This window comes from Dendrobates tinctorius, unplaced genomic scaffold, assembly GCF_039654945.1.
Source record: "Dendrobates tinctorius isolate UK_male_01 unplaced genomic scaffold, ASM3965494v1 ptg000257l, whole genome shotgun sequence".
In the NCBI taxonomy this organism is placed as follows: Eukaryota; Metazoa; Chordata; class Amphibia; order Anura; family Dendrobatidae; genus Dendrobates; species Dendrobates tinctorius.
In genome coordinates, this window is record NW_027361924.1 from 1,443,711 (window position 1) to 1,515,799 (window position 72,089).

The 72,089-nt window shown below is 40.1% G+C and overlaps 1 protein-coding gene across 1 annotated transcript; it reads right to left on the bottom strand.

Annotated features, from left to right (window-relative positions):
* Positions 1–9,412: 9,412 nt before the first annotated feature.
* On the bottom strand, positions 9,413–55,462 carry LOC141069111 (uncharacterized). The gene is made up of 54 exons (XM_073558429.1): positions 55,351–55,462; positions 53,943–54,047; positions 53,726–53,763; positions 52,201–52,368; positions 52,007–52,028; positions 51,891–51,921; positions 51,542–51,626; positions 48,097–48,249; positions 47,652–47,857; positions 47,387–47,478; positions 47,161–47,267; positions 46,721–47,070; positions 46,519–46,622; positions 46,081–46,196; positions 45,412–45,597; positions 45,090–45,304; positions 43,489–43,586; positions 42,945–43,048; positions 41,856–42,041; positions 34,547–34,746; positions 33,369–33,457; positions 33,116–33,234; positions 32,724–32,897; positions 32,238–32,440; positions 31,346–31,446; positions 31,015–31,127; positions 30,598–30,780; positions 30,286–30,488; positions 29,252–29,358; positions 29,045–29,160; positions 28,451–28,618; positions 28,030–28,226; positions 27,818–27,921; positions 27,385–27,503; positions 27,084–27,242; positions 26,715–26,914; positions 26,121–26,227; positions 25,548–25,666; positions 25,307–25,468; positions 24,980–25,182; positions 24,450–24,547; positions 24,210–24,322; positions 23,209–23,376; positions 22,886–23,094; positions 20,738–20,841; positions 20,534–20,652; positions 19,295–19,453; positions 18,936–19,144; positions 18,759–18,853; positions 18,375–18,493; positions 15,646–15,795; positions 14,567–14,769; positions 13,459–13,562; positions 9,413–11,374 (listed from the first exon to the last, which is right to left on the bottom strand). Exons 2-54 carry the CDS (start codon positions 54,001–54,003, stop codon positions 11,226–11,228), a joined length of 7,467 nt encoding a protein of 2,488 aa, XP_073414530.1. The 5' UTR covers positions 54,004–54,047; positions 55,351–55,462; the 3' UTR covers positions 9,413–11,225.
* Between the last annotated feature and the right edge of the window lie 16,627 nt (positions 55,463–72,089).

A 72,089-nucleotide genomic window follows, 5' to 3' on the forward strand; every position in this document is an offset into this window, starting at 1 on the left:
GCTCCCCCTCTTCACTATCACATCAATATGACGAAATACTGAGAGGTGCTCTCTTCACCTACAGGATTGTGAGTAAAAGATGGAAGATGGCAACAACGCCGAGGCAGTCCCGTTCCGAAATGGAGTGACATACTGTATACCTCAATCAATGCTGTGCTCTATGGATTGGGGTGGTGTAGACAAGTGCATAACTACCCAAGAAGTCTAATTATTTATTTTTTGCCTTAGGTTGAAGGCAGATTTCTGCAAAATCTCTAGAAATTGTATTGCACTAATACTCAGATAATGCCCCATCACTTTTAGGTACACCACATTGAGTGGTGTTGTGAGTTCATTTTCACCTTCGTCACTGAGGTCTGGTGAACTCCCTATTCTGGTAAAGGAAGGTAATGAGCCTGATTATCAGGCACCTGAGCCTAATGAGGATGACTGGCTGAGTGGAGTCACGGACTGGATATAAGGCTGCCGACGCCCTTCTGCCCTGCGGGTGATTTCTCTGTGGACTTCTAGGACACCAGTCTGATTCCTGCTCCTCTAAAGCTAAGTTTTCTGTTTTGCCTGTTAGCATTTTTGTTTTGTTTTTTGTTTTCCTTGCTTTTCTGTATTCTGCCATTCCCTGCTGGGGTGAGCTGAATCTCCTTTTGCCTGTTGCTCTGTCTTCAGAATATTCTTGAGTACTGACATAGCTTTTTTGAAGCCTAGCGTCTTCAGGGCCTTTTTCACTGTCAGTCTGTTGGCTCTTATTTTCATAGGGTTTTTCACGGATTGCAGACAGCAGCCTTCCTGTCCTTTTCTATCTAGTTAGCTTGGGCCCCGTCTTTGCTCAGTCTATCTTTCTGTCTGTGTTAGTATTTTCATCTTGCTTCACCGTCATTATATGTTGGGGGCTGCCTATTGCTTTGGGGTCTGCTGTGGGGCAGTTTAGATTTCCCCTTCCTTTCTTTAGGCCTATTTAATTCTCCGGCTGTGATCGAGGGGTCTAGGGCATCGTAGGAACCCCCCACGGCTACTGCTAGTTGTGTTGATAGGTTCAGGGGTCTGCAATCCGATAGCTGCCAACTTCTCTGGTTTTCTGGACTTAGCTAGCATTTCTGTTTTTGCCTCCTACGGTGACTCAATCATAACAGAGTGGTGATTAAAGGGAACCTGTCATGAGATTCATGTTTCCTGAAACACGGGCAGGATGAATCAGACATTGGCTGTGTGATTGCGGCCATGTATTTGGCCATGTATTTTCTACTCTGAACTGCTGCAAAGTTTCAGAGAAAACATACTTTAAAAAGCCAGCTGGGTACCGTGTGCATTGGTTGACTAGTGTGAGGTGGTCGCCGGCTGGATTCTCCATGTCCCTGTCCTCATTAGTGACAGGTCTTTCTTTATGTAATAAGGGAATACATGTCATTCATGGGAAGTTGGATAGTGAGATGCCAGCTGAGGACCACATGGGACTGATCAGCTGAGACAGACAGTTCTAGAGTATGTTTTTTCTGAAACGCTGCAGTGTGAAACATACTATGGACTCTCTATCTCACCTGATTAGTCCCATGTGAACCATGGTTGGCTTTTCCGTGTCCCACTCCCCATTAGTATACAAAAAAACCACGGCACTCCAGAGAAAAACAGAGGAGAATTGGTGCTCAAGTAAGGTTTCCAACCCATAGACATATACAAAAATACTTGGCACTCAAAATCGGAGAAGCAGTTTTTTTTATTGTGCACTGGAGCTCGAGTCTATCAAAGGGGCTGGATACAATATGACTGGATGAAGCAGGCCTTAGGGAGAGAGAGGCAGCGCTGTTCTGGAGCAGTATCTGCAAGGGGCTGCCGCGCTAAGAGGCCGCTGAAACAATCCAGGGTGCCGCCGTGGGAGGAGCTCCAGTCATTACAAAATAAACAGCATTATAAGATTTCATTCCTGCCTTAGGATATCTTTTACCCTACTGTATCTCTTACAATCTACTCTAAAAGAATCAAAAAGACCTTTCTAATGAAGGTCCGTTGTTGGACCGAAACCGTTCATATGACATGAGTCTATTTTTGTCTGGATGCACAATAAAAAAATTGCTTCTCCGATATTGAGTGCCAAGTATTTTTGTATATACCACTCCCCATTAGTAACAGGTCTTTATGTAATAAGGAACAACTTGTCAGTCTTGGGAAGTAGGGCATGATGAAACCAGCTGAGGACCACATAAAGCTTGTCAGCCAAGTCAGACAATCCCACTGCCACATAAAACATACTGGGGTCTATCTATCTCAGCTGATTACTCCCATGTGGTCCTCAGCCGGCTTCTCCCTGCCCCACTTCCCATGACTGACATGTCTTCCCTTAGTACAAAGGGAAAGACACGGTCATTAAAGAGGGTGCATGGCAGGGAGAAGCCAGCCGGGGACCACATCAGACCAGTCAACCAAGACACACAGTACCCCTGACGACTTTTCAAAGTATGTTTCTTTTGAAACGTCCCAGTGTGAAACTTTACAAGGGTACAATCACGCAGATAATGTCTGATTCAGGCAGCCCTAGGTTTGTGCAGGTTGAATTTGTAGTTTTAAAGTCTAAATATATCCAAACAATAAAAATTCAATTCTGTACTTCTCCTACTGGAGATGTGGTTTCAATGGTACCTGGCATGATAGAAATATGGAGGCAAGACTATGGTTGCCAGTGAGGATCATATTCTAAGTAACTAAATTACCTCTGCCATGTCAAGATGTCACTAATAGGTGTAGTGTGGATTCTCTATTTAGTCAAAAATTCATCAATCTTTATTTAGTTACCAATATAAATTAAAAAAACACAATAAATAGCATAAAAATAAAGGTATAAAGTATTTTTGCATGAGGTGTTTTACCCATTTCTCTAATATCATATGCCTTACAAACGATCGCCTTTGCACAGCGTCTTTCGTAATCTGCATAGCATGTGTTGTCATCTCCTTTGTTTTTATGCTATTTAATGTGTTGTTTTTTTAATTTATATTGGTAACTAAATAAAGATTGATGGATTTTTGTATATATTTTTGGTTTTGGAGGATCGCTTCTCTTTTTCTTTGTTTTTCAGCCTTTATGGTCCTCCGTGGTATTATGATTATTATATTGGGCTCTATAGGATCTCTATTTCGTCTCAGTCTAGGAATTAAATTCAGTCTCTTTTATGTCATTATATTAAGCTCTGGGACAATTAAGGGGTTAATCTAATCATAAACATTTATGGCTTCCCCTGATTCTTCTTCTGGAAGTTACCGTATATATTTGTACTGTGTTATCCAGTAGATATAAAAAAGAAAAAGTGAGAGACGTCTGTGGTTGACACCTTTTAATGACTAACTGAAAAATTTATGCAAAATTGCAAGTTTTGTAGACTACTGAGTCCTCTTTATCAGACATAGAGACTATAGATGAGCTAATCAATCGTCAGACCTGCTCCATTGACTACTTCAGTATTCCATGGGCGTTGGACAGGAGCTCTGTAAACCTCTTCCTACCAGCTGGCATTCCCGGCTCCTCTTTTCATTAACTGGCATGGCATGACGTCAGGCGCACATTAGGCTTCTTTTACACTTACCGGGTTTTTTGCGGGCTGTATCACCACAATTTTCACAGTCTGCTGCAATAACGGACTGCAAAAAACTTGCGGATCACTGTTTTTTGGGTTTCCAATACCATGGAAAAAGTAGTGGAAAAAAAACGGTGTTCCGCAAAACCGGAAGTCACGTGCACCGCAAAAACAAACTTCCGTTGTTTTTGCGGCCCCATTGATTTTCAATGGGGGCTGTGTCCGTAAACTGTGAAAAAGACCGAGCAGGCTCGATCTTTTTTCACGGCTGTAAATACGGCCATCACAGCCATACGGCACACGGCGCTCCATGGTATTATTGCGGCCCGTTTTTGCAACCCCATAGAACTCTATTGGGGACACAAAAACGGGACGCAAAAACACGGTAAGGGTAAAAGAAGCACTCTGCAGCAATGACATTGCACCACTTTATAGAAAGAGGAGGCGTGAATTCCAGCAGTTAGGAAGCTGTCAGAAGGCTCCCATACAGCAACCATGGAATAAGTGAGCTGGCCGCTAGATGGGAGCGAATTGATTCAACCATCTCTCATGGACACTTAACTTGTTTTGAAAGTTTGCAATTTGTCATAATATTTTCATTTAGCCATTGAAAGGTATCAAATACTGAGGACGCTCAGTTTCTTTTTTTACCCCCGTTCATGGATCCAAAGTAAACTAAGGGTCGATGAAAAGGAGGAAGTAGGATGAAAATGAGCACTGCTCTTTCTGTTACATCCTATGGGAGTTATGGAAGAACCGAACCACCACGTGCAACTGTTTCCTTAACTCCCACAGTCTTCAATGGATAGCTCTCCATCGTCTCTAATTTTTGGCCATTACACACACTGGAAATGATGTGGATTAGTTTTTGGGTGGTGGTAGAATTTAATTCACCTTTTATGATGATATACAGAGTCATGTTAGGTGGCCCTTAAGCTTCAAATAGGATGGGGCTAGTGTTGGTACTGGTTTATGTCATTACACATCTCAGGACAGGACTGTCTGGTGCTTCTTTTAGCCCTATTTATGATTTCTCACATTTATTGGGAAGTATAATATGATCAGGGCCGCCATCAGGGCATGACTGCCCTGACTGGCGTATGGGGCCCGGTGGGCAGAGGGGGCCCGCGTCGGGCCCCGTCTCATCTGCTCACAGAGCTCTAGCGGCAGGGTTCTGCCGGTGCATAAACTAAACCTGCATAAAGGATGCAGGTTCAGTTAAACTCTATTGCTGTTCGGGCCCGCAAGGCCCGAACGTCAATAGTTAAAAGTCGCCAGCCAATCAGAGGCTGGCAGCTGACGTCAGCACACGCGCGCCGGCGTATGACGTCATTGTCATTCGTCGGCAAGTGTGCGCTTGAACGGCGAGGAGGCAGCTGCGCCTCAGGAGCACGGCCAGGTAAGGAGAATTTTTTTTTTTATTGAAATCGGACAGCCCGGGGCATGATGGGAGACACAGGGGAAAGGATGGGGGACACGGAGCAGAGAGTGCGAGACACAGGGGGCAGAGAGTGCGAGACACAGGGGGCAGAGAGTGCGAGACAAAGGGGGCAGAGAGTGCAAGAAACAGGGGGCAGAGAATAAGAGACATGGGGCAGAGAGTGCGAGACACAGGAGGCATAGAGTGCGAGACACAGGGGGCAGAGAGTGCGAGACACAGGGGGCAGGATGGGAGACACAGGGGCAGAATGTGAGGCACGGGGAGAATGTGACAGTGAAACGCAGGAGGGGGCAGAATGTGATAGTGAGACATAGGAGGGGGCAGAATGTGACAGTGAGACACAGGAGGGGGCAGCATGTGAGACACAGGAGGGAGCAGGATGGGAGACACATGGTGCAGGAACATGGGGCAGGATGGATATGATGTAGACAGATGGGGCAGGATGGGGAGATCATATGGGGGCAAAATGGACACTCATGAGGGCAGGATGAGAGAACATATGGCTGGAGTCAGGAATGAGACACACGGGGGCCAAGATGGGGTATATTATTACCATAGAGGCTAATTACGGGATATTATTACTGCAGTAATGTATTAATTTTATTTTTTGAGTATACTGTTTTAAATGGGGGGGTGGTCCTGTTACTGTGCAGGGCGACACTGTGTTGCCTTTTTTTTTCTTCTTCTGGTGTTTTGTAGAAGCTGGGAAAAAATTAAGTAATGTGTTCTGCAAGTGGAGCTCTAGATAACTGTGTTATTTCCTTCAGAGACAAGCCCTGGCTGGAAGATGTGATGGCGATCTGTGCTGGATGAAAGATGAAAAGCAAAGATGAAGGACTTCACCTAAAGACGTCACTGGTGAGTCAGTGTGTTACCTGTACACTGACACTATATACAGAGCTCCTGTGTATAATATCACTGGTGATCACTGTATTACCTGTACACAGACACTGCATACTAAGTACAGATCTCCTGTGTATAATTCCACTTATGGTGATAGTATTAAGTTTTTAAATTAATGATCAGTATTGTAGTATTCAGTCACTGTGTGGTGGTAATATGTGGTCTGGTCATGGTGCAGCGGTATTTGTCCCTTGTATGTGCTATTATTCGGTCACTGTGGTGGTAATATGTGGTCTGGGCATAGTGTGGCTGTATTTGTTCTTTGTATGTGATATTATTCAGTCACTGTGATGGTAATATGTGGTCTGGTCATTGGTGTGGCTGTATTTGTTCTTTGTATGTGGTATTATAGGTCACCATGTGGTGGTAATATGTGATCTGGGCATGGTGTGGCTGTATTTGTTTTTTGTATGTGATATTATTCTGTCACTGTGGTGGTAATATATGGTCTGGTCATGGTGCGGCTGTATTTGTTCCTTGTATGTGGTATTATAGGTCACCATGTGGTGGTAATATGTGGTCTGGGCATGGTGTGGCTGTATTTGTTCTTTGCATTTGATATTCGGTCACTGTGGTGGTAATATATGGTCTGGTCATGGTGTGGCTGTATTTGTTCCTTGTATGTGGTATTATAGGTCACCATGTGGTGGTAATATGGTGTCTGGTCATGGTGCCGTGGTATTTGTGCCTTTGGATGTGATATTATTGGTCATTATAAATTTGAAAAATAAATAAAAATATACTTAAATTATATTATATATTTAACAAATGTTTAATAGGTTAGAGTAGAGTAAAGCTCGGCCAAAAGATTCTACCTTGTCGTGGTGGCATTTTTAAAAAATCTTTTGGCCAAAACAAGAGCTGCTGGCTATGTGTGTGATCTGGAGATGGGAGCTGTAAATGTGTGATTGGTGAGAAGTAGAGTTTTTCCAAGAGAGGGCAGTGGGACAGTGGACAGTTCGAGGGGTGAAGGCGGGGCTGGGGTAGAGCCTGGGTGGAGTCTCAAGGGGGCCCCGAAAATTTTGCCTGTATGGGGCCCCAAAATTCCTAGTGGCAGCCCTGAATATGATATACATGGGCTATATTTCATTGACATCTTTATAGTGACTAGCTACGAAAAGTGTAACCATTTCATGATGCTGGTTAAAGTTGGTTCAATAAAAGCTCAGAAAAATCAGGCTTTACAGTCACAATAAAAACTGCAAGCCACATTTTATCTTCTATTGTTGCAAAAGATAATGATTCTTCCTGCTGAGACACAGCAAAATATAGGGAGCCAATTCTCCCTGGGAACATTATTCAAGTAACTCTTCTCCAGAAGGAAAGAAACTGACTCTTTAGTGCAAACTATAGTTACCTATCTTAACAGATGCATGTCAGCCTTGGTTGAGACCTGTTTTATAGGGTTATTCTTATATCAGAACGGTATTACTGCAACAAGGCCTCAGGACATGGTGCTAAGACAAGTCAGCGTGGCTACGCTACACCGTTTCCATAAATGGCATTGATTTCTGTGAATCACGCTCAGTTATTTTTGTAACTCCTATGGCCTGGACACAACTAGGACCCTAAAAGAAATCCAAAGTGTAACATATCTCCTTGTGGAGAGCGCCAAGCCAGTGTAATGAGTCTTATAGGCCATTTTGTGCTCCTCCTTTCATCCAGTTAAATCAGACTTCTAGATCTGCACTGATGAGGGGCAAACACCCCAAAACACGTGTCTGCATATAGAGTGTCTGGTTTGACATTTCTTATTAAGTTATGTGGCAAGGTTTGTTAAAGAGTCAATTTTGACTTTTAGGATTGCTATGCCCAAGAGTTGGCACTAGAGTTCAAGTCCTCTTCTGCTCTGAAGAGACAACAGGACATAAAGGATTGAAGTGGAATGACCCTTTAAGGCTCTTTTGGGGGATGATATTGACTTGAGTGGTCTCCTATTAGTGGCACTAGATAAACTAGTGGATTTGTTGACTATTTAGTTTTTTTTCCGTTTGAGGGAACCCTATTTTTACTGGTTTTATACTTTGTACACATTTAAATGTTATTTTTATGGATAAGAAAACACCCTTCAGGGTTTGTATTTGTTTACATGATATAACTGATGATAGTAATTCTATATCCAACTCTTGAAGAAATCATTCTGGAAATAAAGCCCCTTTTGACTTGCCACTTTGACTAAATATACCTACTTTGACTATTTAGCAACTAATGTGTTTACAATTCATCTTCTTTTTAATCATTATTAAAGTAAAGCTTCTTTGGTAACATTAATATTGGTGAAGTTTAAAGAGGTCAAAACCAAAAAGTTGGTGGTTAATATGCATCTATATCCTTCATGAAGAGAGGTATATTCCTGGCACTTAATACTTTGTTTTTGAGGTGGATCATGCACTTAAAGTCTACCTACATGGTCAGAAGTTTTGATTTATAGGGGTCTGGGTCCATTGACCCCTAGAAACTTCTTCAGTTAAGCAGCGGTCAGCTGAAACTTTTTACTACTTTGCTTTTGCGATCAGTAGGCGTCTCGGAATACGAATCCCGCCAAAGCTTTTAAAATGACAATGACAGGTCAAAAGTTTTCTAAACGTAGTATTCCCATCTCACACATTTATAACACATTCACAGGATATGTCGTAAACGTGTAGTAGTAGACGCTAGTCCCACCAATGGGACCTTTATCTATTTCGAGACCAGAGTTCTAACGTGCATCGGTGCATTCTTTTCAACAGCAATTCCGACCACTTCTCCACCGACAGTAATGTGCAATGCGGCACCATTTTCGAGCTATTGATGGGACTCTCATCTATGACATATTCATATGGGAATACTTCTTTAAGTGCCTGTTGACTACCCGTTGTTATGTTTTTAACCTCTTTCAGCTCCATCAATATTGATTTTGCTGTAAAATTCTTTACAATCTATTTTTTTTAATGTCAGGTGTTTTCATGTTATTGCAAAATCGAAGGAAAGATGGCAGGCACCGTCACATAGATCCACACCTCCGAACCGCACTTAGTGTGTGTGAGAGACGCAGCCGGCAATTAGCACATTCATAAAAAACAAGCAAGTCCAGATTGCAAAAATGTAGAAAGAATGGCACTCACCGGGTAAAGTAGTCAAGGCTTTATTATAAAAGCATGTTAACGGGAGAACAGGTGCTGAAAAGGAGCAACGACGATCGTTTTGCGCGGAGAAGGTGCTTCCACGGGTCACATGTGACCCGTGGAAGCGCCTTCTCCACGTGAAAAGATCGTCATTGCTCCTTTTAAGCACCCGTTCTCCCATTAACATACTTTTATAATAAAGCCAACAATGTGGCGTCCTTTGTTACACTGGTTACATCACTCACATTTATTTCTATGGGGGCTTTACATAACTGCACCTTTGGTAAGTAAAGCCACTATTCCTGACATGAAAGGCAGGGTTGGAAATAACCTTTTAAGTAGCACCCCCCCCTATGTAATTGTAATCCCCCGGCGGCATCCAACACATCTCCACAACTCATACAATGACTGCTAAACGATTTATAATGCAGATAACAGAACAGGAAAGAATGTTAAAATGGAATATAAAGTAGAAGTTACAACAAACAAAAAGTCATAACTGCCACCACAAATATATTTTAGACACAGTACCAATGAAAAACACGCGTGGTCTACGGTTATCTCTACTATGGTTACCAGATTATGATCACCCATCTCCGCGACCCATGTTAGTTTGTACATGTCCTACTCTTAGTCATTTTTCGTAAACTCAAGTTTAGTTCAACCAGTAGCAACAGGGTTAGTTGTTAGACAAACATAGCGTGACATAACGAGGAGATAATCGAACAGCCATCTTACAAAACACCATGAAATGTATAAAAAGGCGTTTTTTTGTTTTGTTTTTCAATGAATATTTATTATAAGCAAATAGACAGCTACAGAATCAAGGCAAAGACGTAAAAGAATTTTGCTGGCAATGTCTCATAGGAGGGTGTACATTTCAATGAACAACCAATGCCGTGAGTGTCTCATCTTTACAATGACAGAAATGATCAAATATAATAATACAACATTTCCGTTGCGTTGGCAATATCAATAGTTCATACATTAATACAATTCATAACACAACTGTGGGAGATATATATATTAATTAATCTGAGATTTTATTTACTCTGAATTGGACTGGCTGATTTATTTACATTGAAAGAATATAAAGAAGTACAGAAGGTAATGGAGTTGTCCCACAACTTGTAATGTCTAGGCCAGCAGCGGTAATGGATGTCACTATAGAGAAAGTACTGTATATTGCATCCAAGGGGGATAACCTCTGTCTTCGTTGGGAGCCGAAGGGCGGTCTTCAATAGCGGTTACATGAGGGGTTACACATTCAGTACGGAAGAGGTAGCATGAAAAAAAAGCTGTGATCTTACAAGAAAATACTTTGCTACTGATCAAACTAAACATTCAAGAGACAGGACGTTGCAGAATGGCCCGAAAGTTTTTTGGCTTTTAGACCCTTGTATACCCCCCCCCCCCAAAGCAGACTACTCTCGCAGGTATCACGTAACAATTGACCAGCAAACGAATGGACGTTGACTTTGATGATTCTCGTTCCAAGTGGCTAATTCATTCCGAGAATGTCTTTCTATTAATCTGGGCCATGTAATATATTGATATCAAGTTAGAATATTACACCTTAAGGATCGGTTTTACTTAAAGCTCCTTGACCTCAATGTAAAATCTTTAGCGAAGCCTCCCAAACTATTATAATTAACTGGTCTCGTCATATGGGACCATTCTCCAGGGTCGGGGTCAAATATTGCAACCCAGTTAAGGATCAGCAAAAATACAAGGAATTTCTATAGGGTAAAGTAAAAAAGATTAATTAAAATTTCGACTTATACCTCCTAAGAAAGGGAAAATGTCTTGGTTGGTCCAATCATGATTACTTTGAGTTATCAGGTAAGATGCCAATGAGGCTTAGCCTTTTTTGTAGTCCCCCTTAAGTAATAGTATGTTGGCCTCTAGATGGATAATGTAGGGCTATTGGCGGGAGCGATGAATAATACATTACTTGGGTGTAGTGTGGGGAGGGAATATCATGGTGTGGTAGGTGATGGACCAGTCGTATGTCCTGACTGAGATTTTCCAGCTACTGAATTGGTAACCACAGATAAACAAATCTCATTTCCCATCAAAGTAACAGAAAGTCCAGGAATATAGTTATTAAATTACAGTACAACAGAGAAGGAGCCATACAGCGTTGTTGGGAGGGACAGTCGGAATTAGAAGAGGAATCATGCACAATCTTCCAGTTAAGACCTTTCATCTCTGTTCCTTAGGACAGACTGCAAACCTGCGTAAAACTTACTGGATCTAAGGCAGAATAAAGCTCTGTAACGTTTCCATCTTTCAACTGATTACAGAAAAGTCCACAGTTCTTCTGTATATAGTCGATTATACTGAGGCCATTGGAACATGAATCATCTGTTAAGGAAGAAAAAAAGAAATTAGTTATGCAGGACTTTAGTTGCCAAGATAAGCATTATCGAGAGAGCATGCCATGATCTTTCAGGACGAAGGCGATCATTGCAACTATCTGGTATACTTTATGTTAATTTATCAATATCTCTGCTTACAGTCATTGAATTATAACCTTCATTGTTTAATCGCAGAGGCTGAATATCTGTCCTGAGCCTTTGATGTTTACATGGTTCCAAGTTCTTACCTATCCTAAGGATAACTGTTTTTGATAGCTGGGACTCCCATTGATCCTGAGATCATTACTGGGAATGGAGCAATGACCTGGCCATGCATGTGAGCCTATGCTCTAGTCATTGCCTATGGGACTATCCAACTATCCAGCATTGCTTATGTGGCTATCTGACTATCAAACATTGCTTATGGGACGATCCAACGATTCATCATTGCCTATGGGACTATCTGACTATTCAACATTGCCTATGGGACTATCTGACTATCCAACATTGCCTATGGGACTATCCAACTATCCAACATTGCTTATGGGACTATCTGACTATTCAACATTGCCTATGGGACTATCTGACTATCCAACATTGCCTATGAGACTGTCCAACTATCCAACATTGCTTATGGGACTATCCGACTATTCAACATTGCCTATGGGACTATCTGACTATCCAACATTGCCTATGGGACTATCCAACTATCCAACATTGCTTATGGGACTATCCGACTATTCAACATTGCCTATGGGACTATCCGACTATCCAACATTGCCTATGGGACTATCCAACTATCCAACATTGCTTATGGGACTATCCGACTATTCAACATTGCCTATGGGACTATCCGACTATCCAACATTGCTTATGGGACTATCCGACTATCCAACATTGCTTATGGGACTATCTGACTATCCAACATTGCCTATGGGACTATCCAACTATCCAACATTGCTTATGGGACTATCCGACTATTCAACATTGCCTATGGGACTATCCGACTATCCAACATTGCCTATGGGACTATCCAACTATCCAACATTGCTTATGGGACTATCTGACTATTCAACATTGCCTATGGGACTATCCGACTATCCAACATTGCCTATGGGACTATCTGACTATCCAACATTGCCTATGGGACTATCCAACTATCCAACATTGCTTATGGGACTATCCGACTATTCAACATTGCCTATGTGACTATCCGACTATCCAACATTGCCTATGGGACTATCTGACTATCCAACATTGCCTATGGGACTATCCAACTATCCAACATTGCTTATGGGACTATCCGACTATTCAACATTGCCTATGGGACTATCCAACTATCCAACATTGCCTATGGCACTATCCAACTATCCAACATTGCCTATGGGACTATCCGACTATCCAACATTGCCTATGGGACTATCCAACTATCCAACATTACCTATGGGACTATCCGACTATCCAACATTGCCTATCGGACGATCAGACTATGTCTATGGCTATCTCCGACAGATTGTGAAAGTTGTAAAGTTGCAATAAGCTTTATTGGATGAAACCAGAATTACTGTAAACTGGAATATTCTGTAGATTTTGAGCCAGCTGCACCCTTGTCACACTCGTCCATTCTGGAAGTAATTCTCTTCTTTAGTAGATAGTTGTCTACAACCGCTCAATAAAGGTGGTTTATTTATATATTTTATTGTGCATCAGGTTTCACTAATAACCCCTCATTAAAAGTGATGTCCACTATCTACAAAGTGCCCCTTGTAAAAGAAAAATACCCTATACTCAGCTCCCGCAGCGTGCCATTCCAGCTATGTCGCCGCTGTCTCTGCCAGTGTTTGCGTGACTTTGTTATGCCATATGAGCTCTTTAGCAGAAGATCGGACGCTATTGGGCTGCAGCGGTCTTACCACACTTGGACGAATGTCGAACAAGCGGAAGAAGTGAGAGTGCAGCAGCTCAGAAGCGTCCGATGATCAGCTGCAGGGCTCACGTGAACTCGTGAAACGCGGCCCCAACATTGCTGGAGCGGTGCGGCTGCAGGAGGTGAGCATTTGTTGTTTTTATTACGGTAATAAATGAACTTACTTTCCGTAGTAAGTTTGTTTAACAAAAACTCTTTTATGAAGTTTGCGATGTCCTGCCTCTTTACAGGTGATAAACTGTAATATTGCTTACTGCAGGCTCCCACTCTGCAAGACAAGAAATGGCGTTATTATAAAATGTATCAGCTGTCACAATGTAAACATAGACCAGTTCCTCGCTAAATATGACGTCTACCACATTTGACCAGACAGGTTCTTGGACCCAATTATGCAAATTGTTCACATAAGTATCATTCCTATATCTTAGATAATAATGTCTATGTGCCTGACTGGTGGTAAAACAATGAAGCCTATAACACATAGTCTAGGGTCACAGACATGCTGAAGGATGTTATTATGGTTGGATCGTGGAAGTACATGATTGGACCTGAACTGCTTGCTGAGACATGGTCGTAGCAGCTACATGCTGCCACCGCTAGGGGGAGCCCACTGAAAACTGCATGCAGATATTGAGACCCACCACTAGGAGGCACTCACTTCATACAGATTTATACACTCACCACTAGAGGGAGATTACATCATACAGATGTATAAGTCACTACAAAGTGGAGCTCACTGCATACAGATTTATACAGTCGCCTCAAGGGAGAGCTCACTGCATACAGATTTATACAGCCACCACTAGGAGGAGCTCACTACATACAGATTTATACAGCCACCACTAGGGGAGTTCACTGTATACAGATTTACACAGCCACCACTAGGGGGAGCTCACTGCATACACATTTAAACAGCCACCAATAGGGGCGGAGCTCACTATATACACATTTATACAGTCACCATTATGGGGAGCTCACTACATACAGATGTATATAGCCACCACTAGGGGGAGTTCACTGTATACAGATTTACACAGCCACCACTTGAGGGAGCTCACTGTTTACAAATTTATACAGCCACCACTGGGGGGAGCATAATTTAGCTTGCACAACTCATGGAAAAGTGTGGAATTGTTTTTAGAAGAAAATAGCCTTTTTTGGCAACCTCTTTAAATAAGAATTGGACATGTGAATATAATATGAATTATTGTGTAGCTGCAATGGACCTGTTGATATAGAGGATGCAGATACTGTAGGTGTAGTTCTACTTACACGACTTGGAAGTTTTCACATGACATTTCTTTTGGTAATAGTTCCAGTATGGTGGAATTGATACTGGGAAGCATATAATTGATTACATTCATCCAACTTTGAGTTTCTTGTACGCCGAAATCAGTAAATTTGGCAAATGCAAATTTTGCAGTCATCATCAGCAAAAATTCTCTCACTTTAGAGTTTGAACAAAGGTCTGAATTCTAAAAAAAAAGATTTGTGAAATAAAATGGATTATTGAAGGTAATGTAATTTTCACAATAAATTAAAACATGGGGTGGAGGAGCGGTAGTAAGGCTGTTCCTCAAATCTCATCTTGGGTTCTCAAGAATGTCTTGAATAGGAGCCTAAGGTATCCCAATGCCTTTATTTGGACAGAAATAGATGGGTATTAAAGGGACTCTGTCATTGGGATCAACCCTGCTAAGCCGTCTGTATGGGCATGCAGTTCATAGAAAGCTGACTAAAATGATACCTGTGATCCAATATCTTATTCCAGAGAAATCCACATTTTTCTTAATATGTAAATGAGCTGTTAAGCTCTATGGGCGGGATATAGATCTCCCTGAGAATCTGTCTCCAGAGCTTATTTTAAATGAAATGTCAGTCATTATATGTCAGTCACAGTTAAAATAAAGATTATTATTATATAAAAATAAAGATTATTATTATAAAAAATAAGCTCTCTAGACAGATTCTCAGAGAGATCTATGTCCCGCCCATTGATCTTAACAGCTTATTTACATATTAAGAACAACGTGGATTTCTCTGGAATAAGATATCGGATATCTGATATATAGGTATAATTTTGTTCAACTTTCTATGACCTGCAGTGGTCTGCAGGGATGAAATCACGAAGACTCAGTTAGTTGTTAGTAAAAGAGGCCTGGCAGTGGCAACTTCGCTTTATTTAGCTGTCACCATTGGTAGTTAGAGTATCTCCTAATGTTTTTACACTTGTAGGGATCTCATGATTTTCTGATTAACTCCTGAAATATATGCAAAGATGAGCCATGGAGCTCAAGCCCATGTTTGATAATAAGTATTATTATTTTTGTTTTATTTTTGCTGAATCTTACCTTGTCATTACACACTGTGACCAGGAAAGTTTTGAAGTCATCCAAAGTGCCACTAAAGGAGTACACCATACTGGTAAAATCTGCAGTATTGGTAATCGTAGAACTGGCAGAGGCCCACTGAGTTGTGGTCAATTGGCTTCTCACTTCCGTCTATAAAAAAAAAGCAAAATGAAAGATCAATTGAAGAAATTAATGAGTTTAGGGAGACTTCTTTCCCAATGGTTTGTGGTTACAGTTATACATTTCTCTTGAATCACATCATCCAGCTTCCTAGTTGTAAAACTTTTGTAAATCTTTTTGGTAAAGCCTCACTAGTAATGGCTTAAGGAGAAATCAAAGAGCCGTAAAGGCATAGAGCAAATACAAGAGAGAAAAAAGTATGAAAGTTGTAAAGGTAACGAGCAAGTACAAGAGAGAGACTTATGAGAGCTGTAAAGAATATGGAGGAAACAAAGATAATGATGTACAGTATGAGAGCTGTAAAGGTAGGAAGCAAGAACGAGAGACGTATGAGGGTGGTAAAAGTTTGGGGCAGGGACAAGACAGCGTGAAAGAAAGAAAAATGAGAAAGTGAGATGTATAAGAACTGTAAACGTATGGAGCAAGTATGAGAGCTGTAAGGCTTCTTTCACACATCCGTATATTTATACTACCGTAAAAAATGGTACCGGAGATATCCCGTGTCCGTGTGTGTACTTCGTGCGGCACATGGGTGGCAACCGTGTGCCACCTGTGTGCCGCATCAGTACCACACGGACGGCTGCCGGGGAAGAAGCACTACTGTAAGAGCTGTTCCCCGGTGGCAGGTGCTGAACGCGGCTTTCATCCATTCTCCCCTGCTCTGCCGTGATCAGCGCGAGCAGGGGAGAATGAATGAAAATCTGACCTGCTGTGACCTCATGCAAGTGATGAGGTCACTGTGACAGAGCTTGAACTGCCGTGACCTCATCACTTGCATTCTCCCACGGTCCTGAGGTGACAAGAGTTCATGCCACAGACTCAGTGACGTCACCGCTAGTTACTGAGCCTGCGCACGATGCTTCTCATTCATTCACCGTAGTTTACTGCCGGGGCGGTCGCATTAGCACCGCTCCGGTTGTAAACTGATTATTCCCCAGATATGGATTATGGTGTGGGACTGAATGCTGGACAGGTAAGGTATATTGTTGCTTTATTATTTTAAATTTTATTACAGAAGATCAAGGGCATCGCTTCGATTAGCAGAACAATAAAGATGGCAAAACTGTGTTGTGTTTTATTTCATTAAAAGACTTTATTCATGCTGTGTTTATTTAACCCCTTCACAACTATAGGATTAGTAATGGATAGGTGTCTTATTGACACCTCTCCACTAGTAAGCCTGGCTTGATGTCACCTTACAATAGAAAGGTGACATTAAGCCCCCATTATCCCACTTGCCACCGCTACAGAGCAAGTGGGAAGAACTGGGCAAAGCTGCAGAATTGGTGCATCCAATTGATGGGCAGCTGCGGGCTGTTGTTTTTAGGCTGGGGCGCCCATATTCAAGGCCCCTTACCAGCATGAGAACAGCAGTCCGCACCTGTGAGTTTTGCCGGGCTGGTTCAAAAATATAGGGGGAACCCACGTTGGGTTTTGCTTTCGTTCATTCTCCTCTGCTCGCACTGATCGCGGCAGAGCAGGGGAGAATAATGACAGGCACGTTCAGCACCAGCCGCCGGGGAACAGTGCCAAACAGTAGTGTTTCTTCCCCGGCGGTTGTCCGTGCGCACGGAGGACATCAATGTGTGTTCTCCGTGTGTGAGACGTTTTGCGGCCCGAGAAAACACGCTGACATGTGCATAGACCCATTCACTTGAATGGTTCTACGTGTGTCAGTGTCTCCGATACGTGAGAAAACTGTCACCACACGTACTGGAGACACTGACGTGTGAAGGGGGCCTAAGAGAGAGAGATGTGAAAGAGCTATAAAGGTATGGAGTAATTATGAAACAGATATGTGAGAGTTGCAAAGGTATGGAGCCGGTACAAGAGATAGAAACATATACTAATTGTAAAGGTATGGAGCAAGTTGGCAAAAAAAGAGAGATGAGAGCTGTATATATATTTCGCAAGTATGAGATAGATGTATGAGAGCTATAAAGATATGGAACAAGTAGAGATGTATGAGAGATATAAAGGTGCGGAGTAAGAACGAGAGATATATATGATATGTGTAGTATGAGAGCTATGTGGGTATGGAGTAAATATGGGAGAGAAGTATGAGAGCTGTAAAGGTGTAGAGCAGGCACAAGAGATGCACATACAAATTGTAAAGGTGTGGAGAAAGATGTATAACAGCTATAAAGGTATGGAGCCAATCCAAGAGAAAGATGTATGAGATTGTACGGTATGGAGCAAGAAAGAGACACCGATAGTAAGAGAAGTCACGAGAGGGGAGCACAACAAGAGCCTTACTTTATACTCAAGCCAAAAACATCAACCCACTGTGAAAATCTTACATTTCTGGAACCTTTGTCTTATCTCTTTTATACCTCTGATATCAAGATTATCAGATTCTCTTGAATGCTACATACAAGAAATTGAAGAGATAAAAAAAAAAGGTGCAAAGCAAATACCAGCATAGTACAGGAGAAGAGGAGATTAACCAAATGTCCGATAGGACAGATCACGAGAGTAAAGCAAGACACCTGCAGGAGGATGACATGAAATAGCAGACGAAAACTCCCGACAGTGAAGCCAGTACTCACCAATACGATGGTCGGGTTCACTGTAATAATCTGATTCCACGTTGCTTGAGGAATGTACTGCCCCATGAATGTCGTGAGCCATTGGCTTGAGCTCATTGCAGCGCTTGTGCAGGCAACACCTAGTATTGATAAATATGTATGTAGTTACATAGGAGATAAAAAAAAAAATAATATAAATAAAATTGTAATAACATCTAACATTTTCTGAAGATATAGCAAAGCTAAAACCTCATTGACTTTTTATTTTGCAGTAATCAGTGCTTTCCACCCCGTGGATCCCAGCATACTGAGGTGCTCAAGGTACCGTATATTCGGCGTTCTGGCTTTACATCTGTGGCTTAGAGACCATTGGTGTACACCTGGTTATGATACATTTGGGCTTACCTGATGATGCTTTTTGGGCCTCCAGAACTGAATAGCAAAAGTCGAATATAGCCTCAGGGTTCTCAGGGTTCGCCACTGCATTTAAAGCCTTCATACTGTTGGGAATAGAAAACAGGTCAGCCTGCTATGTATTATACAAAGCGGAACACTTAGAATAAAGCAGAATTTTCGTCTTACATGGCTGCAAGAGAGTCACAGCTGATATCCAGGGGTATAGCTCCGAAGGCTTTTGCGTCCATCGAGGGGATAATAGTTTCGAGTCTTTTACCGAACCATTGCTGATAATCAGTGGCTGTGAAGCTTGACGACATGGATCCGAGCTTACAGAAGACTTCTCCCTCGAAGAGTTTTCTCACCTGTACGTTACTTATTTGTGTGATGCCATTCTGTAAAGGAAAAAAAAAAGAAACACAATAATGTAACTTTACGAAAATCCTTCCATAGTGTTGTACTAAAAAATAGCTACAATCATTATTAAAATCACTGGAAGAAAAGATATAATCCAGTGCATTAAAAAAATTAAATGTTTTTTTTACCTTAGCAAGACCGTCATTAAATGCATCCAAGAATTCCCCAAGATTCAGAGGAGTTACTGCATTCAGAATCTTGGAACACTTATCCTTGTCTGACAAGTACTCCGGACTGGCCATCACGTAACCGAGCTGCCCAGCAGTAAGGTAGCCGACTGCGTCAGTCTAATGGAAAAATAACATATTTGCTCATCAATATCTATCTATTATCTATCTATTATCTATCTATCATCTATTATCTATCTATTATCTATCTATCTATTATCTATCCATTATCTATCATTTATCTATCCATCTATTATCTTTCTATCATCTATCAATTATCTATCATCTATTATCTATTATCTATCTATCCATATATCTATTATCTATCATCTATCTATTATCTATCCATCTATTATCTATCTATCTGTCTATCATCTATCTATTATCTATCTATTCTACCGATTATCTATATTATCTCTCTATCTATTATCTGTCTTTCTATCTATTATCTATCTATTATCTATCTTTCTATCTATTATCTATCTATCTATTATCTATCTATCTATCTATCTATCTATTATCTATCCATCATCTATCATCTATCTATCCATCTATCTATTATCTTTCTATCAACTATCAATTATATATCATCTACTATCTATTATCTATCTATCTATCTATCTATTATCTATCTATCTATCTGTCTATTATCTATCTATCTATCATCTATTATCTATCTATCTATTATCTATCTATCAACTATTATCTATCTATCTATTATCTATCTATTCATTATCTATCATCTATCTATCCATCTATCTATTATCTTTCTATCATCTATCAATTATCTATCATCTATTATCTATATATCCATATATCTATTATCTATCATCTATCTATTATCTATCTATCTATCTATTATCTATCCATCTATTATCTATCTAGCTATCATCTATCTATTATCTATCTATTCTACCGATTATATTATCTCTCTATCTATTATCTGTCTTTCTATCTATTATCTATCTATTATCTATCTTTCTATCTATTAGCTATCTATCATCTATCTATCATCTATTATCTATCTATTATCTCTATCTCTTATCTAGCTGTATACCATCTTTCCATCTGCTCCATTTGTTATGCATCTATATATCTTTATCTTCTCTCTATCTACTGGCAATACATCTATAAATCTAAAATACTATTTTTTATATATTCATTTATCTATTTATTTCGTACTCTTAAATGTATACTCACAAAACTAAAGCCTGGGTATAAGGCTGAAATCTCTTCTTTTGAGCAAAGGTCACTAAATATTGCTAAGTTGATATTCAGCCATGCGCCGCTGCCTCCTGAACTTACAGGACATTTTGGTCCTAAAAAAAAGACATCAAATAAGTTTTCAGAAATTGCCTATGTGAGGCTGCATTGTATAAACAGGGAGAGCATGCCACTTCTTACCAAAGTCTGGTTTATTGAATCCGAGGTAAGACTTTGCTTTCTCGGCGACTGCTGTTTGCGTAGTTCCATATAGTTTGCTATATTGTTGGCTGAGGCCAGATATTCTACATAGGGGGAAAAAAAGAAATGTCATATCAATAACTAGACAATCCCTTACACCATGCCACATCCTGTGTATAACATATATTGTCCATGGTTTTTCATAAAATCAACTTTTTTGTGGCAAACAGGGCCGCAGTTATATAAAGATGCTATTGCAGTCAGTCACTTTAATAGGGCTCATTTCATTTTGAGTATTATCCAGAGCCTGTGAACAGGAGTGGCGCAGATTCTAAAGGCACTGGTTAGAGCTTTTATGAAAAATGTAGGTTGGCATAATATGTGGTCAATAAACAAATCAGCTTTTGATGTTAAATGTATTTTTTTATGTTTTTAATGTTTTTTTTCCTCAGTTTTCTCTATAAATATCTATACAAAACATAAATCATATGTCTTACAATTTTCATATTGTCCATTAATCCTAATGCTAAACCTATGCCCTCTCTACTGTGCAGATGACTTTTTGGCATTCTCATTTCATCACAGGTGAAATTACAGTGATAGGTGACACTTCTATAAAAAGATCACAGCTCATCTCCCCCTCCTGCACAATGACTGATAACACCTCTATATACAGTAGATAACACAGGATCCACCATTCACAATATTATATATCACAGCTCACCTCCTCCTCCTCCTGAACAATGACTGATAAGATCTCTATATACAATATATAACATGGGATCCACCATTCACTATATTATATATCACAGCTCACCTCCTCCTCCTCCTGTACAATGACTGATAAGATCTCTATATACAGTAGATAACATGGGATCCACCATTCACAATATTATATATCACAGCTCACCTCCTCCTCCTCCTGAACAATGACTGATAAGATCTCTATATACAGTAGATAACATGGGATCCACCATTCACTATATTATATATCACAGCTCACCTCCTCCTCCTTCTCCTGTACAATGACTGATAAGATCTCTATATACAGCAGATAACATGGGATCCAACATTCACAATAGGTGATATCACAGCTCACCTCCTCCTCCTGTACAATGACTAAATACACCTCTATATGCAGTAGATAACACGGGATCCAGCATTCACAATAGGATATATCACAGCTCACCTCCTTCCCCTCCTGTACAATGACTGATAACACCTCTATATACATTAGATAACATGGGGTCCAGCATTCACAATAGGATATATCACAGCTCACCTCCTCCTCTTCCTGTACAATGACTGATAAGATCTCTATATACAGTAGATAACACGGGATCCAGCATTTACAATAGCATATATCACAGCTCACCTCCTCCTGTACAATGACTGAATACACCTCTATATACAGTAGATAACACATTATCCAACATTCACAATAGATGGTACCACAGCTCACCTCCTCCCCCTTCTGTGCAATGACTAATATTGCCTCTATATACAGTATTACTCCTGGCTGCACGATCACCTCTATACAGAGACCCGAGCATGCCCAGAATATACTTGTCTTTTTAATACATCTATGGGTCAGAACAATTCTATTCCTGCATACGTCCATGTCGTTGCTGAAAAGAACAGAACGTATGAATCTAATAGTAAGTCTCAGGTGAAAATGCAAGATTTCTGATTTTTTTTTATGTAGATAAAAATATGGGAAAATTTGAAAAAAAAAAAAAAGATAAAAGTTTAAAAAAGTACATTTACCATACAAACCGGAGTTAGGCAATAGATAATTTAAGATGATATTTTCCCTATATAGGAGGCCATCTGACCAATACGGTAGGCGTTTGCAATAGAGTCATTGAAGTATATTGGTTAACCAATACATTTATCGTGACACCGAGTTATTTATACAGTGAAACCTCTTTGAAATGACCCCTCCAGAATTGCCAAATAGTGTTAAATAGTCTTTTCTTGGGACGTGTTCTTCTCAACAAAGAAATGCCAATATAAATAGAATATAAATGAAATATCTGCCATGGAAAATCTTATCGCAATCAGGAGTGCTCTTCTCAATGAGGTCGTATTTTGGAAAGGTTTTATTATAAATAATATTTTAGGAGATTTTTTTTTTTTTTCTCTTACACGGACTGGTAGGCCGAACAGCTAATGCTAAGAGGTATCATCCCAATCTGGGATTCAGTGATGCAGGATAGGATGATACTGAGTTTGATGGTGAAGTACGAGTTCCATTGATCAGCATTCCATGTCAGAAACTCCTTTGAGATAATTCCATAAATTGTGTTGAATATGATGCTTCCAACTTGAACATTTGCTATGGCGGTAAAGCCTCTCTGTTGGGAAAAAAAAAAAAAGTGAACGCTAATGTGAATTTTGCGTGTAGAACAGTGAGGATATTTTTCAATAGATAGATAGATCATTAATACTTGACGTGGATTAGTCCTTACTTGTTCTGCAATGGCAACGAAACTGATCAAGAACTGGTCTACTTGTTGAAAAGACATTGTCTGTATACTATTCGCAAGGATTTGGGCTTTGCTTTCATCATTGAGTATGTCTCCGGTAAAGGCTAAGCTGCCTTTCTGACTAGGTGACAACAAATCAATTGCTTGTAGCTGCAAAGAAAGAAAGAAAGAAGAAATTAAAAAAAAAAAGAATATTTCGAAACTTTGAAGGTTTCAGAATTTTCTTTTTGTGTCATGTACTTTGAAGTATTTTACAATTTACAGCAGAATTTCGGGATAGCAAAAGTCAAAATATTTAGAACATTTCAATTTAGAAAAAACAGTGTCCATATATTTCAGATATGCCAAAAAGTTTCCAGTGCTATATGTCTGGAATCATGGAACCCTCCTTTTCCCTGCTCCCATGCTTTGCAGGAGAGAAGACCCTTCTTCTGTTTCATCCTTCCTTTTTGCTGATTATCTTGCCTATACAAAAGACGTCATCGGGCTACCTTAGGTGGACTTTCCCCTCCTCCAAACCGATACCCGCTGTTCCTCCCTAATTTTCTTCTGCACTGATCTCGGCCAGCAATTCATAATTATTTTCCGAAACATATAAAAACAATATTCTATATTCATCCCTAAAGATAAGCTATTTTCGCCTTCTAATTGTTTTTTCAACCTCCTTCTGACTGTAAGGCAACTAGCTGCAGTCAGAACCCTCTTCCAGTACATCGTCTGTCCCGCCATGGCTTATGAGAAATTTTCTTTTGAAGAGGACATACAAAATTAGAAAAACATGGATGCTTATTTTCTTCCACCCTCCTACATACAGTACCATAGTTCGTGTGTGTTATTGCAGCTCAGCATCATTCACCGAGCTGAGTTCCAATACCAGACACATACACCAGCGGCCATGTTTTTCTTATGCTTGATAGTAAGTGGATGCTAGATACCATACTTGTATAAATCATTAAAAAAGTAATATAGAAAAGGGCACTTACCCCATCAAAATTTGTTATATAGGTGGGTAAATTCTCATATGGTATCAAGTAGGTGAATTTGCCAAAAAGCATAGAAGCAACGACACTGCTTTCTCCACTCATAGGGCAGGTACCTGTGGACAATTTGTAAACCAAGGCCTTAAGTAACAGTACACATTCTAGAAGTAAGGATTAGGCATAAATCTGTGAAGGGTGAGAATTTATGTGGGCACCATCAAGCTTTGAATACTCCTATCTTACCTGTTGGCTGCCTCTTGAGGAAATCTGTTAAGCAACCAACAAGTTCCTGTTGGGTGTCAGCGGAAAAGTCATCAAAGTAGAAGTTCAGATATTTTGTTCTAGATATGAAAAAAAATGATTAAAACAAATAATTCCAGACACAAAAATTAAAAAGACACGTATCCACCATGAAAAGTATTAGGCTTGGACATTTTGACGCCTGGAAGTACCACGAGTCATGTTGGACATCAATTTGACATGGTCCAAATTTTTACAAATCTTTGTAAAGTCATTTATTACTCTTCCCTCAATGGGAAACCATGAGATCGTGTAGTGGTAGTGTCAGGAGTCTACCAGGACTCGCAGACAACCAAAATTTCTATGGAGCCCTACTACAAGATATAGGTTGAGTTTATGGTATCAAGATGCCCCTTAGGTCTACACCACATGCCAATGTTTAGTGTCCACTGTCCACAAATGTTGAGTAAAAACTAAGGAAACCTGGACATATAAATCCTTATCTCCCATTTACAGGTATAGGAGTAACTTACATCACAAAGTAACCAGAACAGTCAGCAGAATCCAAGATGGATGTCAACACTTCACCATTCATGCTGGATAAGAAATGATTTATCTTGGCAGAAAACAGACTTTCCCAGTCACTACTGCTGTACTGGACAAACACTGACTTCAGAGCAATGATGGATGACGACAGGAGCTTGTATCCAATTGCATATGAAATCTTTACAGTGCTCTACAATAGACAAACAATATGGCGGTGTGAGAAAACACATTGTACAAGGAAAGCCACTGAATAATTGAATAAAGGAAGTGTGGTCCATCAAGAATCTCCAGGTTTTAATAAAGATCTACTGTACCATATTGAAGGCTGCAGAGAAGCTATCAAGGAAGGCTTTTGCTTCGTCAGGCTCAAATTGCTGCACTCTACCCGCCACCTGGCACGCAACCTCTTCTTTCACGATGTTCTCTACAGCAATTACTGCCAGTTGGTCAGGGCTCACAGTATTAATGACGTCAACCTTAAGGGAAAAAGAGGCACTTATAACTTAGAGAGAATCGTCACATGTGATTATTGAGTTGCGGGCAGAAGATACTTACGCTCTTAAAGTTAATATTCCATTGTTCAAATTCTTTAATGTCTCCATATATGGAGAAATCTCCTATGTTTATATCCATCCATTCCTGAGTCCTCACTATGCCTTCTCCACACCGAACACCTGAAACAATTCAATGAGCAATTTATGTAGGACAGTCTTAATTCTGTGAATTTATAGCGGTGGAGGTATGTATCTATATCTATCTTTCTTTGTTTCTTTCTTATCTAACACAACAATGTGTTTTTTTTGCCTGACAGCTTTGTGTCGTCCATGTTTTTAAATAATGGTTTAAAAGTTATTTTTTAAACTGCTATTTTCTCGTTGGATCCTTCCCTCCTGTTGTTACATATGTTTTCTTCAATGGAACCGTGCTGAGTGCCAGCTGTCTAGCGAGGAGTCTACACAGTGGTGAGCTGACTTCACAGTCCTTTTTTTTTCTTATCTATCACCTTCTAGAACTGAGCAATTCAGCTGAGAGTTATAGTCAGATTTATAGACATAATCCATAAATAATCCTTGGAATCGGTACACTAGAGTTACGGATTAGCACCAAAGAAACGGACCATAGACTTACCATTTACAACGGGAACCGTACTGAGCTGAGGTCTGATACAAGAGTTGTATACGGTCTTTCTGACGTCCTCTGACATCTGATTATAGACAATGGTGAGGGCTTGTACGCTGTAAGTAAAAGCATTGTCAGAAGCAGCTGGCCATAAGAATCAGGTTTTTGACATCACATTTTGTCTATATGAAGGTATTTTTCACAAAATTGTTCTGTATATTGTTTTTTTTTTACAATAATTTTCAGATATATGGTATGAAGTCAAACGAAGGTTAGGCCCTGCCTGGTTATCCATAAAGGGGTTGTATAAGACTAGAAAAAAAGGGGTCAAAAACAGCGCCATCTTTCTCTACTCAATCTGGTGTTGCAGCTCTTTGTATTCACTTAGATGAGGCTGCGTTGCAATACCTGACACAGCCTAATAGCAAGAGTGGAGCTGTTTCTATGTGCAATATAGTTGAGGACCATCAGAATGAGACTATGGATGGCTGCACCCATGGCAGAGTGATCAAACTTTAAGCTATCAGCTATTTCATGTATATGGCACCCCTAAGACTAGATAGAATTAGCATACGTTGCATTGATTACAGTGGATTTACTCACAGTGACTGATAGGAAGCACAGGGTAGTGGGAAGCCAATATGCTGTATATCGGATTCCGTGATAACATAGAGGATATTCCCGAAGACAACCTGGAACCAGTAAGTCCATTCTTCTACTGTGAATGTGATAAAATCTACAGAGATAATTTCTATTGATCTTGATAGAATGACGCTCACAAATGCACTGCTATGCAGCTCGACCTGCAATACAACGGACATGTATATTGTAAACTCCGGACAAGAAGCTAATAGATCCTACAGTTTTAATATGGCCAGTCAACTGGTTTCAATAACAGCATCTAACGCTTCCCAACCGGCAGTGATTCCGCATAAGACACATTTACGACGCCTCCCTACTTTGGAAACCTACCGCAGCGATTGCATTCAATTGCACCAAAAACTCTTCCACTTTCTGTGCTGAGTCGAAGCTTTCATAGATGGCGAGAATTATCTCCTCAACTTTCAGTCCTCCCACATCAATACAGTAGTCTGCACATTGCGTCCCGGAGAATACAACCAGTGCATCACGCTACGGAACAAATTGTGTAACGTATAAATGTGCGTTTGAAATCATTTTATGGCATCAGTTAAAGGGGTGTAAGAATGCAGAAGAAAACAATAAAACTAAACTTCGTAATAGAACTCGTACATCTTTAGCTTCAATTACTTACTGCGGAGAAGTCGGGATTGTATTGCTTAAATTCCTGATATGAAGCCATTTCGTCATAGCTTCCATAGAAGAAAGATACCCAATCGCTACTGTTTCCTGAGTCTGTCTTACAAGCAGATCCTGGGAAAAGAAACAAAAAATTCTAAGTGCCAAGAAATTGACATATTATAATATGGGTGATGTAATATACATCCATCATAGTTCAATATAATATCCTGGCTTATGGAGTATAAGAAGTTAACGTAAGTCAATAATGGAGCAATTTGACCATTTCCTGCCTAAACTTGTGATCTCTAACTTTTGACTCAAGATCCGGTACATCTACAACTCCCGGCATGTACTGAAATCCATAGCTTGGTAGGAAAGGCTGGAAGTCATATGTTTGCTACATCTAGAAAGCTACAGATTGGAGATTTGTGATTTTCAAGTATTACCTGATCTTTCTATCTGTGCCTCATTAAATTCTTTGATGTTTTCATACATAGAATCCCGTTGGCTCTTATCCTGTTTACTGTATACTTTACTGAAAGCTCCAATCCTACATGCGGAAAAACAAACAATCTTCAATAAACAAAAATATCCCGTATGCTTCGTCTTGGAGTATAAATATATTTGTTATATTGTGACACCAGTAATAAAAACTTACAGGAATCTTTGAGAATTGCAATCAGGGGCTTGAATGGCGTTAATAGATTCGGCAGTAACACTGGATATAATAAGTAAGGCGTTTTCTGAAAACCATTGGAAGTCGGCTTCTGTTTTTAGATGTTCAGACATTGTTTTCCAGACAGCATTATATAAATATGATGCGATATTGGCATTGGGTAATGACACAATCTCTTTCTAGAGAAGGAATATCAAAAAAGAAAATAATGTCATGTTTTGTAGGGTGTTTGTAGCAAAGGAACAGAGGAAAGGAAGAGCTGGTTTCCCCAAATTGTTGAGAAAAAGCATTTCGAAAAAAAAAACACCACCACCAATGTAGCTGAGATTTTCAATCACTCTATCTAGTGTGCTGATTGACTAGAGAACAATTGCTATTACCACCGTAATATATAAAATCTTACCTCTTTAGCAATCCTCGTGCACTCAGTCAAGAAGCTAGAGATTGCTTGGAAGTCACGCTTTCCAAGATCCACAAATATCTGGATGGCTTCAAATTCGTTAGTAATGGCAGTGCTGCTCATGAACAGGTTACCCAGTTGCTCACCACTGCACAGAGGGAGGACTGCATACTATTGGGATATGAAATTCAGAAGATAAAGTACACAATTTAGTCAAAGGTCCAAAGTCAAATTCTTAAGTCATTCAAGGTTGGCAGCCATTGTGGAGCCAATGTTAGAAATAAATTATTGCTGCTTTTTGTATTCTCTATAGATCTAAAGCAAAGGCTTCCATTTGTTTTAGAGATGATCCTCTCAATTCCATCAAGAATGGTTAACCGTCTACTCTTCCCAGACATATAAAGATAGAAGAGGGAAAGGATCGGGCATGTTGAATTTTATTGCATGATCCTTTTGTTCTCTTGGAAGACAATGAGCCATCATAAGCATCTGGCATCTTGCTCCTGATTAAAAACACGTACGTTTGGCATAGCCGAGCTTGCATGCCAAAAGATAGACAATTATCTGTCCCAACTGTCCCTGTCAGAGTCCACCTACCACATTGAATTCTCCGTAATAGGCAGCCATCTGATAGGAACTGGCATATTCGAAGAAACCAAAGAAAATGTTGGTGACATAGGTTACACTGTCCGTGTACAAGATTCCGCAGACATCTGTTGGATCACAAAAAGAAGGATAAATATCAAGTATTTTTTTCTTATTTAAAGACATATTTTAGCTCTTAGTGTATATATATATGGTCACCTGATGATCCAGTGGATTGGGCATCAAGGTATATAATCATTGCATCAAAAATGGATTTTTTCATATTCTCACTTAAGTCTTTGATGACACTGCTTAGAGCTGAAAAGCTGAAAAGATACACAATGATTTGTATTATTATTTCAATACTTATGCTTGGTAGTATTCACTTTATCTGGACAAGCAAGTCAGTGCTGATTTATAAAGACCTCTTATAGGGAACATTGAGCCAAAAACATTCAGTCTCTACCCCATCTTTGGCCTCTTTGCTCTAAAACTACCATAACCTTCCTTACTTGTCTTCAAAAATATAACTGACAGGGGAAATGCTGGCAATATGTGATTGATTATCACAGGTGAAATTACAGTGATAGGTGACACTTCTATAAAAAGATCACAGCTCATCTCCTCCTCCTGCACAATGACTGATAACACCTCTATATACAGTAGATAGCACAGGATCCACCATTCACAATATGATATATCACAGCCCACCTCCTCCTCCTCCTGTACAATGACTGATAAGATCTCTAGATACAGTAGATAACATGGGATCCACCATTCACAATATTATATATCACAGCTCACCTCCTCCTCCTTCTCCTGTACAATGACTGATAAAATCTCTATATACAGTAGATAACATGGGATCCAGCATTCACAGTAGGTGATATCACAGCTCACCTCCTCCTCCTGTACAATTACTAAATACACCTCTATATGCAGTAGATAACACGGGATCCAGCATTCACAATAGGTGGGAGCGCTTATTACGAGAATCAATGAGGGTATGGTGGGAACTACTTGATGGAAGTATACTTCCTCCTTAGTATTATTTCTGTGGGGAAGCTTTGGCTGTCATTATACCAATAATGGGGCTCTTGATGTCACTAATGTAGTGGAGACAGGAGCTGGATGTCACTATGTTTGTGAGTAGAGGGCCTGTGACCATTTTTCAGACCTGAATGTGGCACTCAAGGTAAGAAAGGTTGGGGACTACTGGATTATAGTATAGACAGGCAGGAACTGCTACTCACATGGTATGGTACACATTGCAGCCCATCTTTGCTGGGATTACGTTCAAGGCAGTCACACTAACACCCGAAAGGAAGAACTTGAAATTTTCCTCAAACAGTAAAATTTGTTCTGCTGACATTGAGTTCAGATTTTGTATCCAGCTCGTAAAGAGGAAAGTAAAGATCTCCTGTTGCACTTCATATGACATGTTTTGGACAGTGAGCTACAAAACAAAGATCTTGGTGTTACTCCGGAATAATTAAAAAAAAAAGTATTATGATGTTTTTATGAATAAAGTATTAAGTAATACCAAGAAAAACAATAATACTTACACCTTCATACTTCTGGTTGAACTCATAACAAAATGAGTATATCTCCGAGGTAGTTACAACATTGTCGCCTTCATAGAAGGAAGCCAACACGATATTGACTGTCTCAAGAGATGCCAAAATTCCTTGGTTGCTGAAGATAAACTCAACCTTCTGCAGGACGCTGGTGCTGTTGATGACTGCAATCTGGCAAGTGAAAATACATCATATTTCAGTTGACTTTGTTTTTATCAACCTATAGATACCCACAATTTCCCGCTGTGATGCTGCAAAGGAATTGAATATTTTCCTTGAGAATCCCATAAACATTACAACTGATCACTGGGGGACCTGTGTTTAGCTAACTTTTGAAGGACCCTCTTAAAAAAGTAAACGACCCCTTTAATATTCATTAATGATTATTATTGTGTAATGACTTACAACGTCAAATTCAGAAAAAACTTCTTTAATCTGCGTTATGGGAACAACTGAGACGAAGCTCTTCATTGTACTTTCCACCCATACCGATGTAGTCTGATAAATGCTTCCACATCCTTAAAAGATATGAAACCCAACAGTAAGAAAATGGCATCGAAATTTAGATGTTTCTTTTACTTTTGTTCGCACAGTTAATCACATGATTTATTAAAAATAAAAAAATATAAACAAATTAATTTTTTTTTTCCCAACATTCTGGAAGTTTTCCTATAACTCATATGTGAACGTTCCGCTAACACAACACGCAGCCTTGAAACTTCACTATGACATTTACCATTGAGATTTGAGGACTTCAGACGGTCCATAATCCAGGATGCGATGTCCTGCTGAGTTTCTAGGGTCATGCTAGAGAATCCTTTGTCCAACTCATTCACACTAAAAAAAAGAATAATAGAAATTGGTAGGATGTTAAAAAAAAGGTTTGAAATAGCAAAGAAATAGTAGTCCACCCAAAACAGAGATACCATCTAAGTCAGTGGTTCCCAAACTCCATTCCTCGCGGACCCCAACAGGTCATGTTTTCAGGATTTCCTTAGTATTTCACAGGTAATGGAAGTATCATCAAGGCATCAGGAATTCTCTCACATGTGTAACACTATGGAAATCCTGAAAACATGGCCTGTTGGGGTTCGCGAGGACTGGAGTTTGGGAACCACTGATCTAAGTAAAAGATTTAAAAAAAATATTTGTGGTTGCTTCCAAAAACAACACTACACCTGTCCTTGGGTTGTATCTGGTATTGCAAATCTGTGCTAATAAATTGAACCGAACTACAATACTACACACAACTAACAGACAGATTTGGGGCTGTTTTTGGAACAAACTAACCAAGTATTTCTTATCCTGCAGAACTCCTTTCAATGGGTTGGAGGTGGGATGGTGGTCAGAGACCTTTTTCAAATATCCAGCTAAACAGATTATAAGTATTCACTTTTTCTAATAGGTTCTAATTTCCTTCCAATTCATCAAGTCTACAATAGATGCCATTTTCAGGAATTGCAACTCAACTAAATTCGGGACTGAAAAGGAGAGTCGAAGTAAGGAGACAAACTCGCTCGATGTGATGTATACATTTGTTAATAGGACTATATATATATATATTATTGATCACATGAATCCATGTACCCTTCTATTTCTGTCTCATTCTGATTATCGTTATCACTTACATGACCGCCAGGGTATCGCAGTCCTCAACGGCAAAGGATTCCAAAGTGGACTTTGTGAAGAATTTTATGAAGATTGAAATTCTGTTTTGGAATAATTGTATAGTTTGAGCATGGCTGTATGTTGCTAAGCTGGGCTGTATGATGGTTAAGTAACTTTGAAGGATGAACTGTCCGACACTGAAGTTTACAATGTTGATATTATTCTGTAGGGAATCCAAACAAAAATATTGGTTTGACTCGTTCTTGGTATCTCAAACCACATTAATATCATATACGTAAACCATAGAAATATAAGACAAGCGAGCACCATTGTATCAATTACATTGAGCTGAAAAATATCTTCCATCGTCGTGCTTTCATGCTCTCGGCCATTCTGCAGAGCCAATAATGATTAAGTGCAGTCTTAACGTTCTTCATCTGAGCGATCAATCGTTGATTAACAGTTTGAGGAGTAATTTCATGTATTTTACAGCTTATGAAACTTACCTTTATGGCTGTTGCGGTGAACTGGGCAAAACAGATATCCACACTCTCGATTGGAAGTGTCTCCAGGTACGCAAAAGCTTTACCAGCCAGCTCTAAGCTTTCATACACATTGGCCACAACCATCATGTCTCCTATCTGTTCTACAGACATTGTTGATAAGACTCCTTCCTCAAACTAAAAGAAAAGTAAAAATGTGAGAACATTATTGTGCAAGTTCATTAAAGGGACATGTCCGCTTCTTCAGACAGGTGTTCCAACTACAGGTCAAAAAAAATAAACTGTAGATCAAAATATCCAGGATTTTATAATAAAAAAAAAGTATACATTTTTATTATATTTGTAGAATTACCTCATTCACGTTTTAGATCTAACTTAGCTATATTAATACTTACGGCATTGAATCCTATGAAGTATTGTATGAGCTGTTCATAAGTAAACATAAATCTGTAATATCCCACAAATGTTTCCATGAAGCTCACAGTGCTGACTTCTGAATCAAAGCATTTTGTGCCTAGGAAGAATACAACAAAAGCAAGTATGAATCCTAATGCTTCTTGGTAATGGCAATAATGGTTGATAATGATGTAGATGTTTTTTGTTTTGTTTTTTTACGTTTTGTCTAATTAGTTGGCACAATGTACTCACCCTTTGTAAAGAATGAGATAATGAAGTTGTAGACGGCATCCCGGCTTGTTTCGCCAGTTTCTTCATAGCTTCCACTCAGCCCATAGATGCTGTAATATGACAGGAAGTTATTTTTTTTTTTTACTTTAAATTGAAATCGCATTAACTTAAATGTATGCATCAACGTTCACTGGATATCCTTTGCTGTTGAGGCAGAGGTGTATTACTAGATCTATAACAGAGCCCAAACCCACCATGTGCCATGGGTAATTCTGATCTTCCCATCTAATGTGGTTGAGGGGTATTTGGACCTTGTAGGGTAACAGGGTTAAGTACAACAATTACCTCTTTAGCCCATGTAGCTATGGCCAGAGTTGGACTGGGCCTATCAGTAAGTGACCTAACAGTAACTTTAGCTACATGCAAGTATTACATTCACAAATGTACTTGCTAAATGAATGAGGAGTGGGATTATACCCTTGTATTGTGGCATATTTTTTCCTTGATGCGTTTCCCTCCACTTGGAGATGGCGTATGTGCCTTACGAAACAGACCACCCCTCTGCTGTCGGAGTTAACTAATTTTGGTCACAATCTTCATCTTCTCAGAATCATTTCTGGATGGTTTGTTAAATAAATGATGATTGTGAAATAATTCTATTGTGCCAACTAGTGCCCATATGGGGGATTGGAGGGCGCACTGGGGAATTCACGTGTCCTCCTGTGGGCCTGACCTAGCTTGGTTATGTTCTTATGTTACTCTATATTTTCTCCTAGATGCATCTCCTGCCTCTTGGAGCTTTGTAAGGTGTATGCACCATACGCAACAGCTCATCCTTCTGCTGTAAGTCTCAATTAATTTGGGCCATATTCTTCATCTTCTTAGATTCAGCTCTCCTTCCGTAAGTCACTACAATGCTAGCGAGCAATAAGGAAGACACATCGCAAGAGGAATGGGGGTAAAAAGAATACTAGATTCTCTAGCTCCAGGTGGTTTTGATTTGAAGTGGCGTAAACCCGTTTCGAGAAGAGGGCTTCATTTCGATTGTTGGGACTTTAGCACTTTCTTTCTGATTATCCGATTGGATAAACGTTAACCTGTGTTTTACTAACGTATAAATCTATGACACGTGGATACTTGAGAAATGAATAAAAAATACCCATACTAGTAAGATATTACTTCTATTCGGCATCACTTACACAGCTTGGTAGGAGTCACAAGAAATGTTCAATGGGATTTGAGCAAGGTTATCTACGGTAACCTGTGGTATCACGAACTTAAATCTGATGGCAAACCACAGGTACCATTGTTCTGATGTGAATATGGAATATTGCAAAGAAAGCTCAGCCGTCGTCAGTTCAAGCAATTTTACTTTTACTTCCGCAGTGAAGTCGTCAGTCTGCACAAAAGAAGTAAATGTGTTGGAAATCAATAAGATTTTTTTTTTTTCAACAGAACCTAATAATAAGAGACATTTTATCTGGTCATGGAAAAAAAAAGAGCTGGTTGGGGTCTCACCGAGATATAGGTTAAACTTTAAACCACACACAAGGCATAAATTATGTTTTTTAGTGTGTTTCTACGGATAACTATTTGTAAGCACGTGTGTGTTAGGTATCAATAGTTATGTAGGTCTATTCTGGATATTTTTGATTTGTGTATGTATGCGGACATATATGTGTGTTCCAATGTATTATGAAACAAAGAAGAAGAATGCAGCACTCACCAATGAAGCTGAAACACTGTGCGTCTTTATTTCACATAAATTCCATCACGAGATATGTGGACATGCAGGACGTTAGAGGAATGCTAGGGGAGGGAGGTGTCGGACAACGGCCATTTCGCGATTACTCACTTCTACGGGTCCACCTAGACCCGTAGAAGTGAGTAATCGCGAAATGGCCGTTGTCCGACACCTCCCTCCCCTAGCATTCCTCTAACGTCCTGCATGTCCACATATCTCGTGATGGAATTTATGTGAAATAAAGAAGCACAGTGTTTCAGCTTCATTGGTGAGTGCTGCATTCTACTTCTTTTTTCATAATACATTGGAAAACTCATGTTTCTTCATGCAAGCACCTCCGTTTTTTGACTGAACAGCACACCGCAATGCTTCAGATAAATAGCTCTGTCTGTAAATGTGGTGATTTGTGTGCCCTAGTTTGCTGTTCATATGTGTGTTTTTTTGCTGGGACTATATATGTGTGTGCATATGTATGTATATGGTTATGCGTATGTTTGTATATATGTATGTAATGTATATGTGTCTGTATGTACTTTATATGCATGCGCATATGTATGTGTGTGGATGCCATCGTATGTACAGCATGTATTTGGTATATGTGGGCATTTCACCTCCATTATCTATATACTATGAAGTGTATTGGTGTAAACACATTAAAATATTGAGTCTGTAATGTCATTACTTTTCAGTGAAATCAGTGCTATTCAGAATGAGCCAGTTGGTGTTATAATTCAATTTATAAAGAGGGATGCCCTCTCACCAGCTTGCAACAAGCATTGGATTACCCACCATAACACAAGTAGATAGGATCACTTTTTAGGAACAATGAAACAAAAAAAAATCCAACTCTAGTGGATTTCTTCTATCAATATGCCTCCGATATTATGAGATGGGTATATTTTTTTGGAAATTCATTAGCAGTCCATAGACTTCTTCAGTCTGCCTTTTCATAGTTACTCAGACAATCCTTTCTTGACAGTAGCAAAAGAATAGGAAATAGCTATGTGTGCTAGAAAAGTATGGATGTCGGAGTTCCCAGCTCCACCTATTGCCCAATATTAGTACTGTAAGACAATTGAAGGTAGCATACACCATATTCAATTCATGCTATGTCATTGGTTGAAAAACTGTAAAGTGTAAACATTATGTGAAATCACAAAAATATAAGAGGGCACTAAGTTCAATATGTGAAATAACTGAAGTGCTTTGCAGTTCCAAAAAAATATGGCAGCAAGCGTTTATTGAAGAACATCTTTATTGCTAATCTTATACATTTTTTTTTTTTTTTAATGCTACCCAAATCACTAATCTTTCTTAACCCCTTCACCCCCAAGGGTGGTTTGCACGTTCATGACCGGGCCAATTTTTACAATTCTGACCACTGTACCTTTATGAGGTCATAACTCTGGAACGCTTCCATGGATCCCGGTGATTCTGACACTGTTTTCTCGTGACATATTGTACTTCATGTTAGTGGTAAAATTTCATTTAAATAACTTGCGTTTATTTGTGAGAAAAACGGAAATTTGGCGAAAATTTTGAAAATTTCGCAATTTTCCAACTTTGAATTTTTATGCCCTTAAATCACAGAGATACGGCACACAAAAAACTTGATAACTAACATTTCCCACATGTTTACTTTACATCAGCACAATTTTGGAACCAAAATTTTTTTTTGTTAGGAAGTTATAAGGGTTAAAAGTTGACCAGCGATTTCTCATTTTTACAACACCATTTTATTTTTAGGACCACATCACATTTGAAGCCACTTTGAGGGGTCTATATGATAGAAAATACCCAAAAGTGACACCATTCTAAAAACTGCACCCCTTAAGGTGCTCAAAACCACATTCAAGAAGTTTATTAACCCTTTAGGTGCGTCACAGGAATTTTTTTGAATATTTAAAAAAAAATGAACATCTAACTTTTTTTCATAAAAAAAATAATTCAGGTTCAATTTTTTTTTTTTATTTTACCAAGGGTAACAGGAGAAATTGGACTGCAAAAGTTATTGTGCAATTTGTCCTGAGTACGCAGATACCTGATATGTGGGGGGGAACGACTGTTTCGGCGCATGGCAGAGCTCAGAATGGAAGGAGCGCCGTTTGACTTTTTCAATGCAAAATTGGCTGGAATTCAGATTGGACGCCATGTCACGTTTGGAGAGTCCCTGATGTACCTAAACAGTGGAAACCCCCTACAAGTGACCCCATTTTGGAAACTAGACCCCCCAAGGAACTTATCTAGATATGTGGTGAGAACTTTGAACCCACAAGGGCTTTACAAAAGTTTATAACGTACAGCGGTACAATTAAAAAATGATATTTTTTCCACAAAAATGATCTTTTCACCCCAATTTTTATTTTCCCAAGGGTAACAGGACCCTAAAAGTTATTGTGCAATTTGTCCTGAGTACGCTGATACCCCACATGTGGGGGTAAACCACTATTTGGGCGCATGGCAGAGCTCGGAAGGGAAGCAGCACCATTTGACGTTTTTGGCTGGAATTGAGGACACCATGTCGCGTTTGGAAAACCCCTGATGTACCAAAACAGTGGAAACCCCCCACAAATGACACCATTTTGGAAACTAGACCCCCTAAGGAACTTATCTAGATGTGTGGTGAGCACTTTGACCCCCCCAGTGCTTCACAGAAGTTTATAACGCCCGGGCGTGAAAATAAAAAATTCGTATTTTTTCCACAAACATGATCTTTTAGTCACCATTTTTTTATTTTCCCAAGGGTACCAAGAGAAATTGGACCTTAAAAGTTGTTGTCCAATTTGTCCTGAGTATGCTGATACCCCATATGTGGGAGAAAACTACTGTATGGGCACACGTCGGGGCTCGGAAGGGAAGTAGTGACGTTTTGGAATGCAGACTTTGATGGAATGGTCTGCGGGTGTCATGTTGCCTTTGGAGAGCCCCTGATGTACCTAAACTATTGAAACTCCCCACAAGTGACCCCATTTTGGACACTAGACCCCCCACGGAACTTATCTAGATGTGTGGTGAGCACTTTGAACCCCCAAGTGCTTCACAGAAGTTTATAACACTCGGACGTGAAAATAAAAAAATCATTTTTTTCCACAAAAATGATATTTTTGCCCCCAATTTTTTATTTTCCTAAGGGTAACAGGAGAAATTGGACCCAAAAATTGTTTTGCAATTTGTCCTGAGTAGGCTGATACCCTACATGTGGGGGTAAAACACTGTTTGGGCGCATGGCAGAGCTTGGAAGGGAAGGAGCACCATTTGACTTTTTCAACTCAGAATTGGCTGGAATTGAGATCAGACGCCATGTTGCATTTGGAGAGCCCCTGATGTGCCCAAACAGTGGAAACCCCCAATTCTAACTCCAACCCGAACCCCAACATGCCCCTAGCCCTAACCCTAACCCTAGCCCTAACCTTAACCCTAACCCTACCCTAACCCTAGCCCTAACCCTACCCCAACACACCCCTAGCCCTAACCCTAGCCCTATCCCTAATGGAAAAATGGAAATAAATACATTTTTTTAATTTTATTATTTTTCCCTAACTAAGGGGGTGATAACAGGGGGTTTGATTTACTATTTATGGCGGTTTTTATTTTTGGCAGCTGTCGCACGCTAAAAGACGCTTTTTATTGTAAAAATAGTTTTTGCATCACCACATATTGAGAGCTATAATTTTTCCGTATTTTGACACACCGGGTCATGTGAGGTCTTATTTTTTGCAGGACGAGTTGACGTTTTTATTGGTACCATTTTCGGGCACGTGAAATATTTTGATTGCTTTTTATTCCGATTTTTGGGACGCAGAATGAAGAAAAACCAGCGTTTCATGAATTTCTTTTGGGGGGGTGCGTTTACACCGTTCCGCGTGCGGTAAAACTGATAAAGCGGTTTTATTCTTCGGGTCAGTACGGTTACAGCGATACCTCATTTAGGTCGGTTTTTTATGTTTTTATGTTTTTGTCGGTTTTATGCAATGAAAACTATTTTATATAAAAAATAATTATTTTTGCATCGCTTTATTCTGCGAGCTATAACTTTTTTATTTTTTTGCTGATGATGCTGTATGATGGCTCGTTTTTTGCGGGACAAGATGACGTTTTCAGCGGTACCATGGATATTTATATACGTCTTTTTGATCGCGCGTTATTACACTTTTTGTTTGGCAGTATGATAATAAATCATTATTTTTTGCTTCGTTTTTTATTTTTATTTTTTAAGGGGTTCGCTAAAGGGGTTAACTAATGGGACAGTTTTATAGGGCGGGTCGTTACGGAAGCGGCGATACCTAATATGTGTAGAATCATAGAATCATAGAATCGTAGAGTTGGAAGGGACCTCCTGGGCCATCTGGTCCAACCCCCTGCTCAAAGCAGGATTCGCTAAATCATCCCAGTCACTTTTATTGTTTTTTTTTTTTATTATTTCCAAAAAATGGATTTATTGGGGGAATATTTTTTTTTTTTCTAATTTATTTGCCGATTTTTTTAAAATTATTTTAACACTTTTTTTTTTTTTTTTTTTTACTTTATTAAATAGTCCCAGGTGGGACATCACTGTCCTGTGACAGATCGCTGATCTGTCACATCACAGATCACTGTGACAGATCAGCGATCTGACACAGGCACTGCAGAAGGCTTCCTCATGCCTGCGCTTTACAGGCACTGAGGCAGCCAGCTTCCTCAGGTCCCCGAAGGCCCCCGTCGCCATCTTGGATTCGGGGGCCTGGAGGAAAGGAGTCCCCCGCAGCAGCGCTGCACATTGCGCTGCCGTGGGGGGCTCAGGGAAGCACGGAGGGAGCCCCCTCCCTGCCGATGCTTCCCTTTAACTCCCGGTACACCGCGATCATGTTTGATCGCGGTGTGCAAGGGGTTAACGTGTCGTGACCACCCCTGACACATAGTGCCGGGTGTCAGCTGTGATAATCAGCTGACACCCGGCCGCGATCAGCGGCGCTCATCACGTGGGCGCCGCTGATCGCGCCCGACGTACTATCCCGTCCATGGGCATAGGGGCCCAGGTCCCATGGACGGGATATACCGTCGGATGTCAGGAAGGGGTTAAAATCCCCAAAAGTTGTTTTTATTTTTCAAAATACACTTTTTGCATTTGCATTTTCTAATATTTTTCCCACAACCTTAGAAGGGAAATTATTGAATAAATAGAGGAAAGGGATATAAAAAAAAAGCTGCAACAAAAGGTGAAGATGTATGTAAAGCAAATCCAACTAGTAAAATCCAATCACCCAGATCATTAATGCCATAGGAAAACCAACAATTGCCATCACAACTCTATTCAATATATTTCTCTATCATATTAAATGTTGTAGACATAAAATGTTCATTGAGTAGAATTCTGAGGTTTAGATCATTGGTTTCCACATAAGAACTAATTAGGAATATCACTGAGATGCCTGCACCACCTCTAATTTAATATAGCCACTGAGTTGATGCAAAATATTTGTTATATAGCTAATAAAAAGGACGAGTTTGTGTTAAATGTTAAGCCAATGCTTAGAAGCAAAGATTGGTATAAGGGGGTTATTTTTGTCTAAACCTGATGTTTAGTTTAACTTGATTAATATGTTTTTTTTAGGAGTTTTAAGAATCTGTATAAACATATTTCACCAGTGAAACCCCAGTAAAATCCAGCATACTAATTAGTTGTAAAATGAACTATAATGACAATAGACCCAGTCAAACAGGTTAGACATAAGAGCTAATTATATCATCTGAATGATATGATTGTTCCATATAAATAATGCATGCACTGATTTTTAGAGGTTGATTGTAATAATTGCAAACAAGTCTTTCCATATGTTAATTGCTTTGTTTATGAGGAAGTAAAAATCCCATACCATGTTTGCCAACAATAACTGATCGAAAGTTGACCAATAATTATTGTGAGATCAAACATTTGGAGTAATTACATTTCATAGATCTGAAGTATGTAGAACATTCCTTGGCATCAAGAAGGTGCAGGGATGGGTGAATATCTAAATACCTTATATATTATTGTATCACTCATTATTGTTTCTGCTGTCAAAACAAATTATAATATGGACATCAGCATGCTGTCCATTACACAAAAATAAAAAAAATCTGATTTTTAGGAACCGCAATGGGGTCTTTACCAGTCCAAAAGTAATAGAAACCTTATCTCTGCTTCCCTCTTGCTGCAAGGAAATCTCTTTTCAAGATAGTAATCTGACTAAAGATGTGAATAATTAATACCTTCTATTGTATCGTTGTAATTCCATTGTAGATACAATACAAAAGAACTAATAGAGAAACATAGGGCCCACTGTGACACCTGATGATAAATACCACATCTTACCTGGTAAAGAGACCGCCTTCGTCTCCTTAAGGAATTCTGTAAACGATTTCTTGTTTCCTATCAAAAGTCAGTATTTTGTTTTTTTTCTTTTTTTGTCAACTATAGGTTTATTGTTTTTTTTATTTTGCTTGGCAGAAAATTGCTGCACCCCATCATTTGCTACAGTGAATGAACATTATTCTAACCTATCCCTCTACCTTCTGATTTTATAGTGATATGGGTGCTGGCCGTAACATTTTTCCATTTTCTTTTATGCTTGTCGAAGTAAAAGGGTAAAAAACATCCGCAATCATTTGCACACTCATCATTGATTTGCGCTAGCTGTCCATTACCACCAATGTTTTAGATACATAGAAAGGATTGTCAAGTAATTCTGAAATGGCATTTGTAAAATTGAATGAAAGTATGCAATGCAATAGCTTCAAGTTATTACCTGACTCAGTTGTTTATTAAAACCTTCCCAAAATTGTCCACAATTCTCAATTGTCTTCTCAATATCGTTTTCAACTATGAGGTACGAAAAGATTTTCACTATGAGGGTTACGTTGCTGTGTGCTTCTGTTAAGATGAATACTGTTTGTGCTATCTGGTCTGCGTTAAATAGATATAATGACTCGATCTGTATTAGAAAGACAAACAAAATGGAAAGACTTTTTTATCAGTGCACAATCCAAAAATATATGGACATTAACTGTGTTACAGTAGTTGGTTTGGCTTATAAGAGTACAAGCTGATCCTCCAATGGGTTTAAGCTGTGATTCAATAATGGGCTTCAAAGGTGCAATAGAAAACAGTAGAAGACCCCAATGGATCTGACTTTAGGGACAATAATTTTCCACTAGAGTCTATCACATGGTTCAAAAACAACCGATTAGACCTTATTATACGTCCTATATAATAACATAATAACATATAATAAGGTGGGAGGGAAAATGTTCTGTATAGACAAGAGGGAGGGCCCCTCAAAATCTTTTCTTCTGATGGGCTCTACGAACTTCAACCTATTATTATTAAGTTTAATTTTGATCCAAATAAACCCAAAATCTCAATGAAGCAGTTACTAAGTGCCTCATATTAGCGGTAAAGTTCCGCCCACTCTTCACACTCCTTCCAGCCTGGATCAAACTAAGACACATTACTTAAAATATTGTATATTTTTATATTTTATATAGCGTTAACATATTCCACAGCGCTGTACTGAAATTGTCTTTAATTATATCGGTTCACAATATAAAATTCAAATTTAAACGACATGTAATTTTTACGGAGTCGGATTCAAAACCTAGGACAAAGCAACAGTACCAAACCCAAAGCTAAGAATCTGTCTCTCGAGAAACTCCATAGTCTCACTGCTCTTACCGTAAAGAATCATCATCTATGCTATACAATAGGGAAGTATAGGAAATTTACTTTCAACAGGAATTAATTTTTTTAGATTGTAAGAAATAGTTTATAAACAAAGTTATGATTTCCTAAAAAGATTTGTTGCTTTTTTTTTGCCATCAGGGAATTGCATTCTTACCAAATCAAAATCGGGATTCAGCTCCTTTATTATTGTAACACTGACTTCCCCTTTAAACTGTTTGAAATTGATCTCCAACCAATTTTCTCCAGTTTGCACGCATCCTTTTAAAAGAGAAATAATAAAACTTGAGTAATCTGGTAAAGAAACAGAGTTACCAGAGACATTATACGAAATATCGATCTGCAGAGTCATTAATGGGGTGAGTTAAGGACCACGCTATTGTATTTCTGGAAGCCTAGAAAATAGCGCTACACACTTTGCGCACAGATACAGTCTTGTATAGAGTTCCCCTGCCATTGTTTCATCTATATGGTAGTAACTGTACTCCATCCAGTCCTGGAGTGTATATTAGTCTATGGATATATTTTTGACCATTAATGACCAATCGTTGCAGCTGCCATAAAGCAAACACACCCCAATTTTTGAAAGTAAATAGCAACGTTTTAGAAAAAACCAAACATGACTTATCTTTCCATAGACATATATTGAATACCGAATAATAGAAATAAATAAGGCATTCTCTTTAAATGTGGTCACTTACTGCTTGTGTCATTCTGAAGATATCCTACTATCCAGTCGGTAACATCAGTTTTTGCCTCGTCCTTCATTTGCCCAATTACAGCATCAAATCCTCCAACACTAAAAGAAGAAATGCAAGCCAAAAAATTTTTTAATACAGACTCTCATTTCCATTATAATAATTTTGGCAATGTTCAGCATAGCATTCGTTCTGAGTAAATTTTATTCTTTGTCCAATGAAAAGTTCGATTTTTCAAGATGTCTACTTGTCCTCATTCAAGAGGATTTTCACTTTTAGTGCATAAATAATCTGCTCTGTCCAATGGAATCAGGACTGTGTCTACTAATGATCTGTGACATATTTGATGTGAAGAATGATAGTTCTATTAAATGTCAAATTCTACAAAAAAAATTGTTGAAAATGTATTACCCCTTTGACCTTCTATACTAAGCTTGTTTTAAAGCTTTAGGGTCCTCAACGATGCGACCTGGTCAGGATCGCTGGAGCGTCGCTACATGATCACTGGTGAGCTGTCAAGCAGGCAGACTCACCAGCGATCAGGACCAGCGAGCACGCTAGTATCCAGGGTAAACAGTGGGTAACTAAGCGTGCGCAGCCTTAGTTAACCGCTGTATACCCTGGATACCAGCATGCTCGAGCTCGGAGCTGGTATCCAGGGTAAACAGCGGGTAACTAAGCGCGCACGGCTCTTAGTTACCAGCTCTTTATCTAGGATACCAGCTCCCAGCATGAGCATGCTGGTATCCAGGGTACACAGCGGGTAACTAAGCGCCGCGCGCGCTTAGTTACCGCGGTTTACCCTGGATACTAGGTCCCAGCGCTGGGAGCTCGCTGATCGTTGGTCTCCTGCTGCCACACGCAGTGATGCGTGCTGGCCAGCGGGAGACCAACGATCAAAAAATGGCCCAGGACATTCCTACACGATCAGCGATACCTTGCGGGGGGGCCGTCGCTGATGCATGCCACACACAGTGAGATCGCTGGCGAGATTGCTGTTGCGTCACAAAATCGGTGACGCATCAGCGATCTCGCTAGCGATCTCGCTTGGTGTGAAGTACCCCTTACCCCTCTCTAATTGTCCTAGCTAACACTTCTTCAATGAGTTGTTCTTTTTTTCTAAAAAACAGAGCTACTCTTGTTTGTGGTCTGTGAGATACTGTGAGATATAATCACTTGAATGGAGCTGAACTGTAATACCAAACGCCAACCCAAGAGTGGAGCTGGTCGTGTAAAAGAGAAGACCTTCTTTCAATTTGACAACTGTTTCTTGAATGTTGTCTTTTGCAATATCTCTGCTATAGTGTCTATGACATGAGGCTCAAGGTTAATGCTCCGAGTGCTATTCTTTCTTTCTGACTGCCGAATATGCCTGATATGGATTTTATTTTTGTGTTTCTCTTTGTCAAAAACTCAAAAGTAGAACTTGTTACAGCTTTGATTTATATCAACCCAAAATAAGGTTTACACATACTGTAAGTGCTTCCTCACCAAATCATTTGTGGTTGACAAAATGATTAGAACATAGATTTATGTTCAACTTTTTGATGCCAATTACAGCTTATTCCGTAAAACATTTCAACGTCAAGTCAAATGCTACATACATGAACTGCATGTTGGAGCAGCCTTCCACCACACCGTTGGAGAGGATGGAAAGTTGTTGTTTGGTAATTGCAGACAGGGTGAAGGACAAATAGTCAGTGTACCAGACGAGCCAATCATTAGAGGTGAACTCTGCAAACTTATGTTCCAATATTCCCCAAAACCCTTGTAAGAAGAGGCTTCGGACATTAAAGTTGACGATAAATTGGATATTAAACTGTGAAGAAAAAAAACAAGATGAACTCATTGGAGAACAATATTTGAGAAGACCTAATGCGGAAAGATTTCGTGTAGCTTTGTATTTTCTGGTAGACCGCCACTCACCTGAATTAGATATGCTTTTACTTTTATTAAGAATAATTGTAAGGTCTCATATCCCCTGTTTTCCAGGTAGGAGATGACTGCTGAAATACGTATCTCATAGTCTATTGGAGATGGAGAAGTCAATATTTCAGATGCTTCGATAAGTCCCATACATTGATTTAAGGTGAGATTTTCAATAGTGGCAAACTAGGAAATAAAAGAAAGCACAAAGAAATGATCAATGCATTTGCCTTTTAAAAGGGTTTAACCCTTTTTGAAAATGAAGCTTCAGAGACACCTGGAAATCAGTCATTGTCCCCAAGGCAAGTGCTAGCCTTAGGGTTGTGCAACCTGTGCTATCAACTAAGCTTGTGACCACCACCATGAATTGTACGGCACTGTTGAAAGACTACTTTATGTTTGAAGATGATATTTGGTTGGTAATATTTCTGCACTGTTATATAGACTCCATACAGTCTATTAATTTGTTAGTGTTAATTGGCCAACATATGACAATATTATTTGGACATCATGCAGTATGGTGCTTATATTACATACTATGTGATAGCTTATGGTTATTTCCACAATATATACCATAAGGGAGTTGGAAGTCAACAGAAGGTACAGGGTATTAGCCAACGTACTTTTCTGGAAAAATATTAACTAAGTTGGACAAGAACAAAGACTTACCCCATCGAATTTGGGATTGAAACGGATCATATCAGCATATAAAAAATAGCTAGAGGACGCCCCTAAATTGAGCACAAACCATTCGGAACTTGAAACACCGTATGTGCAAGCGGATCCTGCAGAAATAAGAAATCATGATCTATTACAAGGGTTTTTATTTGTACTAGTACTTAACGTTATTGGACTCATTTTGAAAATATTAAAAAAAAATTGTTCAGGCTAAAATGTATTTTTTCTTCACAGAAACAGTCTCTGATACTTCTTTAAGGTTCATGTGCTCTCCAGGCAATGCATGGATATGTAACATCCTCCAGTCCAAAATACAATGTTTGAAAACTTTATCTGCTCTGCTAAATAGGAAAGACTCCAGAACACTATGAGTTTTCTAAATCCAATGTGAATTCTAGATTCTATACAGAAAAATAATAAGACCCTTACCTGACTTTTGTACTTCTGAGTTTAAGTAATTTTTTCGGTAGTTAAACAATAATATTTGGCTGTCGTTTGAAAGATTGGAATAAACTCCATCAATGGCTCCATAGCTGTAAGAAAACAGAATGTTGCCAAAATCTAGTTAATAATACCATAAAGCAAAGAGTAGGGTTAAGTAGAGGAAAGTGTAGATCTCAGGTTTACTTACACGGCCTGGTAATCGGAGCAATCTCCAAAGACAATCAGATCGAGGATAGAACTATTGACATATTTCAATAGGTAGCTTAATTTCGCTTGGAAGATTATTGTTATTTTTGGTCTACAAATAGGATCATCGGAAGCGTTAAGCTTGATGAGCGCAGTATAGAGCAAGGAGTATGAGATCTCTTGGCCATAGTTATCCGCTGGCAAGGTACTGAGAAAATTGAACACGAAAGTAAAGTCTTTGCCACTCAGTATTTGCAGAATAGATAAGGCTGTTTCATAGCTGCTGAAAGATTTGGAAGCAACACAGTATTGGGCCAATTGGAAGTCTGTTAAAATGTCTGTTGCAGTTGCCTGTAAAGTAAACAGTCCAATCATATGTTGAATTACCATTTATTACCATTTACCTAATGAAGAATTGATTGCTTCAGAGTAGTAACTTACCATCTGTGCATCGGTAAAAACTGCAGATATTGAAGTAAAGTCAACATTTTGAAGAAACACTGAGTAGAAGGCCTTCATAGAATCGGCTGGGTTTGTTTTCGCGTAAGCTTAAAAGGCAGAAATAATTTAGTTAATGGAATGCTCTTCTGGTGGACACAGTCCGTACTGATTGGCATGGCTAGGATCTCTGGCCCCACCCATGCTGATACTTTTCTATTAAACTTACAATAAATGCGGAGGCAATCAGTGATCCATAATGCAATTTGTTCCTTCTTGCTTTGGTCAAATTTAGGGTATGATACAGATAGGCCCATAACACTGTAAAAAATAGCAAAACTCAAAGTTTAGCAAACTTTTGAATTTTCTGATTTGAATTTTCCATAGTTTCATCTGAAACAATTTCAATACATAAATAACTTTTTTAAGAACTTTAGAAATATTAAGAGATGACTCACGGAGTTCTCGACTTAACATGGACTAACTATACTTACATGCTCTCAAAGTTGTCACTTGAAAGAGCCAAGGAAGTTATGCAGTCCAGAATAATGTTGTCAATGCTGGGAATATACAGGTATAATCTTGAGATCCATGTTGCAAAATAACCTGGGTTAAAGTTTTCTGGATTTTGAATCACTTTTAGCCATACAGCATTCAAAAAATACTTTTTGTTGTTTTCTGAGATGTCAGCAGAAGAAACCTGAAATATAAAGATTCAATACTAAAAAAAAAGAGATATCTTGGGTTCACAATTATCAGGTCCACAATTATGTGTTGAAGAATTCAGGTTATTGTATCTGAATAAATGAACTTTCAATTTTCAAAAGAAGCTTTATATTTGCACTGCCGTGCGGTGGTCAGGGAGAATGCATGGCAAAATGCAACTGCTAACATATTCTAGATAAATGTTGCATCCCTACTGGATGGATATGTGCTTACTTGGTCATTGAGCATGTTTACGGTGTCCCCAAGAGTGTCTACAGGTATTTGATCCATGATATAACTGTAGGCCTCCTGTGAGGTGACAACTGTGTCATCACGAAGGAAACATTCAAGGACTTTAGCATAGCTGGCAGCTGGGAGGCCCTCAATCTAAGGGTAAGAAAACAAAAAGATCATTTCATGCAATCTGCAAACAGCGTTATTTGTTAGACTTATTTCTAAGTAAATGGGTACAATTTGTCAAGAGCGGATGCTGGAATAAGATATGCCAAATTCATTAAAAGACATACAGTTCTTCATTAATGTGGAAAAATATTTAGATTTGAGAGTCCTCAATGGTTGATACCATTTAATAGCCACTCAAATAGACTCTCAAATCTAATTTTTTTTCTATCTACTGGCTAACACGGTACAAAGATATATTTATTTTCTGTATAATTAATGTGAAGCATCTTATGGCTGTCTATGTGTTAGGTTCAGAAAATATACTCCAGTTTAGTAATAGTTATATTGTTGTACAATAAAGAGCAGTATTATCGTAGTTATATTCTTGTATATAGGGGGCAGTATTATAGTAGTTATACTCTTGTACATAGGGGGCAGTATTATAGTAGTTATATTCATGCACATAAGGGGCAGTATTATAGTAGTTATATTCTTGTACATAGGAGCAGTATTATAGTAGTTATATTCTTGTACATAGAGGGCAGTATTATAGTAGTTATATTCTTGTACATAGGGGCAGTATTATAGTAGTTATATTCTTGTACATAGGGGCAGTATTATAGTAGTTATAGTCTTGTACATAGGAGCAGTATTATAGTAGTTATATTCTTGTACATAGGGGCAGTATTATAGTAGTTATATTCTTGTACATAGGAGCAGTATTATAGTAGATATATTCTTGTACATAGGGGCAGTATTATAGTAGTTATATTCTTGTACATAGGGGGCAGTATTATAGTAGTTATATTCTTGTACATAGGGGGCAGTATTATAGTAGTTATATTCTTGTACATAGGGGCAGTATTATAGTAGTTATATTCTTGTACATAGGAGCAGTATTATAGTAGTTATAGTCTTGTACATAGGAGCAGTATTATAGTAGTTATATTCTTGTACATAGGGGCAGTATTATAGTAGTTATATTCTTGTACATAGGAGCAGTATTATAGTAGATATATTCTTGTACATAGGGGCAGTATTATAGTAGTTATATTCTTGTACATAGGGGGCAGTATTATAGTAGTTATATTCTTGTACATAGGGGGCAGTATTATAGTAGTTATATTCTTGTACATAGGGGCAGTATTATAGTAGTTATATTCTTGTACATAGGAGCAGTATTATAGTAGTTATATTCTTGTACATAGGGGGCAGTATCATAGTAGTTATATTCTTGTACATAGGGGTAGTATTATAGTAGTTATATTCTTGTACATAGGGGGCAGTTTTATAGTAGGTATATTCTTGTACATAGGGGCAGTATTATAGTAGTTTTATTCTTGTACATAGGGGCAGTATTATAGTAGTTATATTCTTGTACATAGGAGCAGTATTATAGTAGATATATTCTTGTACATAGGGGCAGTATTATAGTAGTTATATTCTTGTACATAGGGGGCAGTATTATAGTAGTTATATTCTTGTACATAGGGGGCAGTATTATAGTAGTTATATTCTTGTACATAGGAGCAGTATTATAGTAGTTATATTCTTGTATATAGAGGCAGTATTATAGTAGTTATATTCTTGTACATAGGGGCAGTATTATAGTAGTTATATTCTTGTACATAGGGGGCAGTATTATAGTAGTTATATTCATGCACATAAGGGTCAGTATTATAGTAGTTATATTCTTGTACATAGGAGCAGTATTATAGTAGTTATATTCTTGTACATAGAGGGCAGTATTATAGTAGTTATATTCTTGTACATAGGGGCAGTATTATAGTAGTTATATTCTTGTACATAGGGGCAGTATTATAGTAGTTATAGTCTTGTACATAGGAGCAGTATTATAGTAGTTATATTCTTGTACATAGGGGCAGTATTATAGTAGTTATATTCTTGTACATAGGAGCAGTATTATAGTAGATATATTCTTGTACATAGGGGCAGTATTATAGTAGTTATATTCTTGTACATAGGGGGCAGTATTATAGTAGTTATATTCTTGTACATAGGGGGCAGTATTATAGTAGTTATATTCTTGTACATAGGAGCAGTATTATAGTAGTTATATTCTTGTACATAGGGGGCAGTATCATAGTAGTTATATTCTTGTACATAGGGGCAGTATTATAGTAGTTATATTCTTGTACATAGGGGGCAGTATTATAGTAGGTATATTCTTGTACATAGGGGCAGTATTATAGTAGTTTTATTCTTGTACATAGGGGGCAGTATTATAGTAGTTATATTCTTGTATATAGAGGCAGTATTATAGTAGTTATATTCTTGTACATAGGGGCAGTATTATAGTAGTTATATTCTTGTACATAGGGGGCAGTATTATAGTAGTTATATTCTTGTACATAGGGGGCAGTATTATAGTAGTTATATTCTTGTACATAGGGGGCAGTATTATAGTAGTTATATTCTTGTACATAGGGGGCAGTATTATAGTAGTTATATTCTTGTACATAGGGGGCAGTATTATAGTAGTTATATTCTTGTACATAGGAGCAGTATTATAGTAGTTATATTCTTGTACATAGGGGGCAGTATTATAGTAGTTATATTCTTGTACATAGGGGGCAGTATTATAGTAGTTATATTCTTGTACATAGGGGCAGTATTATAGTAGTTATATTCTTGTACATAGGGGCAGTATTATAGTAGTTATATTCTTGTACATAGGGGGCAGTATTATAGTAGTTATATTCTTGTACATAGGAGCAGAATTATAGTAGTTATATTCTTGTACATAGGAGCAGAATTATAGTAGTTATATTCTTGTACATAGGGGCAGTATTATAGTAGTTATATTCTTGTACATAGGGGCAGTATTATAGTAGTTATATTCTTGTACATAGGGGGCAGTATTATAGTAGTTATATTCTTGTACATAGGAGCAGTATTATAGTAGTTATATTCTTGTACATAGGAGCAGAATTATAGTAGTTATATTCTTGTACATAGGGGCAGTATTATAGTAGTTATATTCTTGTACATAGGGGGCAGTATTATAGTAGTTATATTCTTGTACATAGGAGCAGTATTATAGTAGTTATATTCTTGTACATAGGGGGCAGTATTACAGTAGTTATATTCTTGTACATAGGGGGCAGTATTATAGTAGTTATATTCTTGTACATAGGGGCAGTATTATAGTAGTTATATTCTTGTACATAGAGGGCAGTATCATAGTAGTTATATTCTTGTAAATAGAAATGGTTTAAAAACACAAAAACAAATGAAAATTCAAAAAGAAGCTTACTTGTGCACAACCATACTGCAGCATGGAATGGTCGCAAACACCTGTAAACTCCGAATCGGACTTTAAGAGAGTCGCAATATCAGAGCTGCAGTAATAAGAAGTACATAAATTAGCAGACTGTAATACAAATTCCATGTTCATTTCACTGGGAAGTTTTAATCAGATGCTATGAGCTAAAGCCTCAAATAATTTTATAATAAGTTATTTTTTTTGTCTCTGAAGCACAGAATTCTGTAGGAAAGTGACTGATGTCATTGCATATAACAATTTGGCTAATGGATAGTGCAGTATTTAATTATTGCTATGTATAAATATCATCATGAAAAGTTTCATGTAAAATGTTACTTACGTTCCACTCACTGAGCTACAGATAGCCTCACCTGTTGGATAGGGAAAAAAAGACAGTAAGATATGGCTTAAAGCATAATCCAGATTAGATAGTGATGTAAGGATAGGAATACTTACGATTTTGTGTGTATGAAGGGCACTAAATTGATAAAAAGTAAGAAAGAGAACTGTCAGAAAATTATCTATCTATCCATCATCTATCTATTATCTATCTATGTATTTAGCTATCCATTTATTTATCTAGGAACTAAGGTTAAACAGTAACTTATTCTGTTTGACCGTAAGCGTTAGTGAAAAATCTAAGTGCCTACCGAATGGCCACCCAGTACAGTTCCTACTGTTGTTGTGGATTCGAATGCTAAAGCTGTCGTTGTTTGGAATGCTAAAGTTGTCGTTGATTGGGATGTTGAAATTGGCATAGTTGTCGCTGGCATCGCTGTCGTTGGCATCGTTGTCGTTGACTCTTGAGGCACAGTTGTCTGTAAAGGGTTAAAAGAGAACAAGAAAAATAAAAAACATTGGTAATATTAATACTAGGGTTATATTATATTGCTGTGTTTTTGAGTGGCTTAAAAAAACTGTAGTATCACTCATGAACACTGGGTGGCCAAAAAAAAACCCTTTAAAAAAAAAATATTACAGCATAATTTGTGCATTTTCTTAGTCAGTGACAGTATTTACTGCACCTTTAATGTAGAATCCGTCTACAGTATATATTGTCTTATAAATTATAATTAATGAAAAGAGTGTTTTCAAGAATTCACAATGTTCCTTTAACAAGTGCTGCTACTATAAAATACACTATAGTGAACCCAGGGAAGTTAGGCGTGTTCCTTTAGAATAAGACCTTTCCTTTTACTGTATCAATTGCGCAAATACATTGAAGGCATCTCAAAACTGTACAGTGTTTATGCAAAAGGTGTGGCAAAATTCTTTCAAATTTGCATTGTTCCCTCGAGGTAAAATAAATCTAATTTTTTTTTTATTAATTTTTTTTTTTTTTTTTTTACCAAAACACTGTGGTATGAAGCCTGTGGCAATTGACAAATTGACAGTGTTTTTGTTGGAAAATACCAACTGTTAAAACTACCCTATTTTTGGTGGATTTTTTTTTTTACTATATTTTTTCCTTATTGTTGAGATTTTTTTTTTGTCTTATTCTTTTCAATTAATATTCTAATTTATACTTTTTTTTTTCCTACTTTATGAACCTGAATTGCAATATCGTTCACAACCTGAGAACAGGGGCTGATGGCGCTGTTTTTGGAAGAAAATAGTCATGTTTTTCCAAACGAGTTTCATTAATCATTTCAACTGTTTTATTGTTACTAGTGAAATTTCCGGTTGGTTGTCAGGTCTTCTGGATTTGTCTGCCATATTGAGTCTCTATGACCACTGTTCTCCTCTACAGTTCATCCTTTGGCTCAATAACTAATACTGATGATGCTGTTTTTCCATCCCAATAAAAAACTCTTGCCAAGACCTTTAAAAAAAATGTCGAGGATTGGAAAATAATGTCAATTTTGCTTTCTCTTTCAAAAACAGCGCCAGATATTTCAGCTGAGCCCCACTCATTTCACTGGAGCTAAGTTGCATTACCAAATACAATCTGTAGAAAGATGAGGCGCTGTTTCTGCTTTTTTAAGCCCCTTTAATAGAAAGTGTTCCCTATATTTTTGCAATTTTTTAAATTGATTTTATTATCCTATTGTTCAATATTACATTTTATTTATCTATTTATTTTGGGGGGAGCGATCACATAAAGACACTAGGATTAGGTCCTTTAATGTGGGATATATATTTAGAAAAAAAGTACTTTTTTTGTGTCATACTTACAGGGAGAGACTCAGTTGTTTGTCCTTTTGCTCCATGATCTAAACATAAGAGAAACAATTATATTATTTTATTTTATATGTATTTTTTTTTTATTATCTTGATATTTACATGTGCACTTTGAAGCTTTAATATATTTTTGTGTTGCTCTTTTCCTATGTGTTATCTATTGGTTTTTCACCCCCAAAAATTAGTGTTCAAAAACATTGTGATTACTTACCTGAAAGCAGGAGGCCTGCTATTATTACCAAAACGGATATTACCCCTTTCCTCCCCATCATTCCAGACACCTTGCTGTCCGGTGAAAACTTTGGTTCCGTTCCTTCTGTAGAGTAAACACAATTATAACCCGTTAATCAGTATAATTACCTAAATTACCGTAGGAAAAAAAAATTGTAGAGATCATCATCTAAAGTGAATCTAATTAAATCTAAGAAGTACAGTAAAATTTTGCACCTTCCAGAAACAAGATCTAAAAACAAGTTGTTGCTTATATATATATATATATATATATATAAATTATTTTTTTATATATATATATATATATATATATATTTTTTTTTTTTAATAAGTTTGATGTTTTTGCCAGGACCTCTATTATTAAACATCAATTAACTAGTACTCGAAGTAGCAACTACAAAGAATGAACAAGATGAGACCTTGAGGGACCCAACCAAGGTTAATTCACTTCATTCTTATGAGTATAGAACTTTCTTTAGAGAGTTACATATCATAAATAATGCCACCTTTACCATAAAGTATGTAAAGGATTTCCATGAACCGTAAAACTGGGTCAGTAATTACACAAAGTCTTATAACTATAAGCAAAGCATTCATGTCATATCAAGAGTTACTAAATTTTTAGGGTCCTTCAAGGTCCCAAATTGAACTTATTGTGCATTTGATCATTAGAAATCCCTCCCTGAAAAAAAAAGAAAAATAACTTTGGGTCCAATACTTGATCCTCTTGGGTCGATCCGAATGATTGGTATATACAGGTGAATATATATTTAAAGTAAAAATGGGAATGACCCTTTATTTAAAAAAATATATATATTGTATACAGTAAGATTAAGATTAATATCCCCCTCAACCCACCCACCCCCCCAAAAAAAAAGTACTTGACTTTGTGCCAACACTTGGTCCCATTGGGTTGAACTTAATGATACATAAATGTGAATGGATATGACCAAAAAATATCTAAAGCAATAAGGTGAATGACCCCTTTGACAAATATCTTAAGATGCTGTAAGAATCCTCGACTTTAAGGTCTTTTACTCTATAATTTAAAAAAATCGATAAAAATGATCCAGTTAGCCAAACCTAGTCCATTTCCTTTTTTGTTCATGCCTACATAATATCAATCTAGTAAACATTCATTTAAGCACTTAGAATATTAGTAAAGTTCACAAAAAAGTCAGATTATCAGACAACTAGTAGAAGCAAGTGTTCAAGACTTTGAAATGTTATTATTGAATTTCTAATTTTCCAATATTTAAAATTTTAAAAATTGAAACTGAAATGAGAGAAATCTAAATGAAGTTGTTTGATTATCATCCATCTATTTGCTGTAGATGCCATCTCTCCACTAAATACATGAAATCTGCAGCCGGACTCGGCTCACTTACTTTCGGTGTTTCTTCTGTACACCTGTCCTTGGAACCTTAAGATGAAGACTGGTGAAAGGCTCTGATGTAAGCAGTACTTATAGTCTGTCTTAAGGCTCAGTTTTGCAGGTGAGTTATGCTGCCAGCTATTTGGACAGCAGTCAAAGGACCCATCCCATCTAGAGGCTGTTCTGTGTGTCACTGCATTCCTTGCATGTGTCCGTAAGACACATCAGAGGACATTCTCTGGCCTAAGGTACATTTCTCTGTCCCTACCCTGTACCTGAGGGGTTAAAATTAAAGGTCAATTAAAGAAAGTGGAGCATTGCATTCCACACAAAGGGCGACACTTTGTTTATCGTCATTATTAGTAGCCGTATGCATTATTGATATTGACACTATTAAGCTTATGTCCCATTATTAGTGAATAACTCATATTTCCTGTTAATTTTACCCCACCCAAAAAAAAACATTTTTTTCCGAATTTAACATTTTTTGCAATTCACTTTGGGAAAATCTATCAAAATTGCTATCGGCTGCCATTTTGCTGGCTTCCTGTGGGCTGGAAAAATGGGTTAGGGTTAGCGTGCTTTCACATTGTGTATCAAAGAAGTTTTGTGGATATATCCCGCATTGACTGCTGGTTTAATGAAGATGTCAATCCAAGGATGTTTTTCAAGAATCTTGTAGTTTTTATTCAATGTGTTTCGAAATAACAGGCACTTCTTCCTCAGGAAACAATCTGAGGAAGAAGTGACTGTCACTTCGAAACGCGTTGGATAAAAAACGTAAAATTCTTGAAAAACATCCTTGCATTGACATCTTCATTAAACCAGCAGTCAATGCGGGATATATCCACAAAACTTCATTGATATAGATTTTCGTTGGTTACCGGTAATTCATAACTTATGGATTCGCACCAGCTGAATATCAAATCTAAAACTGCATACTACTATGGATCAGCTTAAACTATACTATAATACTTGTTGGATAAGACCCTATTGCGCTATTTTCTCCCCAGTTTTTTATCTTAAATATAAAAAAAACATAACATTTAATCAAGCCGAAGAAAAGCATAACCAACATATCAATATAATAATAAAATACATAAATGGAACAGTCTCACCCAAATCTTGTTAGAGACGATATTCTTCAGCAAAATATCCAACCAGCAGTTCGCCTTCTGGTACGGGTGGGAAAGGGAATCACAAGATCTGGCCCTATTGAGCCCTATTCAGCACTGATCGACCCTATACCCACATAATTTTAGAAATTAAACATGTATACATTTTTTTATTAAATCTATGCATTTTAAATGTTTGGTCAATCTAGGCCACACAAAGCTGTGCAAAATTAAAGCCATTATTTCAAGTTTTTCAATGTGGTGTAATACAACTGTTGGCTACAAAGTATTTTTAAGATATGACCCAACCCTTTAATTAATCTTACATTATTGTATAGTTAACTCCTAAAAATGCAGTTATTTGCACCTAATTTGTAGTATTTTTACTTACTTATAGATTTCTGTTAAAAAGTTTTCTAGTGATGAGTGAGCATACTCGTTGCTCGGGTTTTCCCGAGCATGCTCAGGTGTCCTCCGAGTATTTTGGCGTGCTCGGAGATTTAGTTTCTGTTGATGCAGCTGCATGATTTGTGGCTGCTGGACAGCCTGAATACATGTGAGGAACGCCTGTTTGTTAGGGAATCCCCACGTGTATTCAGGCTGTCTAGCAGCCACAAATCATGCAGCTGCGTCGACACAAACTAAATTTCCGAGCACGCCAAAATACTCAGACACCCGAGCATGCTCGGGAAAACCCGAGCAACGAATATACTCGCTCTTCACTAGAGTTTTCCCAGAATTGTAAAATAGGTGTTCAGAATCCCCGAGATTGGGGCTCATCTGAAATGGAGAGGTGCTCTGCTGAATTCATTGTCTATGAGACTAACTGGAAACCTGAATACAGCACTCAATTATTTCTGACAGTTCAGAAAATAAATGACGTGAAGACCTATCTTCATTCAAGATAAGGACTCTACTGAGCCTTGTTCTCGAGGTTCCGGAGCTCCATTCTTAGAAGTTCCAATGATCAGTGAGTTATTCTCAATCCTATGGACCTCTATCCTACTTGCTGCTTATTTAAAACTCCTTTATTATGTACCATATGTAATTTTTTTAAATCACTAGAAAACATAATGCTCACCTTTTCTTTGTATTGTTCTCCTGCTTCTTATAACCTCCTCAACTATATGGTCCTAATATCATCCCATTTTCTACATGCTTACTACAGTTCTTTAGAGCTGACCCTTTTCCTCCATTGCTATTTCCCACTCTGTTAGAGTGACCTAAAGCTCTTAATTGGTTGAACTTGTCTACAAAATCCATATATCCATATCTCTAAAATGAATCTACATCTTAATACCTTATTCATAAATGATTAACTGATTAACTTGACTAAGATATGCATACTTTGCAATTCATGTGATAATGAGCTCGGAGAAATAGGAGTAGTGCACGTATTGAGCCAGTCAGACACATGGCTCTATCACAACATGGTGCCAATATACATCATTTATGTTATACAAGATTAAAGTTCCATCAACAGGAGGTTTTTGTTTTTTTAGCAGTTTCTTGGAACATTCATTTTTTAGCCAAACATTAGGCTTTGATCAGTCAAACCTGCTACTTTTGACAGTAACAGTCTTCCATCAAATTTGTATTTGACATTTGTCCAGTGTTGACTTGACCTGTACCAGGGAAAAAAAAGTGAATTGTTAGTTTATAACATGCCAATGTTTTATTTCTCAAAGGATTTAATCCATGCAGTCTGAAGGAAAAACTCAATTCCCGCAGCTGTGTCCCAACTGACAGAGGAGCTGTATTGTAAGCACACAATACTTGTGAGCTGTCAAAGAAGGGTTGTGACAGGAGAAGAAATAAATCTTCTCCTTGGCTGACTATGTATGTAGGACTAAGACTTGCTGTGAGCCCTTGTGGGGAGGACGACTCCCGGACAGTGAAAGGACAGGTACCCGGGGGACCGCCATCAGGGATCCTGGGGGGAACGGTACTGGGAGGACAGTAGAGGGAAAGACTTTACTGAAGTTGTCAAGGAAACAGGGGGCAGGGCAAGCTTAAAAGGAGCAGGGGGCGCGCTGAAGTGGCAGTTGACAGAGAGCAGGACAACAGACAGGAAGCCGTGTGAGACAGAGAGGACTGAGGGAGCAGACGGTGTGTTGTGGAGAGACCGACAGGGGCCTGTGGAAGGAAAGCTGCGGACTCACCGACTAGTGACACGTGAGAGACTTGCACCGGCGGCCGCTCCCCGCATACGGTCACATACAGCCACTCCCGTTGCTTTCCACCCTGTTGTGACAAGACGGCTACCTCAGGTGACCGCTGCGACGACAGACCATTCCTTTACAGCGATAAGGACACTGCCCCCCTGCATTCTCCCACAGCTGCGGCCCTGTCATCACCGGCCCTGGGGGCGCCACCTCGCTACAGGCGGCAGTAGAGGCCCCCGTCCGGTTTGCTAAGGGACTCTGAGCAGAGGTTGGTGAACGGTTATATTTAGAGACTGCGTCATAACTCCGCGGTGAGTTGGGAGACGCCTGTTGCGCCCCATCGGCACTGTTTCTTCAGGGCCTGTTGCGCCCCCCGGCATCATTTCTTCAGGGCTTGTTGCGCCCCACCAGCATCGTTTCTTCAGGGCCTGTTGCGCCCCACCGGCATCATTCCTTCGGGGCCTGTTGCGCCCCACCGACATTGTTTCTTCAGGGCCTGTTGCGCCCCACCGGCATTGTTTCTTCAGGGCCTGTTGCGCCCCACCGGCATCGTTTCTTCAGGGCCTGTTGCGCCCCACCGGCATCGTTTCTTCAGGGCCTGTTGCACCCCTCCAGCATCATTCCTTCAGGGCCTGTTGTGTGCCACCGGCATTGTTTCTTCAGGGCCTGTTGCACCCCACTGGCATTGTTTCTTCAGGGCCTGTTGCGCCCCATCGGCATTGTTTCTTCAGGGCCTGTTGCGCCCCACCGGAATTGTTTCTTCAGGGCCTGTTGCTCCCCATCGGCATTGTTTCTTCAGGGCCTGTTGCGCCCCACCGGCATCATCTCTTCAGGGCCTGTCGAGCCCAGTTCCTTCCCGGAATATCGAGGCGTCAAGGCAGCCGCATCAGCGGCCTCTACGCGGCCACGCTTGTGATCCTAACAGACCTCCTGGAAGGATAAGTACAATATAGGAGATAAGGACCCGTAGTTTGGTCATACGTGGCCTATAGCACCCAGGCAAACTGCATTAGTCGCATTTATATTAGAAAGTGTTGTTAGGATTGTTGAGTCCCTGCGTGGACTGGTTATTGTTAACCCCTTTGGTTTGCTCAAGATAGCCCCAGCGGCTATAGTTTATAAAAGTTTATTCCACAAAACACACTCAGTCTCGTGTCTCGTCACTGCATCCTGCAAACCTGCTAGAACCCTACACCCTGATACCACATGCAACAGCTCAACCCGCTATCATGCTCAGCCACATTCGGGTGGCACAAATATTAGTTTTGTAGACTACTTTTGTCAGAAAAATGTAAGGCTAGTAACACAGGTAGTTAACTCAAAGGTGGTGAAAGCCTGCCAGTCTCGGAGCCCTACTGCTACAGGCAACACACACAATGGAGACCCAACCAGGCATCTACACATTTACAAAAATTAGTGACAGACACCACCGTGGCATCAATTTCAATACAGTAAAACTAGAATAATGGGGATCGATATCTCTTCCATTACAGCCAATCCAGCAGATGGAGACCCAACCAGGAGTGTACACATTTACAAAAATTAGTAACCGACACAACAATGTGGCATTATTTTCACCAGAGTATAAATAGTATAATAGGGACTACCACCTCTTCCACTACAGCCAACCCAGCAAATGGAGACTCAATAAGGAGTCTTCAAATTTACAGTAATTAGGGGAAGACACCACCAAAGTAGCATCAATTTCAACACAGTATAAATATTATAATGGGGAGCAATATCTCTTCCACTACAGCCAACCCAGCAGATGGAGAGACCCAGTCAGGGCTGTCCACGTTTCCAAAACTTAGTGGCAGACATCAACAAAGTGGCATCACTTTCACCACAATAGAAACAGTATAATGGAGAGCGACATCTCTTCCACTACACCCAACCCAGCAGATTTAGACCCAACCAGGAGTGTGCACATTTCCAAAAATTAGTGGCATACATCAACAAAGTGGCATCAATTTCACAAGATTAGAAATAGTATAATAGGAACCAATACCTCTTCCACTACACCCAATCCAACAGATGGAGATCCAATCAGGAGTCTTCAATTTTAAAATAATTAGGGGCAGACACCACAACAGTGGCATCAATTTCACCAGAGAATAAATAGTATAATGGGAAGCGACATCACTTCAACTACATCCAACCCAACAGATGTAGACCCAACCAGGAGTGTTCACATTTCAAACACTTAGTAGCAGACACCATAAAAGTGGCATCAATATCACCAGAGTAGAAATAGTATAATGGGGAGCGACATCTCTTCCACTACAGTCAACCCAACAGATGTAGACCAAACCAGGAGTGTGCACATTTCCAAAAATTAGTGACAGACACCAACAAAGTGGTATCAATTTAACTAGAGTATAAATCGTACAATAGGGTCTGACATGTCTTCCATTACAGACAACCCAGCAGTTGTAGAGACCCAATCAGGACTCTCCACATTTCCAAAAATTAGTGGCAGACACCAAAAAAGTGGCATCTTTATCACTACAGTAGAAATAGTATAATGGGGAGTCACATCTCTTCCACTACAGCCAACCCAGCAGATGTAGACCCAACCAGGAGTGTATACAATTCCAAAAATTAGTGGCAGACACCAACAAAGTGGCATCAATTTCACGAGAGTAGAAATAGTATAATAGCGTCCAACATACCTTCCACTACAGCCAACCCAGCAGATGTAGACCAACCAAGACTGTTCACATTTCCACAAATTAGTGTTAGCATCTGCAGCAGCAACAGCAGGCACAGAAGCCCTACTAAAGATATCACAGACTGCAATTATGCAAGATCAAAGCAGCACACTAAAAACCACAACATCGCCTAGTCTGTACAGTCTATAATTGGGGTGCAGAAGTCCTTGGAGATTCATGACTTGTTCATCTTGATGAAAGTTAGGCAGTCTACACTTTCAGGGGACAGCCGACTGCGATTATCCATCAGGACACCACCAGCAGCACTGAAGGCACATTCTGAGAGAATGCTGGCTGACGGGCATAATAAAACCTCCAAGGTGTGAGAGGCGAGGTCAGGCCACTCATCCATTTTTTAAGACCAAAAAATGAAAGGGTCCAAACCCTCCCTGATGGTATTGATGTTGAGTTCTAGATACTCTTGCACCATTCTCTCCATTCATTCACCACGTGTCAGACTTGGACTCTGTTGTGCTTGTGCATGAGCTGGTCTAAAAAATGTATCAAAGGACTCAGAAATTGCGCTTACACTACTGCTGCTGCTAATGTTTTGGCACTGACGAATTGATGTGACGGAGGTTGTAAGTCTACAGTGCCTCACTGCTGTCTTGGGGAAAACCTCTCTTAAGGTTGTGTAAAAGCATGTTTCGATACTCCAGCATTCGTGGGTCCCTTTCCAGGGTGGGAAGCATCTGCCAAAATTTTGTCTTATAACGTGCATCTAACAGAGTGGCAACCCAGTAGTCAGCACTATTTTGAATCATAACTAAACAGGGATTATGTTCCAGATAGTACGGCTAGAAGGCACTCATATGCTAGGTTCTTCCATGAGGTCCAAGCCCATGCTGTGTTGGTGGCTGGGTAACACTGATGTTTGTTTCCTCAGTCCCCTCTCTCCAACCACGAACAACAGACAGTGGACTCTACTGTGTGTGATGTTGAGGGGGAGGAAGAGGAGAAGACACTTGAAGCTGTGTTTGCCATCCACTCAATCACTGTCTCTTTCTGGGCCTCATCAACAAGGCATACCACTGTGCGGCTGCCAAAGAAAGGTAGTGGAGTAGCTCGTCCAGTAACAGAAGTTGTCAGTCGTGTTTGTATAGGACATGGCGTTGTTGGTTCACTAGTGCTTTCACTAACATAACCACCTACCACACATACACCTTCAACACCAAGCCTAATCTCCCTTCCACCACAACCTCACTTTTTCAACAAAAAATTTGATATTGTACTCTGCAGACAGCTGAATTTCAGCGGCATTAAATGACAAGGTGAATTATGGTGTTCTGAATCACCTTAGTCACAGAAGAAAGAATTGTTTCAGTGTGGATGAGTCCTGTATGACAAAGAAGATATGCTCCAAACAATTATAAAAATGAGATCTCCCCTACTGTATCACATTAGTCACAGAAGAAAGAATTGTTTCAGGATGGATGAGGCCTGTATAACAAAGAAGATATGCTCCAAACAATTATAAAGATTAGATGTCCCCTACTGTAACACGTTAGTAGCAGTAGAAAGAATTGTTTCAGTGTGCATGAGGCGTGGGATATGGTGTGCCGTATCACGTTCACGTTTAGCAACAGAAACATTTTTTTTCTTTACTCTGCAACAGCTATGCGGAAAGATGAATTTCAACCCCACTAAATGACAAGGTGGGATATGACATGCTAAATCACGTTACCAACTGCAAAAATTATTTTTTTTTTACTGTGCCAACAGCTCAAATCACAGAACAATTTCACCGCCACTAAACGACAAGGTGAGATATGGTGTGCTGAATCACGTTATCAACTGAATTTTTCTTTTTTTACAGTGCAACAGCTCATGTCGCAGAACAATTTTACCGGTGGTTGAAAGATAAGGAGTATTAAAATATTAATGTCTATGCATAAGGTAAGGGTGGCACTCATCGTTCCTTAAAATCCAATGTTTATTGCAGAATATTAAAACATCATCGGCAGGGTGGTGAAAGGTGGAGTGAACGGACGACGGCCGTTTTGCTCTCTGCACTTCTACGGGTCCTTAGGTGTTATAGCGGTGCGGATTAATTATATCTTGCATTAAAATATTAATTCCTTTTCAGGACAGTTGTTGCATTGGCACAGATATCGGGGAGATTGTGTTACGTTATCAGATACAAATTATTTATGCTGGCACGGTAGAACGTTTTGATTTTTGAATTTGATTTCATAAATTGTAATAATTGACAGAATTCACACTCGTGAATGTGTGGTCAGAAATGGTTTCCAAAAACGTGTATTATCACTCTGTGGTTATGGGTCGCCCTCCCAGGGCTTTGGGGTACTCGGTACCGAGCCAGTCTCTCAGATGGGAATGTCACAGCAGCGGTGACCCGGTCCGTGGCCCTGGGCACCCATGTAAAAGGGGTTGAGTTGGGATTGGGAATAAAGTTTATAAGTGATTCGTGACGCCACCTGTGGTGTTCGGCAAGGGAGATGTTAAGCCGACGCTGCATGCAGATCCTCTTGGACTGATGGTGTGTAGAGTCGTGGCCGGGCGAGCTGGGGGGTGGTCCCTCTTTATACCGCGCAGAGACGTACAGAGACAACTGGAGGCAACATTCGGGTACAACAGGTCCAGGTTTATTCGCTGGCCGTCCGCCTGACGGCCTCTGAAGTACACTGCACTTCACTTCAATACACTTCACTTTCCTGAGCCTCCGTTTCAAGGCCCGCTTTACACACCGTACCTTAGCACCAGGGACGTTCATGCACGTACCGTCCTTACTTTACTTCGTCGACGCTGCTGACAGGTCCGTCACTGTGGCCGCCTTAGGCCCATACACCAACAGTAATTTTACTGGTCAGACGTCTCCTTTCACACGGTGTGTTTCGCCTCTGTCTCGTCCTTTTTGCGGTACTTTCCTTTCAGGACCACCCCCCTGACGTTCTCTCTCCTCAGTCCCCCTGGTCTGGATTCTCCTCACAGCGCACAGACTGTAGCAGTCCTCCTGTCACTGGAGCTCCCCCTGGGGACTGGAAACTTCTGGAACCCTCCCTCAGTATTTATAGCTCTCCCGGTCCCCTGTCACTGTAACCCCGCCCCCCATGACCAACGGTTTCTAAAGCCCTAAGCTGTTGTCAAGTCCTTTGCTCACACTCCTCCCTGCCATCTAATGGTCAACCCAAGGTACTGCACGTCCACTACACTTTCCTAGCTGTTTCCCCACTGTAATAACTGACACCTACCTACACTGTGCAAACCTTTCCTTCTTCACTCTGACTAGTCCGTCCGTCTGTCAGGTCACCTTCCCTACACTCCTCCTTCCTTTGTCCATTGTCGTCCTCGACAATCGTCATCCCTGCCTTCATCGTTCTGAAGCTTCACCTACATTCTGTTGTCGGACCAGCTGTTGAGCCACACCCACTATCTGCGGGGGCCGAACCATACTGGGAGCACTATGCTCTGAGCAGCCTACTGCTACTCACCAGCGCGCACGCCACATGACAACGTCTTTCAAATTGGGCTAGGTACACCCATATTCTCTCTATGGCGTGTACCTTCCCCTACTCTCCCCTACTGTCACCTTCCACTATTCGGTACGCCATAATCGAGGTCTCTTACCTTCCAGATCATTAACAGCGCCCGCCTTCCTCCTTCAGGGGTGTCCGTGGTGTTGGGGACTTGACCTAGGACGGCTGTCTTCCTCACGTCTTCCAACCCATTTTCCTTTCTTTCAATTTCATGTCATGGTCGGCATCCCGGTCTCCCAGACCTCCTCAACTCTTAGATCCCTACCGGATCTTACACTTTCCTTTGGTCCCGCAGACCTTCCTTACCCGGACCTGTTGCATTTTACTTTGGCATATTATACATTAAACAACTTTATAATAGCACAAGTTCCCATTTTTATATTTTTTTTTTCGTTTTCTTTTGCTCATTTTAAAACCCACATATAACAACATAACATTGCATGTCTTCTTTCTCCCCCCTTCCTTGGACCTGAACACTCCTCCACTTTTCCGTATCCCCGTTCTGTCAAGTTTCAAATCAGCAAATAGCATCCTGTAAGAGGAACATACTAAAAATAAACTCAGCACATCAAACATTTTTTTTTTTAAACTAGAACTGTTCTTCAGAAACTGCACTACAGTGCACCGAACTCTCGACAGTCTACTACACTATGCAGTGGCTAGTAGTGAGGGACCCCACAGCCGTGGAGCCCCCGGGGATACTGAGGGTGTCCATTCAAGTCCTCTTCTTTTCCATGACGGCCTCTCCTTGAGTGTGGAGCAGGTTCCACACTTCCTGCTCCCGGGCCTTCTTCCTGATCACCTCCGCTACCCACACAGAGGGAACAGCACGGGCCCTGGAGTCCGGTGGGCGGGACTCCGCTGAAAAAGACCGCAAGACAGAAACGGCCAAAGATTTCTGTGGCCCAGCAGCCGCTGTGGTCAGGTGGCAAATGGGGACAACCGGGTCCTCGGGGGCTGGAATCACAGGGCCCGCTAAGTCGGTCGCAGCCGACTCCAGCAGCGGCCTCAGGACAGGCCGCACCCACTACTTCCAACGGAGCCGGAGTAACGGACGATTTCAACGATGCAGCTGCTATTAGCAGGGAAAGTGCAGCAGCGTCTTCTTTGGGTGAGCTCTGCACTGGTGACTCCGGGCGGGGTAGTTCGGGGACATGAGCGGGGGCCTCACTCAGCTCTGCTTACACCACGGGGCCCGTGGTAACTAGGCCTTCTGGTGCGCAGGGGGCCGCGTGCTGCAGCAGAGTGGTGGGGGCCGCTTGCGGAGGCACCGGTAGGGCCGGGGGTACTCTCACCTTCCCCGGCGCTGCGGCCTCCGTCCCATCATCACACGGTTTCCCCCGCAGCCTCCGTTCCTTGCTCCACTGTCCTGCGGGCCTTCCCTCCGGACTCGGGGGCTCCGCTGAGAAGTCCTCTGCTGGTATTGGTGGCGGCCGTTCTCGCTGACTCTGCTCAGGCTCCGCTCCCCGGCTCAGCATCCCGCTGCCTGCCCGTGGTTCTGAAGATGCCTTCTGGTGCAGCTCCATCTCTCGCCACCATTGCCACTCTAGGCGGCCGATGCCCCAACACCCGCAGCGTCTCATACCGTCCGTTGGGCAGCACTCGAATGGCATCAGACAGCCGCAGCCAAGTTTTTCTTCTGTGCCACTCCTCCTGCTGGGTGAGGCGTTGGCAGACCTTTCCACCCATATGCCAGGGTCCAGTACATGGGAGCGTCGGCCTCCGGGCACATACTGCTGTCCACGGGGGTACGTTGGAGGGGGCCTCAGTCCATTCAACAAGACTGCAAACACTCGGACCTCTCCCCTGCGCTGTAGTAATGCCGCCATCTTGCGCAGCACCTGATGCCGCCCCGGATCTTCTTTCAGCACCACTGAGTCACCACAGCGCTCCCAATTTGTAATCCACAGGTAAGCCAATTGTAATCCACAGGTATTTATAATCCAAGCAGCACAGTCCAAGTCCTTCTCCATCCTTTAAGGCAGGCCTGCCACAGAAGATGATGTATTAGCGGCGGCGATACTGCCGACTATGCCAAATGTAGAGTCGTGGCCGGGCGAGCTGGGGGGGTGGTCCCTCTTTATACCGCGCAGAGACGTACAGAGACAACTGGAGGCAACATTCGGGTACAACAGGTCCAGGTTTATTCGCTGGCCGTCCGCCTGACGGCCTCTGAAGTACACCGCACTTCACTTCAATACACTTCACTTTCCTGAGCCTCCGTTTCAAGGCCCGCTTTACACACCGTACCTTAGCACCAGGGACGTTCATGCACGTACCGTCCTTACTTTACTTCGTCTACGCTGCTGACAGGTCCGTCACTGTGGCCGCCTTAGGCCCATACACCAACAGTAATTTTACTGGTCAGACATCTCCTTTCACACGGTGTGTTTCGCCTCTGTCTCGTCCTTTTTGCGGTACTTTCCTGTCAGGACCACCCCCCTGATGTTCTCTCTCCTCAGTCCCCCTGGTTTAGATTCTCCTCACAGCGCACAGACTGTAGCAGTCCTCCTGTCACTGGAGCTCCCCCTGGGGACTGGAAACTTCTGGAACCCTCCCTCAGTATTTATAGCTCTCCCGGTCCCCTGTCACTGTAACCCCGCCCCCCATGACCAACGGTTTCTAAAGCCCTAAGCTGTTGTCAAGTCCTTTGCTCACACTCCTCCCTGCCATCTAATGGTCAACCCAAGGTACTGCACGTCCACTACTCTTTCCTAGCTGTTTCCCCACTGTAATAACTGACACCTACCTACACTGTGCAAACCTTTCCTTCTTCACTCTGACTAGTCCGTCCGTCCGTCAGTTCACCTTCCCTACACGTGTAGTGCAGCTATGATGTTGTAACCCTCCACAGGCAGGGCTGTAGTCCCAGGGCAGTGTGGATGAAGGGTTAGGAAGAAGGTGCAGTGTTTGGCACAGAGATGTAGCAGTGCTGAGGATGTTGCAGGAAGGAGGCAAGGACACATTAGGGTGCAGTTTCTTTACCTTTACTTGGCAAACGCAGTCCAGGGTCCTGATTACAGATGGCACAGGAGCAGGCTAGCCTGGAAGCAATTCAGGAATCTCTCTATCAGATGGGTTGTGTAGTCTCCTTCCTAGCGCTGGCTTGAGGTACATGCAGTACAGTGTTACACTGAAGTTCCTCCTTCTTATCTTCTCTTAGAACTACCTCGTATGGCAGACAGCTGTAGCCCTCTATCTCTCTTGGCTCACCAGTCGCTGTTGTGCCTCCGAGTCTTAGTTGAGAATAAAGCATTTACAGCTTCCTACTCCTCTGGTTTCTGTTGCAGGACCTTCAGTATCCATACATCCGTGGAGACCAGGCTCCAGATCATGCGCTATCTCGAGGAGGGAGCTCTCTGTCCTCAGCTCAACCTCCAGCTTTTCTCCACATGTCTACACATGTTGCCCTCCTCACACTAACTATTTCCCCTCCTGGCCCTCAGAGTGCGCTCCTCCCCCAATCCTGGTTCAGAGCTCCCTCTGCTGGCCTGGAGTGGAAACCGTGTTGCATGAAAATGATTAACTGTTAGAGAGACCCTTCCTTGCTTCCAAGCATGACATCACCCTCCCTGGAGGAAGGCAATGCCATTGTGGCGACCATACTCCTGGGGGCGCCACAGATAGAAGACAGAAATTCTACACCTTCCTTTTTTTATTTGTTTTACCTTACTTGAATGGTGGTCATTTAAATCCCCTCATTCTTTGTACAAAGTTTGATATGTCATTGGAACAATCCGAGCGCTCATGGTCAGATTTGACGCCTTCCACTCTGTTTAGTAGGGTCTAAGAGCTGACCCATTCAACTTTTATACAGGGATCTGTTCTTCATGGGCCCCAGGTTGCATCTTCAGAATAGCTTCTGACTGGTGGACTGAGCTGGGAGAATAACTAGACAAAGTGGAGTAAGAGCCAGATAGTAAAAAAAACTTCAGAATCAGATCAAAAAACATTTAGAGATGACCTGGTCAAAGTCCAGAAGATGGTACAGAATAAATGAGGGCAGTACAAAGCCATATCAAAGGGGTTAATATAAAAGAGTGGTCAAAAAACTAATATGACTATCCAAGAGCACCAGGATAGTGTAGGAATACAGTAACTAGCAAAGAATATCACATGAAGGGAAGATAAAGGGGTCCAGTTAAAACAAGTTAATGTCTATCCACACGATTGGTGGGTGTCCCACCGCTGGGACCTGCACTGATCAGAAGAATAGGACATTTTTATACCCTTTAGGGCACTCTTATTCCCCATGGAGCAGCAATGTTGCTGCTCGATTGCTACTCCATTCATCCTCTATGGAACTGCTTGGAAAAGCCTCAGCAGCCCAATAAGAAATGAATGGAGTGGCGGTGGAAGATGTTGTACTGTTTCTCTATTCTAATGAGAATATAAGGGCATAGCAGTCGGACCCTCTCCAACCAACAAGTTACCACCTATTCTGTGGATAGGTGATAACTGGTTTTCCCTGGACAACAAGGCACTTGGTACCATAAGTAGCAGCCAACTCTGCCCAGCTATTGTTCTACTGACTAACTCTACTGATTGACCAGCCACGCCAAGTGATTGGCCACAAACACTTTGAGCGATCCGGGCACATACACTAACTGAGATCTCTGCCACTGCCACCACAGAGTATGGAAATGATTGTGAACTGGCTCCCTAAACTGGTGCAACCTAAAAGGTGGCTCATTTGTGAGCTGGATCCATCAGCCATAAAAGGTTGTAAAAGGTTAGAAAATTTGGCTTCTTTCTTTCAAGAACAAAACCACACCAGACCACAAATTGCAGCCCAGCTCTATTGAAATGAATGGGGTTGAACTTCAGTACCACATACAAGCTGTAGATAAGTGTGGCACAGTTCTTGAAAGCAGACAAGTTGATCCAATTCTGCACAACTTTTTATAAGCCATCCTCTACCTTTTTACACCATGGGTGGAAGCATTGGCATTCCAGGGGAAAAAAGGGACACCTATTTATTCCAATTTATGGCAGCCTTTAATTAGTGTTGTCCCTCTGTAATCACATGACAATGTGTTCCTCTTTAATACATGTGAAGTGACCCTAGCTTTAACTTACACAAGACTACTGCTTCTCAGTATAATGCTGAAAATTTGAAGGGTTCATGTTTTCTGGACTTCTGCCTTAAAGGAAATATTTCATTCAGATATTTCTTGTGACGCATTTGTTGTGTTTCATTCCTGGTTCTTATTTTGCATTTTGCAGAAAAAGCTGATTTATGCACAACCACTAAGACAAGTGGAAATACTTTCTGTGCATAGCAATACTACTACAGGTGTCTGTAAACTGTCACACCTGCATTACGCTTTGACCCTCGGATAGTCCTGATTCCTGCATTGCCCAACATAACTTGTTAACTATCCACCCCATGGATGGCATGTCTGTCGAGTATCCTCAAGTGAAATCAGCTACAATGGGACCCAGAAGGTGACAACATGTACTTAATATATATACCAGAAGGAGAGAATGGGCCCTAAAAATGCTTTCCCTATTGACCCCGACACTCCCCCTCTCAATAACTCAGAGCCATAATATGTAGAGCAGCCAAAATATTTTTTTTCCGATCTACAAGTTCTAGATCAATATGTCCTCAAATCTTAGTAATATGGCAATTCCAATACAATTAAAGGGACATACACCATAATTACAGTCAGAGTAGCACCTTTCCTTAAAGAGTAACTAAACTTTGAATTTTTCATATTTGGCAGATACTATACTTGCCTGCAGATTGGTGGAGGTCTGAGTCCTGAGACATCCGTCCACTAACTCAATAGATCCCAAAACAGTACACAGCCTAGCAGACAGGAGCACAAAGCTCCTGTCTGAGCACACTCATACATCGTGAGGTATTGATTCAATAGAAAGCACAGACTTCACATCCTACGCTTGCCATTAAAGCTGTACTCCTGATTATTGAGCTGTGAATTGTTCGGAGATCTATTGAGCGATTGGTGGTGACCTGATGACGTAGAACTTCACTGATCTACAGGCATTTAATTAACTGACAAATATATAAAATCAGATTCAAAGTTTAGTTGCTCTTTAAGAATAAGTGTCCCAGATGAAATTAGTACATCGTTGTAACTCATTTTCCCATTGGAATTCTAATAATTTTTCAAACATTAGTAGAAAATATACACTATCACTGCCTCTTATATATGGGTGCGTAAAACTGCATGTGCTGACGCACCCTTCCTTTCCCATGTGCGTAAAGTACTGTGCTCACTGAAAGTAATACACTGACATGCTACAAAGCTCCCATGAACATGAATAGATAAATGAGCCTTCCCTCTCAGTGATAAATATTTCTGTCTGGACAGTTTATAAAGTTCTCTATGATGAACAATGGTCTGCAATGTGCAGGATGATTTTACGGTGGTTCTTGTGACTTCAGATTTGTGCTGTGTAACACAAACAGTGTTGGCGGCATTCCGAACGGTCACGTTCGATTAGAAATCTATTTGAAGAAGAAAACTGCCGCCCTGTGTGCCTGTGACGTTACTAGCTTCAGGCTCTCTTCGAGGCAAAAAAGAGTTAGAATATTCTTATTCGACGCGTTTCTGAGTTATCGTTCCATCTTAATATATATTATTAAGAGATTTGGGATCACTATTATGAAGAATTCTAAAATGATGGGGAATCGCCTTCAATTCTGAGATATCGGCCACTGTCTTGACCACGTCAGTGTCCCTCACATGCTCATGCACCCTGATTCTTAATCGTAAGACCTACATGAATCATAGGGCAACCACAGGACGCATTATAGATCACATTTGTGGTACTACAAAAGATGTGATGGTTAATATGGAAATGTTTCTACTCATCAGCTCAGTTAAAGGTGGTGCTGAGAAGGACATTGGCACAGGCGAGACAGTGGCGGCACGGCTAACATCCCAAAACCGACTCCCTTGAACCAAAAGGTTTCGGTTTCTTCGAGACATAATTACTTTTCACAAGGATATCTTTTAGGCTTTTAGAGCCCCAGGGTGTGATAAGGAGTTGTTCAGCAAAGAAAGTTCCCAGAGAAGGCTCCGTTTTGAGTATTGGCCAATGTTTGGACAAGATAGCTCTCATATTAGTCCATTCATGATTATATGCTGAAATGAACTGGATTGTATCTTTTTCCGACTCTGTTGGTACAGCAATTGGTTTAGGCAATGTCTGTTTTTTATGTCCGTATGAGGTCCGTTTTTTAAGGATCGCAGATACGTACATACGCACACCAATCGTATTTAATGTTGGT

Excerpts from the sequence above, each read along its gene's own strand:
- LOC141069111 (XM_073558429.1), bottom strand. The coding sequence starts at position 54,003 with ATGATGGGGAGGAAAGGGGTAATATCCGTTTTGGTAATAATAGCAGGC. Across the intron at positions 32,441-32,723 it reads TCACCGCAACAGCCATAAAG|AATAATATCAACATTGTAAA; the intron begins GTAAGTTTCATA and ends GATTCCCTACAG. Across the intron at positions 25,469-25,547 it reads GGAATATTAACTTTAAGAGC|GTTGACGTCATTAATACTGT; the intron begins GTAAGTATCTTC and ends TTTTCCCTTAAG.